This window comes from Myotis yumanensis, unplaced genomic scaffold (assembly GCF_028538775.1).
Source record: "Myotis yumanensis isolate MYYU_CA2020_CCGP unplaced genomic scaffold, mMyoYum1.0.hap1 SCAF_18, whole genome shotgun sequence".
Taxonomy (NCBI): Eukaryota; Metazoa; Chordata; class Mammalia; order Chiroptera; family Vespertilionidae; genus Myotis; species Myotis yumanensis.
Genome location: NW_027223769.1, coordinates 33,397,365 through 33,469,453, shown reverse-complemented (window position 1 = coordinate 33,469,453; position 72,089 = coordinate 33,397,365). Strand labels below are relative to the sequence as shown.

The following is a 72,089-nucleotide window of genomic DNA, read 5'->3' as shown; positions in this document are numbered from 1 at the left end:
AATCCTAATAAACATTGCCTTCTGGAGAGATTGAGGTTTAGAAAACAAAATGGAAATGACAGGCAGAAAAAATATGAGAAATCTGAACCTCTCTCCTTCCACATCACCCTCATTGGCTTAAATAAAATGGAGATATGCTCTGTCTGAAATAACTATTGACACTGGAACCCTTGCCAGTGAGTAACCTAAACATCTATTGGAGAACAACACTCATCTTTAAGCGATTTTCTCATCTGCAGTGGTGAGCAGGGCATGGAGTGAATGGCAGAAAAAAAGTGGTTGGAATCACATCAAATGATGAAATTTCCAGGAGCTTAAACGCTTACAGATTTCTGGTCACTTATTGAAATTCTGAGAGGCAGCAGCTATCATCTGCGCTACCTTAAGAGGCAGTGGCCTCACGCAGTTCCCAAAATACCCAGGGACAGAGAGGAATATTTAGAACTGTCCCCAGATGGGAGAGTGCTGCTTCTGTGGAAAGTGGCTTCTTTCGCTCAGAGGAATTGTAGAGCGCATGTTTGTCATAGCAGTTTAGACTATTGCTTTTGATTTCCTTAGCAGATGGGGTCTGTCCAGTGTGAGCCTTCTCTAGGGCTGAGCCTGTGACAGCCTTGGTGAGCTCGGTAACCCTCCCTCACTGGGAAGATGCGGCTGGTCTGGAGTTAGACTCCCCAGTCCAACTGGATCATTCTCATCCTTTGACAGTTTACTGTGAAAAATGAAGACGGGAACGTGGGCGCTGAGCCAGGGCGATGGCAGACTTCTAGGTGGAAGGTCTGTTGATCTTTAAATAAGAGGTCCTTGGAGTTTGTCATCTTCCCTGAGACTTGTAATAGGAGGTCTGTGCTGAACATGCTCATGGTTTCCTCTGTCTGCCCGTGTGTCACACAGATCTATTTCTCCACGCAGGTTTAGGGAACAACTCTTCCGCGGTTTCTTTCTTCTTGAGGGCAACTTCATAAAGAAGGAGGCTACTGAGATGAACAGCAGCTCTTGTCACTACAGTTCATCTTGGGGTTGCCACGATCCATCCATCCTCCACAATCCATTCTAAATTCTCCGTATCCTCCCCTTGGAGGTTGGGGTGGCTTATCTGGTAGTATGACCAACCTTCATACCTGAATGATCTGGACACTTGACAATTATGCCCTTCTCAGCTAAGGATTGTTACATGTGTGTGCTCACAGTTATTTTGGTGCCTGACAGAACCAGGGGACACTCAGTGGATTACCTAGGTCAGCGGTCAGCAAACTGCAGCTCGCGAGCCACATGCGGCTCTTTGGCCCCTTGAGTGTGGCTCTTCCACAAAATACCACGTGCAGGTGCGCACATACAGTGTGATTGAAACTTTGTGGCCCATGCGCAGAAGTCGGTATTTTGTGGAAGAGCCACACTCAAGGGGCCAAAGAGCCGCATGTGGCTCGCAAGCCGCAGTTTGCCGACCACTGACCTAGGTCAACATATATTTCTTCCGGCCTCCTCCTGCCAGTATGGAAACTCCTCTGTTTACCTGCTGGCCTCTGAAGGGGTGTCCGAAGGGCCCTGGGAGGCAGCTGTATCTTCTAGTTCTATTGAATGAACCCTGGTGATGTCTGCTCACAAGGGTATGCCCCCTCTTGGGACCAGTACCTGCAACCTTGCATAGCCCACAATTACAGGGGCAGGAAGCACAAAGTCCCCTTGTTGGTCATTGGAAGAGGGGGGAAATAGGGCCACTGCTGCTTCTAACTTTTCCTTCTCAAACCCGTGTATTCTTGCTACTGCGGAGACAGTATCATACAATGATCTCTAATATAATAGATATATTTCATCCTGAAGGATGACACTCAATTCTTTCAGAGTGTTTCCTCCAAGCTGGCACTGTACTTGTGCCTGTAGAGCTGTTCTAGTGTCCTGTGAAGCCATGTGGCTGCTTTTGGATGGTGTAGTATGTGATCCGACTAGTAAACTCCATAGTCGTGGGCCAACTCCTACAGCTCTTTTGCTATAAAGTGGGTCCCCTGGTTGGCTGCTACGCCATGTGGAATTTCATGATGTGGGCCAGGAATTCCATAAGTCCCCAGAGAGCGGTTCTGGAATAGATTCCATGCATGAAAGGCGAATTCATACCTGAAACAGTTATCTATTCCAGTAGGTCTGTGAGGCACATCCTTATGGTTGCCACCATTTCTTAACCTGGACTTTGAAGCTCCCAATAATTTAGTCCCAACCTTATTTTTTTTTTAAATGGTTTCCTTCTTAAAAAAAATATTTTTTATTCATTTCAGAGAGGAAGGAAGAGGGAGCGAGAGATAGAAACATCAATGATGAGAGAGAATCATCAATCGGCTGCCTCCTACACGCCCCCTACTGGGGATGGAGCCCCGACCAGGAATGGAACCATGACCTCCTGGTTCATAGGTTGACGCTCAACCACTGAGCCACACCAGCAAGGCCCAACCTTATTTTTCGTAGCCAGTTTTTTCCTATTGTATTTTGTGAAGCGTGTATTCTGGATAGTCCGTGGGCTTTGCTGCTTTGTGCCTCAACAGCAGTTTGATAAGAGAAAGGGAAGAACTCTAACTCACATTTACATAGGCCTCATGAATTAGGATTCAGCCTTATTCTCCTTTTAGTTTATTTTCTTGCTTATGTGCATGTTTCTTTTACAGATAAAGAAATGGAACTTAAAAAGAAATCCTACTGTTACAGACTTGCATGACAGGAAACTCTGTAGAGTTATTCAGGATGAGACAAGTAGCAAACACACTCCAGTAACTTCATAATAAAGCCAACGTAATCTTGGCTTTTAATTTTATAATGTTACTAGAGGCCCGATGCACGAAATTTGTGCAAGAGTAGGCCTTCCTTCCCCTGGCAGCTGGCACCGGCTTCCCTCTGGAGCCCTGGCTTCATCTGGAAGGACGGAAGGACGTCTGGGAGGACATCCGGTCTAATTAGCATATTAGGCTTTTATTATTATAGATTCCCAAAGGAAGCTTGAAGATTTCTCTTTTTATTTCTCCTAGAGAAAACAGATATTTTCCTAGATCAGAACTGGGCAGGTTTGGGGAATGCTGTATGTAGAGTTTTGGAAAACAGGTCAACCAAGGTGAGGCTTCAAAATCCCTCTGAGTCCCGGGAAATGTGAACCTAGGCCTGTGTGGAAATAAGTGCACATTTTCTCCAGAGTTCAAAGGATTTACCATCTGGTCCAATCTGCTGAATTAAATTAGAAGAAGATCCCCTCTTCTGCCACCCCTTTTTCTCCTCAACAATTTCGCTCTATGAAATCAAGCTCTGAGTTTTGTTTTGATTTAACTCTAATTGGAGCCATGCTTTTACTGAATCTAATTTCGGTTGAAACTAATTACAGGGGAAAAGGTCATAGCTGTATTGAGAGTATTGCTCTGCTCAAAATATATTGGCACCAGATTATATTCACTCTACTGGTGTGGGGATTCAGATGAAGACACGAGTAAACTACCAAAACATTCTGCACCTTCCTTTTGTTTAAATCAGCAGGAAAAATCCACACATAGTTATTGACAAGAAAACCTTTCTTGGGTATGAATAAATACAAGCTTTTCAGTTGATTTGTGTCTATTTCCTGAGAACAATCTGGGAATTGGCAAGTAAGAGATGTATTTTGTGCCTGTTGAGCTTTGAAATGATGATACAATTGTGTTTCAATTGGTGCACCATACTCACCTATATAAAATGCTCTTTTATAATAACCTGGCAGTCTGTAGGGGGAAAAGAAAAAGACAAATACCATTCACTTGGCAAGGGGTGAAAAGACATTTAAGTGCATGTTTGAGAAAAACATTTGTTCAAACTGAGAGCGAGGCTTTGACTTTTAAATAGTTACATGATATCTGGCCTAATGCTGTTACCTTTGAGTCCAAGGCAGATTCTTTTTCCTGACCAGACTCACCATGGATTCTTATTAACGTGCATCTATTAGAGCATTCTCTATCTGTTAACCAATGGCTATGGCTCATCTCTGGTATTTAACACAAGTCAGTGTCAGTTAGTAATATAATGTTGGGGTCAGGGTCAGAGTGCTACAGAATATGAGGCAGCATCAGAGTGTACCATGGTCTCTGCAGAAGTTTGCTTTCATCTATTATCTAGCTCTGAAAATCATATAAAAAATGTTCCTGTGAACATTTGGAGTCTAATACTCTGCCTCGATGTTTCCGTTGTGATGGGGGAAGTGACCCAGAATGAGGCAACACAGATCAGATTAAGCACAAGGTTTCCTACCTTCCTTCACTTCTGAATCTCCGTGCGAATTTCCCATCCTGCTTTAAAAAAATTTTTTTTTATCTTCACCCAAGGATATTTTTTTCCAGTGATTTCTAGAGATAGTGGAAGGGAAGGATGAGGGAAAGAGAGAAACATTGACATGAGAGAGACATGTCCATTGGTTGCCTCCCATAGGCGTCCCTACTGCCCTTGACTGGGAATTGGTTCACAGACCAACGCTCTAACCACTTACCAACCCAGCCAGGGCCTACCCTGCATTCTTTTATCTGTAGTGGTAGCAGCAGGGTGTTGAGAGCACTATTTGCTTATCAAAAAGGAATAAGAGGTTGGTATCCTTGACACTTAAGTACCAAATGCAAATAAAGAAAAATATCAGTGGCTTCCAGCAACCTACCAGAGTTGGGGACCGTTGGTCCTGGAAGGCCAAAAATGTAACATATAGTTCTAAGGAAGTATATTAATACTGGAGTCTGCATGCAGGCCCTGGGGTATTCATTAAGAAATAATGACTTTGGTCCAGATAGAAGTGGTAAAATAGTTTCCTTTAAACTAAGATTTTACTGTTTTGGAAATATATCTGCAACCCATATGTTGGGTCTATTCAGATTTTCAAGTGCCCAGATAGTGAAGACTGAAATAGATGCTGTGGTAGAGGGAACAGAAGAGCCATCACAGTCAAACATTGTTATGCATCCTTATGGAATTGTTAGCTAAAGGTCCCCTTGCCCTTGTATCTTTAATTATATATTTATTTGTTTCAAGCTAGCTGCCCACTGTTCAATGCTGCAGGTATAAAAGAAAGAGCCAGGCTGGTGTGGCTCAATGGTTGAGCATCAACCCATGAACCAGGAAGTCATGGTTTGATTCCAGGTCAGGGCACATGCCTGGGTTGCAGGCTCAATCCCCAGTGGGGGTATGTGTAGGAGGCAGCCAATCAGTGATTCTCTCTCATCTTTGATGTTTCTCTCCCTCTCCCTTTCTCTCTAAAATCAATAAAAAAAAATGTTAAAAAAAGAGAGAAAGAGTTACACATGAGTGGTTAATGGACCTAGAGTTGCCTGGCCAGGCTCACTATTGGAACATAAACAATCAGGTAGTTAGTGGAACAACCCAGCGGTCGTTGAGGGACTGATGTTGCCTTGGTCTGGTACAGAGCATAGTTAGCTCCAAGGAGTCAGGTATGGACCCCGACGAGCAATCAAGCCCCACAGTAATTCAGTGATTTTCAGATTATCCTGCGAGGTCTCTCCCTGAGTCTTCTGGTCCATAAAAAACTGTGAGTTATAGTTGTATGTATCATTTCAAATGAGCGAATTGCTATCTCCTGGTAAAATGAAGCCATTAATTAGGGTAATTAAACATAGTTCCACTGGAGAGAGGAAACTTTTCTAAAAGAGTCATTCTCCACCAGGGTCCTATAACCCCATCTCCGCCCACTCAACTTACTGACATTTTATAATGCTATCATGGGTAAAGAATAATCATAATACTTAGCATTTATATAGCTCTTCACAAACATTAGCTAATTAATCCTCATGCCACCTCTGAAAGGCAAGCGCGGTGTCTATTGTTATCCACACTTTGCAAAGCCTGGAACTGGAGAAATGTTAAGAGATTCTCAGAAAGGTTAAGAGACTTGCCAAAGGTCACACCACGAGGCAGCGATAGAAGCTGAATTCCAGCTGAGACATCATGCCATGCAGACAGGTGGCCTCTTGGAAGTCTGAAGGCTCATTAGAAATATGAGACCAGCACAGACTACATGAAACACCCAGTCCTGCTGCAGAGAAAATATACAGTTCAGTCACCGGAAACAGGAGACATGCATGCATCCATACATGATCAAAGGAAAGAAGCAATGGATCGCGAGTTCTTAGTCTACCCTTGGCAGGGCAGTATGTGTCCAGTAAAGCAGCTTTTTTCCTCTTTTCTGCTCTCTTTAAAAAAATATTTTTATTGATTCCAGAGAGAGAGAGAGAGAGAGAGAGAGAGAGAAACATCAATGATGAGAGAGAATCATTGATTGGCTGCCTTGATCCCCTTACAGGGGATTGAGCCCACAACTGGGGCATATGCCCTTGACCAGAATAGAACTTGAGATCCTTCAGTCCACAGGCTGACGCTCTACCCATTGAGCAAAACTGGCTAGGGCTTTTATGCTCTTTTGAAAGCATAGAATAAAATGTGCAAAGCTCTTAAAAACTGCCAAGAAGTCGAGTATAATTTCAAAATTACACTGCTCTTCTCTGGCTAGTGTGAGACTGCTAGAATCCCCCACTGAGGTATAATGCAAGGGTAGCAAGTTTCATACTTGTAGACCCAAGAAAACTCAAGAGGAAGGATAATCACCTGCTCATACATGCTACCTGTAACAACATGCGCGCACACACACACACCATAAAAATCCAAAACAATGAAACAAACAAAATCCCCTAAAGTTTACCTATTCAGATGTAGGAAATTGTTTGATTTACATAAGAAATATACTTTCTAATGGTCACCAATTTATATGAATTAGTAACATGATAAATACATCCTAAACGGTAAAACTGCCTTTCAAAGGCAAAAAGGTTGACATCAAGAAGGGAGCTCATAGGAGGAATGAGAAAATGTTAAATTAACAAAAAGTCAGAGTGACCGTAATATAAAAGCATCTATGGGTCTTCAGAGTATTTGAGATGTCCTGCCAAATCAATTATTAAAAAGTCAGACTTTATTTTCTAAAAAATAATTTTTGTATAGCTCTTTACTGTCACTAATGGACAATCCTAGAATAAAAATGTTCACATTGATGCTGTGAAAAGGAAAACTCTCCTCTCTTCAGAATATGAATTCCTGGAGCATAGATAGAAGAAAAATCTTCAGGTTGGGAAGAGGAGATGAAGAGGGTAGCTCTAACTCTCTCCTGAGATGTAAGGTGTCACCACTCTAGTTGCTGGAAAACACTGCCTCAACCCTGCCCAGCCCCATTTAACACTTAGTGCTGGTATGACAAAGTCCCTCGGCTCCTGGCACAAAAATAAGATAATCTGACACTTTCTAAAAGAGACTTTATAGCATAAAGAGGAAGGGAAAGCAGAGACAAATTAAACCATAAAACTATAGGAAGCCAGAACATCCACCCATCACTCAAATCCAATATTAAGAACTCGTGGCTTCAAACAGTTGGCCCACCTTTGTGGCATTTTACCTGCATTGCAAGTAGGTAGAGCTACTCTATAAAGCTAACTTCATTGGTTAATAATTCACATGATCATTTATTCATCAATACATAGATGTTTATTCTTAGCAGAATCTAATATATAACTCAAGTATTCCAATGTTTATTTCAATTTATTGGTCACTCTTATATATGGCATATCTAGAATGATACTTGTTTACTGAAATCTTTATTAAAGTCTCACTTTTTGTTTGTTTGTCAGAGATTGATAGCACCTCTTAGAAAAAGGACTGTATTTGGCCACTTCTGCCATGGGTGGTAGGTGTATTAGAAGCCAGCAACACACCATGGTCTAAATGCCCAACCTCACTTTTAATCTGAGAATGTACTACGTGAGAACAAGCACGCTGGCCATCAAAAGAGGAGAAACGCACTGGGAATCTAAACTTTGAAGGCAACTTCGAATTGTCTGTAACCAAACTTTTAAATTATTATTTTTTCTATATTCAAACATGGGCTGCCACTTAGAATGACTTTAAGAAGACCATTGTGATTTTGTGTGGATTGTCATAAATCAAAACAATTCCTCTTGGGCATCAACACATGAGTCTTGATTATCTTGTATGAAATCACTCAGCGTTGGAGGGTAAAGATGGAACTTCATAATCAAATAGTAAAAGATTGCTTCCTTAACCCACTCGTTTTCGTATTAACCAACATCCAAATTCCTGGCATATTGGTGCTTTAGCCTAATAGGGTAGACATGTATTTGATTCATTAGAATTCATTAGTATTCTTGGACTGACGGCAACAGGGTACTCACTTTCAATTCTGAAAAGGCCCTCTCTCTAAGGTGACTTACACATTCATTATATTCCGAAGCCTTGACTATGTAAATTAGTAATCAAATATTCTAAATGGGTGCTGGAAAATAATTTTATCTGCCGCTAGCATCCTAAATCATAGTCATAAAGTTTAAAAACTCTGATTGGGGAGTTTTGTTAAAATGTCTTCCTAAATGTTATTTTGGTACATTTTCCAAGGTATTAAATCTTCTATAAGCATATGAAAAAAATCTATATATGTACATGTAAAATTTATTTAGAAGGCAAATCAAATTGGCTGTGAAATTTTTTTACTATGTTTAATTTAGTCATCTTCCTCCTCGTGAGATGAACGAGCGGAATGAGCAAACTTTAACTTACTGGTTCCTTGGTCATGTGATTGCTGTGTTAATCATTTTAATAGGCTGTTTGTCTTCTCTGGGTATTTTGTAAATGTTTGAGATAATCCACCAACAAATTAATTTCTAATAATTCTCTATTTGCACAATACTTCAAATGGTATCCATCATTCTCAGGCATTTAATTACAGTTCTATAAAAGTATGAATGGACAATGTAAATGCTTCTTTGATTTTAAGGAATTTGAGAGAAAATAAGTAATTTAATTTACCTGGTACCTCATTCTCACTACTGATTTACAAAATTCACTATGGATGAGGTTAATAGATGTTTCTTGTCAAGTGAGAGTTTTAGCTACAGAATTAGCAAAGGGTCTCATTATAAATCACTGTCACCACCAATGTGCTCCCAGGTGGGTCCCAGAGAGCAACCTCCAAAAGGCATTGATAGTCCACTGTGGCTCAGTGGTTGAGTGTTGACCTATGGAGGTCACAGTTCGATTCCTGGTCCGGGCACATGCCTGGGTTCAGGCTCAATTCCCAGTAGGGGGCATGCAGGAGGCAGCTGGTCAATAATTCTCTCTCATCATTGATGTTTCTATCTCTCTCCCTCTTCCTTCCTTTCTGATATGAATAAAAAATTCTATAATAATAAAAGCGTAATGTGCTAATTAGACTGGATGTCCTTCCGGATGAAGCCAGGGCTGGGAGAGAAGCCTGGGTCCCGGGTGCCAGAGGGAAGCCGGTGCCGGCAGCCAGGGGGAGGGGGGGCGGGAGGAAGGCCTATTCTTGCATGAATTTTGTGCATTGGGCCTCTAGTATATATATAAAAGGCATTGATAGCTATTTTTTATTTTATTTTTAGTAAATTTTTATTTTCTTCTATGTTTTGAGCATGGTGCTAGATGTCTGGCATCCAGTATCTTAGTCAGCCCTAACATGAACTGTGAGAACTTGATATCATTATCTTTAGGACTGCACAGTAATTAAGAGTATGGACATAAGACTGGCTGCCAGAGTTCATATTTCAGTTTCACCACTTACTTGCTGAGTAACAATGAACAAGTCACTTAACCTCACCTAACCCATTGCTTCACGTGTAAAACCGGGAAATAGGAACAACATGACTTAGTCAGTATGAGATTGAAAGAAAGCTACTTACTATGCTACCTTAGCATCTTTTCTGGTGCCTTGTAACACTAAGTCAAAGTTAGATATACTTTCTGCTATCTTACCAACGAGGAAATGGAGGGTGTGGAGACACATGTACACGACTAACATGTTAGAGCTTAGATTCAAATGGAAGCCCCGCTGCTCCCAAAGCACCCTTCTACCCTCCAGCCATGCCACTGTTGTTTCATGCTCTGATCAGGGCGAAGGTATTTTGTTAATATATAGCGTTATCCTGCATCCTCGTTTATGTCTGTGGTCTCTGTGCAATTATTAACAGTGTACCCTTTAACTCTCAAGATTATCCATTTTAGATGATAAAATTTGTGCTCTTCCTACTAATAACCTATATTTTTATTTACGTTTTGGTGACAAATTATTATTTTTAGTTCTAAGTCTCCTTGTGGCCAAACTAGTGCACGCGCGTACACACACACACACACACACACACACACACACTTCAGTTGATGATGGATGTTATAAGGAAGTTGCAGATACTATGTGATAAAATAATTTGATGCATTTTGCATCCAAGTAATTAATCACAATTTAGCAACTTGATGGCTTATGGAAAGTGAACGCACACCGGTTTTAAAATCTTGTCTTATTCCAACACAATTGCAAGTCTGTTCCTGATGTTGGAAGCTCCACACCAATTCCATGTGAATGGATTCACACTAGAGTTGACTACTGTTGAAATCAATTTGGGCTATTAATAAAAGGCTGTTGGTTTCTAAACCCGAAAAACATGACTAATAGATGTTTGTAGTCTACGAATGGCTTCTAGGTGTGATTCTATTGGAATTTCTTCAAGAGAGAGAGGAAGATAAAGGCTATGCGGTATTTCTTTCTTTAAAAAAAATATTTTTTATTGATTTTTTACAGAAAGGAAGGGAGAAGGATAGAGAGGTAGAAACATCGATCAGCTGCCTCCTGCACACCCCCTACTGGGTATGTGCCTGAAACCAAGGTACATGCCCTTGACTTGAATCGAACCCGGGACTCTTGAATCCGCAGGCCGATGCTCTATCCACTGAGCCAAACCGGTCAGGTCTATGAGGTATTTCTAATATAAGCATCTCCCCTTCGTCCAACAGAAATTTAGCTCATACTTAACTTTTATTGTTTTCTTAGTAGTCCTATAAATCAACATATATTAGTCCTTTGTAAACATCCTTATTGTGAGAAAAAAGTGTCTCCCTTGTTGATTTCACCTTTAAACACAGTGCATTTGTATCTACATAAGTGAACTGTCTGCATATGTCAGCGCTGAAATATTTGCATCAGTGAGACTCAAAGTGAGAGCCAAGAATTTCCTTCTGTTCCTTATATCCTAAATCTCTGGGGAGACCCCAATTCAACAATTTTATTTTTAGTCCTTTGAGACTTGGTAATGTTCACACCTTTTATATTTCCCTGTATTCAGCATTTTATTTACAATGTATATTTCAGTTCTAGACAGTTAAAATATTTCCTTTTGGACTGCGTTTATGAACACATGTTTTCCTATTGTCATTGGAGGCCAAACCATAGCAACGTGTTTAGCCTTCTGCTCACCCAATCATATTCAGCCTAAAACATAGACTTTCATCGGAAGAAATTCCCCGTGGAGTAGGAAACACAGCTATTTCATCCTACTGGCGCGCCACAGAGAGACACTATTTTCCTTCTGGAAAAGGACACTCACATTTTGAGAATCTCGGTGCCACACCGTTGGGGAAAGAGCTGAAAAGAAAATAGACCATCTTGCTCAATTCTATTGTGCAGAATAGGAAGAAACTCTTTGTTCAGATTTCACGTCCTCCTCCTTCTTGCTCAATCTTTGGTCTTTGAAAATGCTACCCTTAACTAAATAAGTAAGCTGCAAAAAAAGAACGCTTAAAAGTATACCAGGGATACAGAGCGGAGCGGGGTGATTGATCTTTGAGGAGGTATCCGACGGCGCAATGAAATTCTCAAGCAGGTTCCTTTTTATTTCAGAATGGGTTTGATTCAGAGGGATTTTATAGCTGCTAAATCATGCAGTTGGCAGAGATCGTGCGTGCTTCCCACAGTTACTTTGAAAGATGTCAAATTTGGCAAAGGCAGTAAAAATACTGGGATTTACTGAGTTGCCTTTTTTCCCCCCGGCCCCCTCCTAGAGAATGCTCCAAAATGCAGCATGCTCAGAAGTGGCACAGCACAACATTAGGGTGCGGAATCACAGATTTCACAGGGAGTGAGGCTTTCTCAGCCGGGGCGTGGTGGCTGCTTCCTTGGCAAAAGGCGGGCAGCCTCTATGCTGCTTTAAGGAAAATCTCCTCTTAACCACCAGCGGGCGTGGCTTCGGTGTCCTTGACATTGGCCTCCGAGAGCTGCTCATTTCCAGCAGAACAGCCTGCCCTTGCTCATCCAGAGAGAAGGAGGTCTGAAGCAGCACCTCCGGACAGGTAGGTATGTCTACACAAAATTGCTGCCTTTGTGTTAGTCCAGTCCACTCCGCATGAGCATGGCTCTGGATTTAGAATGCCTTGGTTTGAACATCAGTGCCACCCGTGACAAGCATAACTTTCCCAAGCCCCGGCTTTACTATGTCAGTGGACGTAACAGATGATGTCATTAGGCTGCTAGAAGATGAAGTGAGATGCAAAATACTTAGAATGGACACATAATAGATATAAAAAATGCCATTATAACTATTATTATTATCTGCAATAAATGGGATTTATTATTATTACCGATCTAGAATAGATTATTACTCATAAAGTTCACATTTGTTTTCACAATACAAATTGTATAATCGTTACTGCTATACAAGTAATAGAATAGCTCACTAGATCCTGTATGGAGAAAGTGGTACAGCTCTCTGTGGGTCCCTAGGTGCTGTTCTGCTATCAATGAGTTCAGATTGATATCGCTCTCTGTGTGTAGTATATTTTTAAAAAATCAGCTTTTTAAAGCTAATATGGTCTTTAGAGCCAAGCTCATGGCTCCGTTGATAACGAAAACATGTCTTAATATATAAGAACATACACAAGATAACTGAAGGATGCACCCAACTGGTCTAGATAACTGCTAAGAAATTGCTTACCTATAGCAGACTGTGTATAAATCCATTCCTAAAATCCATTGATATCTGAAGCTCAAACAATCCCTGATTATAGGGTGGGGAATCACAGTAGTGCTGTACTTCTAAGCACTTCCATGGCTGATATCAAGAGCTCTATCAATATGACTTTTAAATGTACTTAGCCATGTGCTAGTCACTGCGACAAGGTTTTGAAATTTGGTCCTTACAACAATCCTAGCATTCCCATTTGCAGATGAAGACACATTCTTATTTAAGAGGAAAAAGTTTTTTTAAATTCACATGACCATTAACAATTTGAGACTCAGTCATTCGGTTACTTATTCTCATTCTGGTAAGAACAGTCTATTTTATCAATTGCCGTAACCCTCACGGCTGGCACAGTGCCTGACACACAGTACACACTCAATAGATATTTTAATAAATGTGTGCATAAGTGTTAATATAGAGATTCTGGAGAGCTACAACGTCTTCATTGTCTAGATCGCCTTTAAAACCCATCCCTATCTATAATGAAGTATACAAGCCCCTGGTTCCTTGAAAGCATGTCGAGGGTGATTAAGGTAGAAACCAAGACTGATAAAGCTTCAGGGATTATCCAAAACTGTGACTAATCCTTTATTGTCGGGCTAAAGGGATTCAGGCAGAAATCAATCCATCAAACAAGTAAGAAGATGGAAGCATTTAACTAAATCTCCCAACTCTGCCAACTGAAATAAATATAAACAAGCAAGCCCAATCTTGTAGAGTGGTGATAGATAACTTAGGGCTGCTATTGCAGGCCATGTTCCCATTCTCTTTTCCCCATAGAAGCCACACCTGCCAGGCAGCATCCATAATCTTGTGAGCCAATTCCTTAAAATAATTCCTTTATATATACACGTCCTATTCATTCTGTGTTTTTTTTTTCTGGAGAATCCCGACAAATACAAAGATACGGGGGTGAAGGATCCAAAAGGCTCTGAGAAGGTCAGAGATAATTGCAGTCATCATGGTAGATAGTGTATCACAGTTGGTGAGCCACTGGCTGAGAGGGTTGTACTCTGAAGTCCACTGGGATAGTGGTCATATCTGGGAATCCATCCAAATGAAGTGACATTTACCTCAGTGGTTTGGGAGTGTGCAAAGAAAGGTTCCGTTTAGTGAAGGAGCAGAGACAGTCAGCAGGAAGTCAGCAGATAAAGTTGAGTTGGAGCCAGAGATGCCCTGTGCAACTCTTCCGGGAAAAGGTGAAATGGGAATCTAGAGTAGCACAGCTAAGGCTATCTCACAGGCTGTATGCACATTGTCTTCTTTAATATCTACAAGCAAGCCTAAAGGCAGATGAGACTATTCCCATATGACACATGAGAAAACCAAGACTCGGAAGAGTGAAATTACTTGCCAAATTCACATGGCTGGTAGGTGCTGGCGACAGGACTCACACCCACGCATGCTGCTCCCAGCATCTGTCTCGCCTGCTGTGGTCTTTTCCTTTCTCCCTTTGGCTCTGACAGACACTCAAAGGTAGGGGTTGTCAGAACTTCAGTACTTAGATGTTCACATGGAACCATCGGGTCTAAACAAAACTACGTTCTGCATTTCTAGTGCCGTCATTACTGAAATAATTAGTATTATCCCGTGAACAGAATATCTAGAGTGATTTTTTTTACCATCGAAGTCTCTGATTGCATGAAATTTCATGTGCTATATTTCAGAACAAGTGTGTCCAGTCCCTTCCACTAGAAGATCTGGACTTTATATTGGACTTGGGGGTCATTGCTAAATGGTGGGAAGGAAGGACTCATGAGGGGATGACTGGTGCTATGCCTCTCCAGGTATTAAGTGTACTTGAGTATAAGAAAATGTCTTCTTTTCAGAGGCTGGGCATTCATACGAATCCCCTCTCCCGATCTGCTCTAATTAGATATTCCGCCCTATTTCTTCATTGTGAAGAAGTTCAAGAAAAATATGGACTCTGACATTTATTTCAATAGGAAAATCTGTCTCTCTCTAAATTTCTAGTATCTTTTTCTGTATCCTTTGTGGCTTGCACCTTTGTCACCAGTGTGATTAGTAAGAAGCACAGCAACATTTGCTTCCACTAGGTTATTTGTCTTGGGTAGAAACGTAGAATAATATAGGTAGAAAAGTAGCTTTAGACCAGGTGTTTCAGAAGTAATACTCAACACAATAATAACAACCTGGATGGAGAAGGCCCAAGAACTAGGCATGGTCCTGGCAGAATTATGTGTATTGTCACACCCAGTTCTCATAGCAGTTGTGTTTCCTCATTAACTTATTCATACACTGAGATGTGGAGATGTGAAGATGTGACCAAGGTCACAAGCGAGGATGGGGATCCAGCCAGGATTCCACCTCAAGCTTGCCCGTTCCTTCAGCTTGTGTCATTTTTCTCTCTCTGGGTATACATCTAACTTCCCGAAAGCTCTACAAAGACTTGTGCTGCCCAGTGAGCCATGAGACAACGGGGGAAGCCCCATGCTATCTCTTAGAATAACAAATCCTTAAGTTACATGCAGCGAGAGAATGTGGGTATCTGGAATTCCAGCTGGGAGTGTGGCCAACCAGATGAGCTGACGCCTCAGGGAGGCTGCATGAGAATTGGGACGTTTTCTCATACTTTAACAAGAAGCAGCAGATTTTTGCGCGAAAAGAAATGCCATTTGACACATGCGCGAAGTCTGTTGGGTCAAACATTCTTCCCTGGGATCTGTAGGCATCTGTTTCCCGGCATCCCTTGGAGGTCAAAGACCACTTTCCCTTCTGGTCCCTAAATCCACAAGCCTCAGAGCTGCATCTTGCAGGCGCCGCTTTCCAAATGGAACGCGAAGCATATTTTCTCTCTCATTGCCTCTTCATGCAGTCAGTTCCCTTCTGTTGCTCGCTGGAGGGGTTATCTCCTTTTAGTTACAGCACAAGGGTGATATTTTTGCAATCTTATCATGGAGCCGTGGCACATGTTTTCTCTTTTGCACAAGGAGTCTGTCTAATAGAATCAGAGCGCACAGCCCTAGCTGGTTTGGCTCAGTAGATTGAGGGTCAGCCTGCAGACTGAAGGGTCCCAGGTTTGATTCCTGTCAAGGGCACATGCTCGGGTTGTGGGCTTGATCCCCAGTATGAGGCAGCTGATCAATGATTCTCTCACATCATTGATTCTTTAAAAAAAAGAATTAGAGCCCTGACCGGTTTGGCTCAGTGGATAGAGCGTCAGCCTGTGGACTGAAGGGTCCCAGGTTCGATTCTGGTCAAGGGCATGTACCTTGGTTGCGGGCACTTCCCCGCTGGGGGATGTGCAGGAGGCAGCTGATCGATGTTTCTCTCTCATCGATGTTTCTAACTCTCTATCCCTCTCCCTTCCTCTCTGTAAAAAATCAATAAAATATATTAAAAAAAAAACAAAAACAAAAACAAAAACAAAACAGAATTAGAGCGCACAAACCAGTCTTGCCATCCTGAAGCTGTTTGCCACGGCCCAGGGCTGCGATGACTGGACAGCCTCTCCACCTGAGGACGTGATGGTTCCGGGACTAGGCTTCATTTCTGTAGGAAAAAAAAGCACTGGAATCATTCCTTGATTCCTTTTCTCTCTGTCTTCCTTTTCCTCAAGATTTCTCAGTCTTGGCAGTCTAGACATTTTGGGGCTGGAAAATTCCTTATGATGGAGGGCTGCCCTGGGCCTTGTAGGATCTTTAACAGCATCAATAATTACTAGATGCTAGGAACACCCCCCAGTGTGACAACCAGAAATATCTCCAAGCATTTCATGTTTCCTAAAAGGTGAAACCACTGTCCTCCTCTCTCTCTCTCTCTCTCTCTCTCTCTCTCTCTCTCTTCTCTTTCTCTCTCTCTCTCTCTCTCTCTCTCTCTCTCTCTCTCTCTCTCACACACACACACACACACACACACACACTAGCACTTGGAAAGGACAGGTCTTTTACTAAAATTACCAGTCATTTGCGTGGTTTTGTGGATTTGACTATGGGAGAAATTGTTCTACATCTAAAAATACTCAGCTAGCTGTTTCTTTAAAGGCAAACCTTGGGGTTGAGTAACTTCCTAGGCCTGTGCACAAGCTCGAAACCAACTGGAGTTGGACCAACCCCGAAGCCTCGCACACCTGTCCTGGAAGTTGCCGTTGAAACGCCCGGGGGATGGGATGTGGGAATCATCTCAACGCTATAAAAACAAAAGCTTAGGAAGAAATTGCTTTTAGCTCCTGAACAATTCTGGCTCCTGGATTTCAATTCAAGGCAGTCATAAGCGCTGCTTTCGATGGCTCTCCACACTGCTGAGTGGCACAGGGTCAGTGCTGTCGCCGGGAGGTCCTGTGTGTAGTGAGACAGCTTATAGACAGCTGTCCTGATGCCACACAAGGAGAAGGCCCGCTCCCCCTGGGAACTGCTGTGAAGGGCAGTCCCCTTCCTTCTCTCTCTCTCTCTCTCTCTCTCTCTCTCTCTCTCTCTCTCTCTCACACACACACACAACACACACACATTAAAAATTAAAAACACATGCAAATGAGCTATTGCAGTTAATTTGACTTTCCCAGAAGTTGCAGAATTTCAGTCCCATCATGCATACTCACCTACTGAACTCCAAAGAGTGGTCCTCAGGGCTTGGGTCTGAAAAAGTTCTGGTTCTTGGATTCAAGTGGCTTGCACACCATGTCAGGAGACGAGAGTCTGATATATTGCATCTCCTGAAGCTTTCCTGTATTCTCACTGAGAAGTCAGTTTCTTCCCCGTCACGGGAACTCTGTACTGAGTCACGGTTCTGTCTTACATTTTTCTCACTCGACTGTCCCATTTTTTTAACCTATGTTTTCTGTAAAGGCTAGAATGATGATGTATTCAAATTATATTCTTATTGTCTTTTTAAAAAAATACATTTTTATTAATTTCAGAGAGGAAGGGAGAGGGAGAGAGAGATAGAAACATCAATGATGAGAGAGAATCATTGATTGGCTGCCTCCTGTGCACCCCTCACTGGGGATTGAGCCCGCAACCTAGGCATGTGCCCTGATCGGGAATCGAACCAGGACCTCCTGGTTCATAGGTTGATGCTCAACCACTGAGCAGTACTGGCCGGGCTATATTCTTACTGTCTTGCAAAGGTCTTGGCATGCGGTGAACGAACCTCTGTTGCATTTAATAGTAACTACAGCTCTCTTTAAGTGTGGTTCTTTCTACATAAGCAAATTTAAAGTCTTATTAGGTGTTCCCCCCCTCCACCCCCCCCCCCAAAGCAATATGCTGCCAGATTGTCTTTATCCTTAGCATAAGGAGTTCTCATAATTATGTGGCTATTTTTGTTTATAAAAATGTCCAAAAGAGGCCACGCCTGGGTTTGTAGATCTACCTATTGTTTATATGGGGTGGGCAGGCTGGTGAAAGAGTGAAGACATAAACTTCTGTAGCTCACTGAGTAATAGCCATAGTTAACCTTTATTGAGCACTTACTAAGTGTCAGGGACTGTGTTAATGCATTAAGTGGATTGTCTACTTCAATGGACTCTATGAATCGAATTTGAGAAAATTGAAATGTGGGGAGATTAATTTAATTTCCCAGGATTAAACAAGCAGGAAGCAGGTAGACTAAGATTCATAGCAGATGGAGTCTGCATTCCTAACCAAGGGCTGCATTCTTCATTTTCTTATTGAACTAAAGACACGTTGTCAGTCCTGGTTTTCGCACCCACTGGTTGCTAGACCAATGTAAATTTTTATTGATTTCAGGGAGAAGAAGGGAGAGAGGGATAGAAACATCAATGATGAGAGAAAATCATTTAGTGGTTGCCTCCTGCATGCCCCCCACTGGGTATCGAGCCTGTAACCCAGGCATATGCCCTGACCAGGAATCAAACCATGATATCCTGGTTCATAAGTCGACACTCAACCACTGAGCCATGTCAGCCGGACAAGATCTCCCCACTTTTGTAGTAAGTGGAAGCAGATCTGCTTTTTGTTGGGTGGGAGGGAGAAGAGATATCACCTCCTCCCTCAAGGTTGCTTTCTGCTAACATAGCCCTAAAAATGGTCCAGATAAAGCCAGCTCAAGGTCTTGCATTCTTGGCATACCCAGCAAGAAAGTGCAGGGATGTTCAAGGTCCTCTCCCAACACTGACTGTGCTCGTTTGCTTTTCAGATATTGAGGTGGCCATATTAGTAGTTCAACAAATCGGAAAATAACCCTCTTACCCCTTCTTCTTCTTGCTCCCCACTCCAGTTTGTCAGCCGCAAACTGAGTTAGAGAGAAAGGGTGCGGCTCAGTGAGTAGAGGCACCAGCTCTGCTTAGAAATGTTTCGGGAGCTTTTCAGGTCAGTTAATGCGCAGAGGTTTGGTGTGTAGTGCAGGGAGCACAGGAGGGAGACTGCGGACACATTGGGTTTAATCCGCTTGTGTTTCAGTGGCTTAGAAACAACACAGGATCCCAGATCAAACTGAGGTATGTGCACACACAGTGTACCTACACTGAGAAATGAAAGCACCATTGACATCGATGGGTATTTTATTAACAAATATTTAGTGACCACCTGCTTTGGTTCAGGACCCCTGTTGGCTGCTAGGATGCAGGTGTGACCTACATAAATTTGGTTCCTGTGCGCAGGGGGCTTGCCGTCTAATGATATTTATGGAGGAAAATTCATCGTTATGGGTTTTCCTTTAATTAATGTTTCCGTAGCACTTGACAAGGCAGGTCCTTTCATGTCCAATCTCTCATGAGATCTTCAAAATAATCTAGAGCCCTAGCCGGTTTGGCTCAGTGGATAGAATGTCGGCCTGCGGACTGAAGAGTCCTGGGTTTGATTCCAGTCAAGGGCTCGTACCTCAGTTGCAGGCTCCTCCCTGTTCAGGACTTGTGCAGGAGGCAACCAATCGATGTGTTTCTCTCACATCAATATTTCTCTCTGTCTTTTCCTGTCTCTTCCACTCTTTCTAAGAATCAATGGAAAAATATCCTTCAGTGAGGATTCAAAATAAATAATCTAGAGATGGCAGTACTACCTAGAAAAGTAGCCAACAAGTAAGAAAAGCGAAGGCTTGGACAAGTGATTTGCCAAAGAACCTCTAGTAAGTAACTGGATCAACACTTGCAAAATACTTCTTAGAAATCTCATTTATTCACTCAAAAAATATTTATTGACCTCTATGTGTTGGCCTCCTATGTCCCTTAATGTCACAAGACACTTTCCCATGTTGTTTGGTCCCTGTGGATACTTTTCTTTCCTTCACCTGGTATATTTTCTGTCTTCCAGATTCACATTGATGATCCTCAACACAGCCTTCCCTACCCTCACATGGCCCCTATAAACTTATCCTTTGTGGTATATATCACTATCATAATCATATACTTATTTGTGTGTATAGTTCCTAAACATATGGTGTTGTTTTGCTGTTGTTGTTGTTGTTAATTCTTACCTGAGGATATTTTTTTTTATTTTTTATTTTTTAAAGAGAGTGTAAAGGAGACAGGGGGAGAGAGAAGCATTGATGTGAGAGAGACACATCCACTTGTTGCCTCCTGCATGTGCCCTTACTGGGGCCAGGGATCGAGCTGCAATTGGGGTACATGCCCTTGACTGGAGTCGCACCCACAACCCTTCAGTCCTCTGGGCAACGCTCTAACCACTGAGTCAAACCAGCTAGGGCAACATATGTTTTTATAATTAGACTGAATGCTCTCTAAGGGGAGGGACTGTCTACTTTTGTTGACCATTTTTTTATAGCACAATATCCAGCATATTCTGAGCATTCCACGAATGATGTGATGACTGAATGAATGACTGTGATTATGGTTGCTAGTAGTTATCTTCTAATGTGCAGATTGTGCTCCGCATTAAGTCCATTTTTCAGAAGGAGAAAACTAGATTCAGAGAGAGTAACAGGCTCTCCGACGTGGCAGAGCCAACAGCGAATAGAGCTGGTCCTGGAACCCAGGTCAGCATGCATTCAAGCCAGCGCTCTTATCAACCCCAAGGAAGATCCTATTCGTGTCCTCAAGCGGATAATTTGTCTCAGGTAACCTTTCCCCGCCTCCCTCCTTTGTTTTGTATCCTGCAAGCAGCTTGCACTGACCTATAGATTCTTTCTCCCAGATGCGTAGCTTCATCCCCAGCGTTATTTGCCTTTCCTCCTATTTCCAGCTAAATGTCCAAGCAGCGCACAGCAGGAGGTGACCAGGAAGGGAAGGCTGGCAGGGGAAGGGTTTGTAATTAAGCAAACGAGCAATAGCAGACAGTACCCATGGGCAGCACCACCTGGACCGTCCTTGCAGCCAATGCAAATGTGACCTTCCAGGGGCCTCGGCATGGGGGTGTCAGGGGCTTTAGCTGCCACAGCAGAAATCACTCTGAGAGTGAGGAGGACTGGAGAGAGATGACTTTGTTTCATGAACCACTGTTTCCTGGGCAGAGACTTCTTCAAAGGCCTGCTGCTGTTTTGTGCGTTCAGAAGCAATTTGGAAAATGCCGTCATGTCAACTCTACTGCCTTGCTCTCCAGGGGTTCTCAGTGGCTGCCCATAAAAAAAATCCCCTCTGAGGCTAAAAGTTACTCAAAGGTGTTCACTGCACTGGGCTTAACTTCAGACATACAGGAGCCAGAATTTTTAATGAACTTTACAAAGCTTATTGATTGTTTTCTAATTGGAAAAGAAATGCACACACAGTGTGGAAAAGCTTGAAGGTAGAGAAAAGTATCAAGCAACTGAAAAATATCTGTAATCCAGGGTTTATATTTATTACATAATTTACTCCATGGTTCTCAAGAAATATGTTCAAGTCTATTTATTAAATTTAGTGTTTTTTTTTGTGTGTGTGTGTGTGTTTTTTAAAGAAGATTGGGAACTTGAAGCATTAGGGAACTTTCCTTCACCTGATACATGTCCAGATTCAAGTTGATGATCCTCAACACAGCCTTCCCTACCCTCACATGGCCCCTCTGAATTTTTTTTGTGGTTCAAGAAGGTTGGAACAGCCTTCTTCCTTTCTCTCTTTATCTTTATTATAAGGTGTTAGCACCTTAAAATTCATTGTTGCATTATGTCTTCTTCTAACACCCAGCACACAGAGTGAAATATTTGTGAGTATAAATACTATGACTACTCTTTCCAGGGTTTATGAGTTTGTACATCAGGATTCAGATTTATTCAATACTAGAGGTCGGTGCATGAAATTCATATACTTGGGGGGCATCCCTCAGCCCGGCCTGCACCCTCCCACAGTCCAGTAGCCCTCAGGGGATGTCCGTGAGCTCGGCTTCTGGCTGAGTGGCGATCCCCCTGTGGGAGCCCACTGACCACCACGGGGCAGCTCCTGCATTGAGTGGCTGTCCCCTGGTGGTCAGTGCAGGTCATAGCGACCAGTCATTCTGCCATTTGGTCAATTTGCATATTAGCCTTTTATTATATAGGATTTGCTCTCTCCTGGGCTTACCAACCAAGTCCCTTAGAACTTAGTGCATTAATTACACCTTTCAAATAACTGTAAAACCAACACCCCATGAGAATGTTACTTACAGAGGGCAAGGCCTGCTGAACCTCCACATGGTCAGGAAAGAAAGAATGACTCAATGGAAGAAAGAGTTGATGAAGGAACGGAGGGATGGAGGAGTAGATGTGATGAATTCTGTTGGAGTCTCTAGTAGGTGTACCTTCACTTTAATTTCCTTCCCAGAATTTACCAGACGAGTGTGGATTTTTTTCAGTGTTTTTCAACTGAGGGGGATTTTTTCCTCCCAGGAGACATTGTTCAATATGACATTTGGCATTTATTATTTATTTTTTAATCCTCATCCGAGGATATTTTTTCCATTGCTTTTTTTTTTTTTCATAGAGAGAGAGAGAGAGAAGCGAGAGAGACACATTGATTGGCTGCCTCCCGCTTGTGCCCTGACCAGGGGTGGGGAGTGAACCGGCAACCCAGGCAGGCGCCCTTGACTGGGAATCGAACCTGAGACCCGTCAGTGTGCGGGGGGCCGACGCTCCAACCACTTAGCCACACCAGCCAGGGTGACATTTGGCATTTTTTTGTTGCCACAACTCGGGTGGTGGGTGTGCTACAGGCATCTAGTGGGTAAACATCAGGAATGCTGCTAAACATCCTACAAGGCACAGGATATCATCCTACAACAAAGAATTATCAAAGTGTCTGTTGCCCCAAATGTCAATAGTGCCAAAGCTGAGAAACCCGGCTTTCGCATAAAGGTGGGTATGTTTCTTTGGTCTCATAGGGCGGAATAGAGAAGACTATCACAGTGAGCAACGTGAATGCCTAGAGGTCAAGGTTGGAGGATTCCTGGCAAGATGATAAGAGTCCCAATAAAACAATACCATCTCTCCTATTAAGAAAAAAAGTAATCTTTTCTTTTCTTGGCACAGATGGGCTTAGGCCTGTAAATCTGCCATTCGTTCAGTAATCACATGAAGAGAACGGATGATTTAGAGCAGTTAGAAGGTTTATCTTGCAGAAGGAAAGTGTGGGTGTCTAAAGAAGAATAGTAAACATAAATTCTGTTTTACATCCGAGCAGCAAAGCCATTTAGAGTGTAACACAGCTTCCATCCGAACTACAGCTGAAAGGGATGTATAAGATATGGTCAATGATTTTAAATGATTTATGAGGCTTTCTGTAAAAGAAATACAAAGGCCTTGGTAGAGCCAGGCCTTTCTGATGTGCCATAATAGAATTTTATACTGTTTTTCTCACAGTCAAATAAAGTTCAGTAGTACAGATAGATTGTTACCTTGTATTAGTACGTCCTAGGCTGCCTGTCAGAATGCTTTATTCAGAGAGACAGATTTATATTTCACAAGGAAATGATTCCTAAAGCTCTTCCATTAATAATATTTTATTGAAAGAGAAGCCAGATTTAGTCATTCCACGCATAGATTGAGAGATTAGCCCAGAGTGAGCTCTGTACATGAAATACATTTTTGGTATTTAAATAGGGAATCATATTTTAAGGCTGTGAAAGAGGACACAGAAAAAGGACTGGTTTCTTGACATAAAATTCCATTTGAATTTTTCTTTGGTTTTTCATTGCCAAGAAATCATCGGGGAACATCCCTAACAATTCATGTTGCCCACACGTAGCTGCTGATGCAATGTTCTTTATCAGCATAAACGTGAGGACACCCCAAAAAGTTCATAGGGTAGCCCGGCCAGTGTGGCTCAGTGGTTGAGCATTGACCCATGAACCAGGAGGTTACTAGTTTGAGTGCCGATCAGGGCTGCAGACTTGATCCTTAGTAGGGGACGTGCAGGAGGCAGCTGACCAATGATTCTCTCTCATCATTGATGTTTCTATCTCTCTCTCCCTCTCCCTTCCTCTCTGAAATCAATAAAAACATACTTAAAAAAAAGCACCTAGGGCAAAAAACTCATAAATAGGGGGAAATAATATACTGTTTGCTTGGAACAACTTCTCCCTTTCTCTCTTTATCTTTATTAACAGTTCTTTTACTTCTCCAACAAACTGTGTAAAACCTAGTGTTCAGAGAACACGGCTGTGGAAATAAAGCAAATAAAAATGGTTCTAGTTCTAGATGTTGTGCACTGTCCATGGTGCTGAACAGATGGCTTTGTCTGGAAGGAGAACTTGTATGCAGAGAAGAATGACCCATCAGAAAAGGACAGGATCAGAAGTTGGGCTCTGGCCTTTATCAGTATTGTGTCTCACCAGCTCTGTGACTTTGAGTGAATTCTTTAACCTTTCCTATAAAGTTATTTTCCAGATGTAAAGTCGAAGTCTTATGTAAGAGAGATTCCTTATTTAGTGAAAGGGTGGCCTCTGACAAACATTTAAGTCAATTCAATACAATAACCGTTCATGGAATTCTTACATTGAACATATTGAAAGGCAGTGAGAACTGAGATACAGAAAGGAATTGTATTAGTTTTAAGTATACAACATAATTTTATTCAAAAGCCACCACTATAAAAAAATGTGTTTTTAGTACTCCTAGATGTGATTGGAAAACCAAAAAAAAAAAAAAAGTGTAAACCATTGTACTTTGCAGGGTCCAAAAACATATTTGATATTGGAATAGAGCTATCTTTCCTACAAATATCTTTACATACTTAGGCTACAAAGGGACATGATGGGATTGTATAAAGACAATGGGCTTTTTAAGCCTCAGCCCAAATCCTGATTTAATTATGTTTATCATTGCAATCGTGTGACCTTTGGTAAGTTCTCTGAGCCTCAGACTTCTTCACTTAACTAAATCCTACCTCCTAAGACTGATGAGAAGATGAAATAAGGTACTGAATGTAAAGCACTTAGCACATAGCAAGAGCTCAGAAATAATGCCAAAAGTTCTATTTTCAGTGTTAATTTATAATATTAACAATTGTTCAGTGGTCAAAATAAAATAGGTTTGGAAATGAATTCAGACAGAAAATACCCTTGCTTTTTCCCCAATCTCTGACTCAATTCCCATGACTGGGTTGCTTTGAATAGCATAGATACATGCATAACATGCAATAGGGTAGAGCAACAGTTAAGGGATCACTTTAGGACAGGACTTTCTTTGGTAATCTTGGGCAGATCACCTAACTTCTTTGCCCCTCATCTGTGATTCTTTTCTAATATGTAAAATAACTACTAGTATTCTAATAGAGCTGTGGCATAGAGTTGCTGTGAAAATTAAATTATTAAATGCCTGTAAATGGCTTAGAAAATTTCCTACATCTACTAAATGTTCAATGAATGTTATTCATAGTCATATTGTTGTTATTATTGCCCCTTTGTTTCCCAAATAACAGAATTAGAAAAGCTTTGTTAAATAAAAACAAAAATGCTTACCTAAAGAAATTAGAAAAAAGATAACACACATACTCATCAATAAGACTAAAGGTGGAGAACATGTGTTGAAGATTTGAAACTATTTTTCATGAGTTAATAAGGAAACAAGTCATGGACTTTTCCCAACTTAATAATAAAATTATCATTTCATCACCTCTTGACCTTGTGGTCAGGAGAAAGTCATTTAAACTTACAGAATGTAGTTATTTTATCAGTAAATTAAAATGACATATACCTGTGTGTTAAATTAGGTACTGTGTAGGCCTGGGATATTCATTTTTATTTTTCTCTACCCTACAACGCTTCAATCAATCAAATCTTTTTATTATTTACTTTTCACCTTACCTATTATTTTCTCCCAGTGCCTTTCTGGAGCAGAGGACACCTGCAGGACATTGTTGGGTAGATGTGGAACTGTCGAGAATTAGTAAATGACTGTAGGCAACTCTCAGTACAAGGAGAATAGGAGTCAATGGCTATCTTGTCCTTGTATAATTCTACTAGAGGCCCCGTGCACAAAAATTCATGCACTCTGGGTCGGGGGCAGAGGGTCCCTCAGTCCAGCCTGCACTTTCTCACAGTCTGGGAGCCCTCAGGGGATGTCCTACTGATGGAGTCTGGCCTCCCTCTGCGGGAAGAGGGAAGCAACGGCTGATCAGGGGCTGTCACCAGGCTGGCGAGGCCCCGCCCCCATTACCCCTCCTCCTCTGCTGGTCGCTGCCGCCTTCCCTCCACCCCCCTATCGCTGTCCCCTCCCTCCGCCCGCTGGCAAGTGCCTTAGCTGGCCTGGTGCTGCCTGCTCACTGGCCCTGCCCCCTGCTGACTGGTCATTCCACTGTTGAGTTGATTTGCATATTATGCTTTTATTATATAGGATACACTCTTCAAAGGGTCCAGTCAAGTTATCATGTCCGATGTGATAATGTTCTGTCCCCCTTGCTTTCCTTCCTCCTTTATTTCACTCTCTCTAGTTCTGCTTCCCATGATCACTTCCCACATAAGCCTCTTGCACACAAACTCCTCTCCTAGATTCTGTTGTGGAAGCTAAGAAGAAAGTCCTTCGGTTCAATCAAAATGCTAGTTAGAACGGACCGCTTGACCTATCTCATGGCCGGTATCCTCTGACATTTTTTTGGGGGAAAATAATAAGGAGTTAGTATATCTAGGCCTTATATCATGTAATGTTTTTTTGTTTGCAAGGGACAAAAGCAACTCTGGCTATCTGAAGCTTAAAGGGAATTTATAGAAAAGGGACAGGTGCCGCAATGCTAAAATTTGCATCTCAGGAACAAGAGCAGGGAGATGAATTCTTGGAACACCAGGAGTAGAAATTTATAGGGCATCTCTTTCAAGTATCACAGTGCAGTGCCTCAGAGGCAACTATTTCTGTTCCTGAGTCCCCAGTAAGTCATTCTCCAGGAGGGGAGACTGATATAGCTGTAGAACCCTGTGTCTAGTATTAGGGCCTTTTATCTTAGCCCCCAAGAATCCTCGAGTTCAGGAAAGGCAGAACCCAAAGATCAGGCATATGGGCAGATACAAAACCTAACTCAAGTGTAAATCCAGCATTGTTCTTCCTTCATTGTTTTATAGCCTTCAGCAAGTCTCTCTCCCTCTCCCAGGGTCCTCTGGAAGAAGAGTGAATGCAACCAGATAAACTTGGTTATCTATCAGCTTGATCTATTTTTGAATTATGGCCTGTAATTTTGTTCTTGCTGGATCACAAGGATTCTAGTCTTGACATCTCTCTCTCCGCTTCAATAGTGATTTGTACTTGAACTCTCCTACCGTTATTTTATATGATTACTGAAAACAGAACTGAAATGGCTATAATAGTGGTGCTTTAAAAATAAAAATTAAACACCACTAAATCTATACAAGTGGTGAGGTGGTAACTAGACGACAGTCAAGATTAAGCATCTATACATCATGGAAAAATACTTTCCATAAATTAATAAGTGAATGAATGAGTCCTTGTGTATCATCTTACAAAAAAATTCCATTGTTTGTAAGGGAGTTAATATTTGAGAAAATCTATACGGTTATTTCTTTATCTGTTTCTCTGGCTTTTCCCTAATTATTCCCTAAAAGTTAGACCATTGACATACAGATTATACTGTATTTTGTTCTCAACATTTGTCCAGAGTTATTGTGATGGTGAACTGAATAATGTGAAAGTGCCTTCTGCAGAACCGTGGTTAAGTATATTACTACTTCGTTAACTCATTGTCTTCAAAAGGAAATCCAGGTCAGTTGTTTGTTAATTAAAGAAGGTAACATGTGAAAGTACCCAGTTTCATTTTGTTTTCAACGTTTACTGAATAGTTACTGTTTGTCAAACGTTGTCCCATATAGAGACTTCACTTAATTCATTATTGCCTTCCTTAAACCAACCACAGTGCACCAATGAAAGGCACCGTCCCTTTAAAGCCTTCCTCTAATACTTTCTGCCTTTTCTTCGTTCTTAGCTCCTATGATTCCTCACACCTCACGTTCATTTCTTATTTATTTGTTTCTAAAAAAATATTTTTATTGATTTCAGAGAGGAAGGGAGACGGAGAGAGAGATAGACACATTAATAAGAGAGGATTATTGATTGGCTGCCTCCTGCATGCCCCTCCCTGGGGATTGAGCTGTGACTGGAATCAAACCGTGACTTCCTGATTCATAGGTCCACGTTCAACCACGCAGCCACACCAGCCAGGCCATTTCTTCTTTGGATGTACTTATATGACGCTTCCTATTTTTAAAAAAAGGTGTGTGTGTGGAAATTTATATAATGATTCAGAATATTTTTCTTATTTTTTAAATGAGCAATTATAAAATAATAGAGGATTTTTAAAAATAATTCTCACCTGAGGATATTTTTCCATTGATTTTTAGAGAGAGTGGAAGAGAGAAAGAGAGAGAAACATTGATGTGAGAGAAACACATTGATTGGTTGCCTCCTGCACAGGGCTCTAGGGCCCGGGAGGAGGCTACAATCCAGATATATGCTCAGAATCAAACCCAGGACCCTTTGGTCTGGAGGCTGACGCTCTATCCACTTAGCAAAACCAGGTAGGGCTAGAGGATTTTTTTTTTTTAACTGAAAGCAGAACCTGCATTAATTCCAGTCTGAAAGTACTCATTTCTTTTGTTCTTTTTGATTAAACGTATGATGGGTTAATGTCTCGTTTTACCTATGTATTCATCTGTAGATATTCTCATTCCTTGAAGCCAGATGGGGCATAAATCCTAAATAAGAAAGTGAAATATATGATAAAAGATCACTACCCTGGTTAGCTCGTACCATAAAAATGAATCTAATAAGCATATAAATATATGTGAATTCTGAAATAAAATACCATCTGCTTTTGTAGAAAAAACACACATTAATTTTATATCACAACATGTTATCCTGTGGAAATTCAGTTCAGCAACATAAATAAAGTATCTAAATATGTGGAACTCTCAAATTATCTTCGTGCTCCTGCCAAATTAAAAAGAAAGTTAAAAAAAATTTTTTTTTTTTTTTTTTTTTTGCAATAATGTGCACTTAACTGAGTTAGATTTTCACGCCTGGAACGGGTAGATTTCCCCGGAGTTGCATCAGCCTTCAGAATCAAGGGTTATTAACATTACAAAGAGCGCCTCGTCCTACAGTGTCCCCTTTATCATTCGGAGCAGCTGCCTCAAGGCAACGCATTTAACCTTGGGAAATGAGATCGAAATTCCGGGGAGTCAAAACCTGTCAGTAGGTTCCCTCAACTGGGATCTACTGTAAAGCTTCATTCAGCTGCAAAAACAGGGAAGATGAAACTCTTATTATCATGTGATGTTTACCATTTCCATTTACCCCTCCCAAATTCCTCAAATATTGTTATTTTTATTTATACACAGCAAGATTCCCCTTGCTGGCAGGACCTTGCTTTCCCCACTGAGAATGTCATTAGGAAGAAAGGCGCCTAAAACAGGGGTGCTGACTTTTTAAAAATGAATGCCCAAGCTATTTCCTTCCAAGTGTCTTAGAGCACGATGCTAGCTTGGACTTTTTATTTTTTATTTTTTTGGTAGAACTTTATTTTCAATTTTGGCTGAAAAAGGCTGGTGTTTGCATGATTACCTACTTAAGATGAGAAATCATTTAGAAACAGTGCAGATGACCCAGTCGTGAACGGGCATGCTCAACAATGACTGGTGGCATATCCATAGACAGAAACCTTCCAAAAACTTGGCAACATTGCTCAAAAGACTTAACACAGTGTATAGCTTCCATCCAGTATTTTCCCTTCTGGAAATCTTTCTTATGCAGATACTATTATTTATGAAGAGAATGGGCTACTGTTTTATGCCTGGGGCTGTCATATCATCTCTTTTAAGTCTTAAAACAACCCTATGAATTCAGTATTACAAATGAGAAACTGAGGCACAGAGAGCTCTAGCAGCTTTCCAAGATCCCACCGATAGGAAATAATAGTCAGGATCTTTTTCAACATCAGTGTTTAAACACAAAATCACTAAATCCCAATGTTGTGTAACATTTTATCTCCCATATTATTTGTTGCCATTGTACTTATGCTGATCCAAAAATTAAAAAAATATGTAAAGAGAGTGGTTAAGTGAATTAAACTACATAAAATGATATAAACAAAGTTTTTATATCGACAGCTTTAAAAAATAATCCTAAATGTAAATGTAGGATAAAAACATATTTATTAAGCTACAAATAACAAAAAAATTAAAATCATCAAACTGTCGATAGGGATTGTATTTAAGTTGTGCAAATATATTCGAATCTTTATTCTACTTTTTCTATCATTTCTGTTTGTAATGAGCATATTATTTTAGAAATAATAAATATATTTATTTTTAATATTGGGATTTAAAATATATCTGTCAAGGACATGGAAAACATGTTTTTATCTTTTTTTTTAAAATTAAAAACTCTGTACTTTCTTTTTATAGGTCACTCCATAGTCACAAAAGAAGGAGAAAATATTGATTTTCATCCTCATTTTTAGTTGGTAGAAGAATCATGGGATTTTTGGATTTCATGGTCAATGCACTAATCTATCTGGAAGGTTAGAGAGAACAAATTTTGCGTAACATGACAAAGAGGTTTATGACTTGCAAAATCTTAGAGTTTATATACACTTAGTGACATCTGGCGTTATACTTCCTGCTAAATCAAGGGTTTAAAAAAGTCTCATTTCCATTTTAAGATCATGGCTATTTGGAACTGTGAAATATCTGCCTACTCAACTACCTCTGCTTGGGTATGATTGCTCATCTAAGAAAATGAAGGGAAAATGGATTATTTGGCATTTAATTCATAACAAAATTTGCAAGCTCCAGCATTTGCCCTAAGATATGAAGATGATGGAGCAACCAGATCAATTAGCCAATTTACAATATATTCTAGTTTTATTGAGGAATAAAAAACCCCACCCAACTCCATTTTTTAGACATGAAAATCTCTCACTTTGAGAGGCATATCTCTGGTCCCCAAGTTTGAGTTTGATTCTGTGTCATCTGGGCCCCATATTACAGATCCCGTTTTCTCACGTCCTAGCTCGAATCTCTCTTAGTTCTTCCAAGTACAGAGAGGTTTCTCCATGAAAGGCAGATAGATATCCTTCCTGTCTGCTGGTTTCCTGACTGTTTTTGTCCCTAATACCCTGTTGATGCAATACGACCCGACGCCCATCAGAAAGTTCATTTTCTCCTTTTGTTTTCCATTTTGAATTCTATGTTTCAGCGTGAACAGTGTTTCTCATTATTTTGCTCAGCAAATTAAGGCTTAAAAAAGCTCAGGTTGGTTTCTCCTTTTTATAGATCAGTGCTATCCAATGGAACTTTCCCCAGTGGTGGACACCTTCTCTATTCACGCTGTTTAATATTGTAGCCACTCCCCCACATGTGGTATTGAGCATATGAAATGTGGCTTGTGCAACCGAGGAATGGATTTTTAAATTTTATTTCATTTTAATTACATAATTTAAGTGACAGTAACCACATGTGTCTGGTGGCTAGCACATTTGACAGACAGATTTAGCACATCCTTATAGATCAGTGTTTCTCAATCTTCCTAATGCTGCGACCCTTTAATACAGTTCCTCATGTTGTGGTGACCCCCAATTTCATTGTTACAAATTGAACATAATGAAAGCATAGTGATTAATCACGAAAAACAATATGTAATTATATATGTGTTTTCCGATGGTCTTAGGCAACCCCTGTGAAAGGGTCGTTTGACCCCCAAAGGGGTCGCGACCCACAGGTTGAGAACCACTGTTATTGATGAATAAAATCCTAATCTATTGTTATGTTTAGAGAGAAAATTTAGCATAATGGAACATTGTTTTCTCATTTTATCGATAGGCTCCTCTTTCCTCTAGAAATGTTCCATCATTTCTCTTTTCTTCTCTTCCATTATTCTTCCCTCCTTCCCTCTCAGTGGGACCTTTGATACTGGTTTAGCAGCGTGGAGGTAGGAAATCTTGAGGACATATGGAAGCAATGTTGACTGTTTGTTCATGAAAACCAAGTGGAGGGAATTGACCATGGAGAAAGCTCAAGACTTGTCTTTGAATCAACTCTGCCATCTAAGAGGAGAAATTCTGTCCAAGGACAAAATAATGGAAGTTTGACAAGAGTGTCCTCGAAGGTACCTAATATTCATGAATCTAGACCAGCTAATAAATTCTTTTTATTGTGTAAGATAGTTTGAAATTAGTTTTTACCAACCAAAAAGTTCTCCCTAATTCAAAAGGTTAGCGTGAAGATCATGTGAACGATAGATGTGAAATAGCATGGCACTGTGAAATAGCAAGTTACTGTTTTATTTTTTTCTCTGAAATTCATCTGATACCATGCATGGTGAGATGCTCTTTTCCTGGATCCATTTCAACCAGCACCTTCTTGGAAATCCTATGATTCTCATGCTTTGAAAAGAAATACACTGTAGAGCCGATGGTGCTTCCAAATGCCCTGTCCTCCGTTTCCCTTAAATCCTCTGATATGTGCAAGCTGTTTTGGATCTGAGTGCGTCATTGATGTCTCCCTTTGGCTTGATGCCACAAGACAGGCGACAGGGGCTGCTGCTGTTTGGCAGTTTCCATGCTGGGCACAGCTGTCAGCCTCTCTCTGCCTTCATTTCAGAAAATCTGATGCTGCTGGCAAGCCATCAGAAGGCAAGCCAGAGAGTAACTGAGGTTTCTCGTTAGCAAAGGAGAAATGGAAGCATCATCTCCTAGACCTTTCCCTTAGCCCAGCTGTTTGTTGGGCATTTCCTTCGTTACACTGATGAAAAATCACATTTTTCCCCCTTGATTTTTCCTAATCGCATTCTCCAGTGCACAGAGGGGAAGCTGAATTGCCCCATTTTTATGACATTACTTGCTGTTTTAGCACAATACTGTGCTTGAAGTTATAGCGTGAAGAGGCAGCTGTTGCACAGAAGGCATATGCCCTGCCTGCTGGGAACAGACTCTCCAGATTCATCCCTGAGCCATGGACTGTGAATCAACTTATTATTCTTTCCTAAAAGGCAAATGGCAGTGGAAGGACTGTCCTCTTCAGTTAGTCAGTTGACTAATGTTTGGCTCATTACTATGATTTGGAATTGCAGTGAGACAACCAAGAGAAGCTGAAACCAGTCCACTTAAAGGCAAAGGGTTGGATAGTACAAGGTCATGGAAAAGGGAGAAAGAATGATACTATGCAAGATGGAGAGGGACAAAAGTGAAAGTCCTTCAAGTAAGCAAAAAATAAAAGTTAGGACAGGGGACATAAAATTTATAAATGGCCTAAAGAGCCACCATAATGCTTGGTGGATGCTCAGTATGACATATCCTATATAAATAAAAGCCTAATATGCTAAGTGTCCAGTCGTCTGTTCAACCAATCAAAAGCATAATATGCTAATGATATGCTAAGGCCACTCAACTGCTCGCTATGACGTGCACTGACCACCAGGGGGTAGACACTCTGACTGGTAGGTTAGCTTGCTGCTGAGGTCTGGCTGATCAAGGACTGAGTGAGATGGGCTGGAGATGCCCAGGAGCCCTCCAGCGGTCCCTCCCTGGCCTGCACCCTCTTGCAATCTGGGACCCCTCAGGGGATGTCAGAGAGCTGGTTTTGGCCCAATACTGCAGGCATAAAAGGCTAATATGCAAATTGACCAAACAGCAGAATGACCGGTTGCTATGACATGCACTCATTACCAGAGGGCAGATGCTCAATGCAGGAGCTGCCCCTTGGTGGTGAGTGCATTTCCACAGGGGGAGCGCTGCTCAGTCAGAAGCCAGGCTCATGGCTGGCGAGCGCAGTGGTGGTGGCAGGAGCCTCTCCCACCTCCGCGGCAGCACTAAGGATGTCCTACTGATGGCTTAGGCCCGCTCCAAGGGCTCCTGGACTGCGAGAGGGTGCAGGTCGGGCTGAGGGACCCCCCCCCCCCCCCGAGTGCGGGAATTTCGTGCACCGTGCCTCTAGTATTCATATAAAAGCCAAACAAGCCCAGCCGGCGTGGCTCAGTGGTTGAGTGTCAACAATGAACCAGGGGGTCACGGTTTGAATCCTAGTCAGGGCACAGCCTAGGTTATGGGCTCGATCCCCAGTAGGCAACTAGTCAATGATTCTCTATAATCATTGATGTTTTTCTCTCTCTTTCCCTTCCTCTCATAATCAATAAAAAAATACATTTTTTAAAAAGCCAAACAAGCCAATATGTCTTTGGGCCATGTTTACAGATAAATAAGGTCCATAATGTTGGTGGTAATGAGGTAATATTTACCTTCCTAATTGTAATGTTCAAGGTTTAGTATGAACTCTACACTGTGCTAACACAATATTTACTTATAATAATTTCATGAAATAGATATTGTTAATCCCATTTTACATATGAATTGACTGAGCCTATGAGGAGATAAACACTGGAGGTTACTCATTCAGAATTGGATTCAAACCCAGGGGTGTCTGACCTCAAGCTCATCACCTTTTCCTCCATGTTGATGCCACTGTGGAAGGACAGAGTGTACCTGAGCTATCAGCTATGACTGGCAATCCTACACCCAGGCCTCATTAGCCAACAAGCTCTAAACTCATCTATAATAATAAAAGTGTAATATGCTAATTAGACCAGAAGTCCTTCTGGACGACCTTCCGGATGAAGCCAGGGCTACAGCCGCGGGATTGAGGCAGCCGCCGTGGCTGCGAGGGAAGGCTCCAGGCAGCCGCCGCCGCTGGGAAGGCCTATTCTTGCACTATTTTCGTGCACCGGGCCTCTAGTAGGTTCATAATCTCAAACGCATTTCCTGTCCCTCATCTCTTCTCTCTTTTCTCCATGAGCTTCACCTTACCTTTGTTTCTTTGGTGCCGAACACTCTGGATGGAGGGATGGAGTTGGGGTTTGAAAAACTGGCAAAAGCTTGATTTACTTAATAGTAGTGAGAAGACCAAACTATTTGAAATGAGTAAATAATGACAATTAAAAAAAAAAGTATTTTAAGTAACAAATTCCTTTGTTTGGTTTATTTGCTATGGATACATATTGGTTATTTTCTGAGTTTTAATAAATTACCCAGAAATTAAACACACACACACACAAAACCATGTGCCATCTAAATTTGGCTTTCCTAAAGTATTTCTCAGGATTTTATTATGAAAATGAAGATATGCCACATGTGAGGGTAGTTCTGCTGGGTGTGATTTGGGAAAAAGTGGCCCAGGATTTCTTCCTTTATTTTGATTGTCTTTTTCAGACAGGTTAACAACAACTTCTTCTTCTTCTCCTTCTTCTTCTCCTTCTCCTTCTCCTTCTCCTTCTCCTTCTCCTTCTCCTTCTCCTTCTCCTTCTCCTTCTCCTTCTTCTTCTCTCTTCCTCTTCCCCCCCCTCCTCTTCCTCCTCCTCCTTCCTCTTCCTCCTCTTCAAAATAAACCATTCAGTCTTTACTACTTTAATTTTTTAATCTCAAAAAGGGTAAATGTTGGCAACTTTTAGTCCATTTGATTTCAGATGAATATCCTGAGGCTTTGGAATTGAAGTTAAAAAGAATGTCTGTGGACAAAAGATCCTATTAGTATTTTTTAGTGTGCATTTTTTAAAACATTAAGGTAGAATCCACATAACATAAAATCCATCATTTTAACCACTTTAAAGTGTATAATTTATTGGCTTTTAGTACATTTATGAAGCTGTGCAACCATCATCACCACTTAATCCCAGAACAATTTCATCACCCTGGAAAGAAACTTCATACCCACTGAGCAGTATTCTCCATTTCCCCATCTCCACAAAGCAAACCACCAATTTGTTTCTTGGCCCGATGAATTTACCTATTCTAGACTTTTCATATAATCGAAATAACATAATATGTGACAGGCAGCCTGGACCTCTTGATTGTCTGGTTACAAAGCTTTTCCATAGGTTGAGGGATTTTCATGATTGTGTTCCTTTGATCAGGGACTGTCTCAAGCCCAAAACATATCCTATGCCTTCTTGGGTCGGTCACTCCCTCATTTTAGAGTTCACTGAACTGGTAAGAAGCAAGTTTGTTTCATTCAGTTGTGTTTTGTATGTTTACTATGTGAATGGGACTGTGCTATGACTGAGGAGGTGATACTAAAATTAGTAAAGACATGGTCCTTGCCCATGAAGAGGTGATATTTAGTGGGCAATAGGGACCTTTAAACGAACGATAACAATGTACAGTGGGGCCTTGACTTAGGAGTTTAATTCGTTCCGTGACCGAGCTCGTAACTCAAATTACTCGTATGTCAAATCAATTTTCACCATTACAATGAATTGAATGCTGGGCTGATGTTGTGGCGTTCACTGTGACGTTCACTGCGCCAACTAGCGGTGGGGTATCTGAAGCTGGCTCGTAACCCGAATTTTAGCTCGAAACTCAAAGCAAAAAATCGGCCGAGAGACGGCTCGTATCTCGAAAAACTCATTAGTCGGTACACTCGTAAGTCAAGGCCCCACTGTATTCTAGTAAGGGGTCCCGATATATATGCAGGGTTAGGAGCTATGAAGAGAGGGAAGTCTTGCATCACTGTGGATTAGTGTTGTCCTTTTATAACTGGACAATCAATGGGTCCGGGCTGCTGTCACCACTTGAGCCAATTCAGCAGAGACAGGGTTGAATCATATGTGAGTGTTTATTCCAGTACTGCCAGCAGGATGGGAGAGCAGCAGGTCACCTATAAAAATCCGCTCTGCTCCCCACCAGAAGCCAGCTGTTTATATTGGGTATAATGAGGAAGATTACACAAGGAAGTAGACAAAAGGGATAAGAATGGGTCTGCAAAATGGGCAGTTTACAGGCAATGCAGGCTGGGGGTTTGCAAAGGCCTGCGGATATGCAAAGGGCTGGAGGTTTGCAAAGGGCTGGCGCCTCTGGCTTCTGCAACAAGGTTGGTAATCTTTCCATGATAATAGGCAGCTACAGGATGGGGAGGATGGACCGCATTTCCAGGTGAGCTGCCAGATCCCACGTGTAACTCCCAGCCAGGTTAGAATGTACTTTCTTTAATCAGAACAGAACAACCAGGGTTAACAGAGCATGATGAATATTTCCTATAATTAGAGCTGGCCCCCAATATTCTATTTCTGCCCCTAACACTTTCATATATGCACAGAGTCAGACAGAAAAGGAAAAAGGCAAACCCGGTTTCATTTAGGAGCAACTTTTTGTTTATTCACCTGACCTATGACTGACTGCTTTCTTCCTTTCTCTCCAGTCACTGGCTTTATAGTCCAGCTTTTGTGGAAATCTCCATATTCGTCACTCTGTTTAGTATAGCATCCCTTTATATTAGTTACTAAGAGGCTCACTGTTAGGGTCCCAGGTTTCTGTACCAAATGTTAGGGTCGCCAAAGAAGGAACTCATGAGGGCAAAAGAGGTAAAGAATTGTAAGTTTATTAGGTCATTTGGAGACCAGATGGGCTGGGCTCCAAAATGGCATCAGCACCCAGGGTGGGGAGTCGGAGATTTTCAACGACTCTAGGCGGTTTTTTTCTGGGACAAGAATTTCCTGGGCAGGTCCAGATCCTGGGAAGGTGTGGAGGGGAAGGACAATGGTTTTAGCAAGTGGAATGTGGTCTAAGCCAGTGGTCGGTAAACCGAGGCTCGCGAGCCACATGTGGCTCTTCGGCCCCTTGAGTGTGGCTCTTCCACAAAATACCACGTGCGGGCACGCACGTACAGTGTGAAGTTGACTTAAAACTTTAAGTAAAGTTTATTAAGTTAATTTTAGGGAATGTTGTGGAGTGAAAGAAGATGTAGTGTCGAGGACTGAGAAAGGTATGTTGAGATGGTTTGGACATACAGAGAGGATGAACGAAAAGAGATAGATGAAACAAGTATACAAGACGAGTGTGGATGGGAGAGTTGGAAGGGGTCGACCTCAATCAGATTGAGGACATTTTTAGCAAAGGCCAGCTTAGGAGTACCCTAATTAAGTTAATAACAATGTACCTACCTATATAGTTTAAGTTAAAAAAATGTGGCTCTCAAAAGAAATTTCAGTCGTTGTACTGTTGATATTTGGCTCTGTTGACTAATGAGTTTGCTGACCACTGGTCTAAGTGAAAGGGAATGTCCGTTATGAAGTGGTCTAAAGGTCGGTTCTCAGGGGACGGGGTATTGATTCAATTATTTGATCAGACCGAACACTCACCTCTGGTTTGTAGTAAATACTTAGTATTTGCTGCAACCACAAATGTTACTGCAACTCTTCTTGAAATTCTTTGGGCTGTGTGTCTCCTCTGTTGGGCCATTAGAGGCACCTCATTGTGAGATTCCTTAAATCTGAGTCTAATTATTGGGTCACCATAGAATTTAATGTTTTTCTCTTTAGTTAATTTTCTATTTCTCTGGAATAATAGAATTCTAGTAAGTTTTCCCTGGTTATTATGCAAATAAAATAAGTAAATGAAATTATTAATTCTTTCTCCCTCCTGCATTTCGAAAGCAGTTCCGAGCCTAGTGTTCAGTTTCTACTGTACCTCTGTGTCCATCCTCACCTTCAGTGCACAACGAGGAGAAAGTGAGATTCCACATCGACAGGCTCCAAAAACAAACTTCACTCTGAGCCAATTTCCTCACCTCTCTCCGTGTGCCCTTTCATTAGCAAATGAGAATAATAGGAATCATATGACAGTTGTGCTATAAATATAACGTCTGATTTGGGCCCTCAAATGTTAGATTTCTTCTCTTATATCAGAATCCTTCTCTCCTTGTTTCTTGTGGAAGTATGGGTGTTTACACAAAAAGTAAGTAAATTGCACCATCACTTCACAGATGCTTTTGTCTTATCCCTAGAGAGCTTGCCAGCGCTCTCTGGGGATAGAATGATGTTCTGCTCCTTTCTCTTTTCTATCGGAGGATTCTTTGTACACTGTGGATGCTCAGGATACCTTGTTTGATGAGAACAAAGTCAGTGGCTCCGCTTCCCCTTTGTGAAAGATGCTTGCCTCCACTAGAATGCTGCATCCATGACCTGACCCCTCCATTCTGTGAGTTGTAGTGAAGCTAAAATCTAAATAGCTGTCTCTTTTTCAATTATTTGCCATGTTTGATTTCTGGAAGATGAAACAGGAGATATTTTGGGGGAGTGGGGATAAGGTAGAGACCTTTATTCTGGTACATTTTTTTTTGTCCTAGCTGATCACTAAACCACAAGAACGGAGTTAGATGCCAGTGCCTTAAAGACCCCTTTAATGCTTTTGGTTTAGCTTAATGGTTTAATGGATGTTATATCTCAGCATTCTACCTGGGTACTTCCTTTTAACTTTCTTGCGCTTTAAGCTTAATCGGACCTGCTTATCTGACCACTCAATTCACTAAAGGAAAGGTGATTTCAAAGCTATAGGTTCTCTCCATTGAAACCCCACATCCCGAATGTGAAAAATAATGAGAATGATATACCCTGGGGAATACATAATTGGGAAAAATAATGCCTCTGGATCAGACACACCTAGCTCCAAATCTTAGCTTTATGATTTGCTAGCTACGTGTCTCAGTTATTATCACCCAAACCTTGGTGCTTTAACACAACCACTTTATTTGGCTGATGATTTTGTGGGTCAGAAATTTTAAGGAGAGCCTGGCTGGGCAGTTCTCATGTGGGGTATCTTGCGCAGTTGCGGCTGGATGTTGGCTGGGGCTGCGGTCCTCTGGAGGCGTATCTGGGCTGGGTGCTCAGGATGGCGCACCCACCGGACTGGCAGCCGATGTGGGTTGGCTGCAAGCTTAGGTAGAGCTTTCTAAAGAACATCTACCTGTGACCCTTATGGATCCCGCATAGCTGGGATTCTTCGATGGTGTCTGGCTTCTCCCAGAGTGAACATCCCCAGAGAACGAGGTGGAAGCTGCATGGCCTTTTGCCACCTAGCCTTGGAGGTCAAAGAGCATCAAATAGCGTTTGGTTAGAGCAGTTACAAGATTCCCCAGAAAAATGGGGAAGGGGCATAGACTTTATATACCAGGTTGCATTGTAGAAGAGCAGGTGGAGGTATTGTGACTATTGTTGGAAAGAAAGTACAATCTACTCTATCACGTGACCACTGTTAAGCTACCGGTTCACTTTAAGCCTTGGTGTTCTCATCCCTAAAACGGTGATAACTTGGAGGGAATTTCATGGTAATCAGATACATAGGGACATGTTTGCTGAACATGTTCTCTTAAAAGTTTGACCTCTTTTACAGTTCTTCGGCATCACAGCATCGAGTTTATTTGCAGACATTTTAGCCTTTGAGGCACGTCTATGAATGCACGGTTCTACAAAGAATTCCAAGAATGTAGCTGTATTTCCATACAGAAAGGGCCTTCAAAGTGATTGCGACTGCAATATATCCAAATACTTCAGCTCTCTAATGGAACATTCCCTAACAGACTGTCATATCTAGTGAGTTAACCACCCAAATTTAATTATTATTCCAGCAGTGAGACCTAATATTCATTTTCTTGCAAAGAACTTGGCTTTGGTACCTACGTGTATGTGCCAGGCGATAGGTTATTATTGAAATAGGAAAGGGGCCCTGGCTCCCATCCTGGTTCCAAAATGGAGCATTGATGGTTTATGATCATGATTGCTGGATTCATTTGCAGTGTTGACATTCAAGCTGACCCAACCTAGGCATTGTGCTTCCAGAAAATGAGCTCCCTACTCCCATCTTCACCCCAATTAGCAACCCTCAGGGCCAGCTCTCGTCTTCAGTTATAATGAAGAGAAAAGCAAACTACAGATTTCCAATGATCTTGTATGTCAGATTTATTTTGTTACGAATTATTAAATGGCTTATCATCCAATAACATACCCGCTAATTTGAAGGTGGGGAGGACTCAAATCCTAATATTTACTTATTGAATGGACATGGCTAATTGAAACGAAAAGGTTTTTCATATAAAGGTTTTCTACTATTATCAACAGCGGGTGGTAGGAAAGGATTACCATTGTAATACTCATAATTGTCAAGTTATAATAAGACTGTAAAGGAACGAGGCCTGAGTAAGAGCAAACTTTGTTTTGAAAAAGTAACTGTCAATTTCTACGGAAGCCAAATACAGAGATATCCAGGAAAATCTTATGTGAATTTTGCTTTTCCCACTGAGGTAACTCACTCAACATACTGAAACTTTTGCATAGCATATCAAGTAACCAAGTTCTCGATCCTCCCTTTGCAGACTGAGGCAGGATTCATCAGTATAAAAAGGGATGGAGGAAGCTCATTTTTTAACCTATAGTTTTGACTGAATTGGTTCACTTTGTAACTGATGTATATTTACAGAAATTAAAGGGAGTTTGGGGATGCATCAAAATACGCTCAGTTTTCTGTTAAATTTTACAAATAGTGAAAGAGCATGTCTGCAAAGATCAAAATAAAGATGAATAGCCCTTGCTGGTGGTGGAGTGTTGGCCTGCAGAATGAAGGGTACCAGGTTTGATTCCGGTCAAGCGCACATGCCTGGTTGCTGACTCAATCCCCAATAGGAGGCATGTAGAGGGCAGCCAATCAGTGATTCTCTCTCATCACTGATGTTTCTATCTCTCTCTCTCCCTTCCTTTCTGAAATCAATAAAAAAAATATATAAAAAAGATGAATATGTTTTACTCTAAGAAAAGAAAACGAAAGACAGAATAGGTTCTTTGTATACAGCACTAGCTCTCCAATCAGTTGTTTGATAGAAACTGATAATTAAAGTGAAAGGCATCTACCTATATAAAAGGCTAATATGCAAAGTGTCCCCTCGGGAGTTTGACCGGGAGAACGGGAATTCGGTCGCTTGCTATGATTTGTGCTGACCACCAGGGGTACAGAACATGGTGGGTGACCAGTGGCGGTGGTGGGGCGCTGAGGGAGCAAGGGAAGGAGGAGGCGGGGAGGCAGGGAGGCGGGGAGGCGGGGAACCTGATCGGCCCTGATTGTCGGCCAGGCCTAGGAACCCTACCCATGCGTGAATTTCGTGCACCGCGCCTCTGGTATTAAATAAAAGCGCCTCTTATAATCTGTGCTTGTGTGTGTGCTTGTGCATGTGTACACATTGTGTTATTGTTATAGATAGAAAATGTTACGATTTGGGCATTTAATACGATTGAAGAGATTTCTTATTTTACTTGAATTGCATACCTCCTGGGAATACAAATTGCAAATGGAGAATTTAGGGATGCTTTCTAGACATAAATTGTTATGTGTGAACCTGGATCCTTTTACAAATTGGGCCGTGTGCCATGGATGCATTTTATCCTGACAATCGGAGCCCTGAGGAGAAAGCAAGCCCTAGGACTGGCCTAGTCTATTCTTCCTGACAACAAAACTCTTAAATTTAAATCACTGAGAATAAGTGGTTGGGAATATTTTCCAGCTCTTTAGTTTCAAGACAGAAAGGAAATGCAGTTTATGGGCAAAAAAGTGAAAAGGGCATTTAAAATTCTGCTTCCCTATGAATGATGTATCTGGGTCTTAAATGTGTAAGACTATATTACATATTTAATGTCGCTGATGTATATAACATTAGGATGAAGTAGTTTACCTATATATATGTCAATCCAAATAATCTTGTACCATGATATAGCAAGTATGGTAATGCACTTTCATGGTTTCCATTTGTTAAGAAGTCATCATACTTATCTGAATGCCTTTTGTGCCAACCACTATGCTAGGTGATTTAATTACATCGTGTCATTTAATGTTTGCAATCCTATAATAGCTGGATATTTACAGCTGGCAATTTAGTAGGCTGAATTCTAAAAATGAAAACTCCAAAATAATAATTTCAAATTTGCTTTTCTTCCTAGATTAGTGACACATTCCACTTAATTAAATTGCTAGCCTTATCTTAAAATTGCATTTCCTTTCCATGGAAACCATTTTTTCACATAGAGAAACAGGCTCTTCCAGTTCTATCTCATGCGCTGCCCATGCTAGGTTTTATTCGTTGACTTGATTGAAATAGTAAGCATATGAAAGCCTTGGCTGAAACTGGTCTTGTGTGAATTGAGAGAAGCATCATCAGTTTCAGAGGCAATTAATACAATTGGACTGGAAATTAGGCTGGGAAGATTGAGCAACACCAGAACAGAAATTACAGCTCTGAGCACATGCAATGGACTAGCAACGTTAAGTGTATGATAACTTATTTCCCAAAAGCCCCTGAAAATTAGGTGTGGTTACTCCCATTGTTTAGGTAAAAAATGGCCCAGATGAATCAAGAACTTTGTCAAGGTCACACAACTAGTAATACATTTAATGAGCAGTATGTCACTTCAAGGATACTTTACTGTGTCTTGTTTGTTCCCTTTCCTTTCATTGGTTATTAATGGAAACATTCACTTTATTATTATTTTAAATAATCCTTATTGGGAAACATTCACATTAAACATAGAGATAATCTAGTCTTAATATTTGACTCAATATATTTCAAAACACTGACATAGACTGAGAATGAGAAAAATCAATCCAATTGATCAAAACTGTGTTGAATGTGAAAATGGTAAAATGAAAATACAAAATGATAATACAACTGGTTCCTTTAAGGGAGGTAAAGATTCAGGGGAGATTCAAGTGGCAATTTGGCAGTTGGGTCATCAACACAGATGAAATCTAGTTCCCGGATAACTTTATGCCTTGCATTATTTGATTTGCCATCTCTTTTGATTACATTACACCAAATAATTGCCAAATCTCTTCTGCAGTCTGTGTTGCACAGACAGCTCAAGGGAAAAGATTGGACCAGAAAAGCACTGAAGAGAAATGATTGAATTGTTTTTCCTATCCATGAATCAATCTGATTAACTGTGTGGAACATCTTTGCTTCTGTGGTCACTGCTTTAGTCCCAGAGCAGGTGCTGTAAATACCATGCAAACACCTATAGGGGGTGTGCAGCTAACATACATGCTTGTAACATGTTGGTGTGATGAAAAGGTGTTAAGCTGCAGGTTCTCAGACTGAGCATTACAGCCACCTATTTTCATTATCTTTATATGTAGTTACACTTGATGCTTGAACAACATGGGTTTGAACTGTGCGGGTCCATTTACTTGCGGATTTTTTTTTTCAATAAATGCTGTAAATATATCAAAAACAACAATACTATGTAGCGTAGGATGCCATGTCCAATCATTTAAAAAATAATTTTTAGCATCCGGAAGAATGTTGCCAGACAATGTGTCTTAATTTGGGTTTCCCTTGAAGCAGACTTACGAGATGAAGCATCTGGAAGGGGATTCCAGAGTCATCAGTAGATAATGCAAACATGAGACAGGGCAGAGAAGGAAGGAAATGTCGGCTGCATGAATCAGATGATGATTGTTGTGAGCCTTGGGGTCAATCCCACTAAGGAACGCTGGGAGACCTTGCTGAGTATCACTCAGAGTTGTCCCACCTAAGATCTGAGGATACTGAGTTATGTCTCCCCCAGTTTCTGCTGTCATTCAATGAGGGCTGTTTCTAGTGAGTCCATGCCTAGCTCTGAAGGCTGGCCCTGTGGGCTAAGAATGCTTGGGCGATGAGAAAAGTCTGCAGGCAGAGAGCTGTGTGTTTGCCATGAAATGTCACTAATAAGCATGGCGCTCAGAAAGGAGAGCCAAAGGCTTAGGACTAGGGCACCAATTACTCCTAAAGTTAGGTACTGTTATTCCTATTACACAAAAAGAGTGTCAGGCAAGTCTTTTATTTGTTACACTTTGAAATGACTGAGCATCTACTTCTTTGTTTGGTTAACTGAGTTAGGTGCTGGGAGATGTAAAAACAAAGAAGCATTCCTTATCTATGAAAATTCATCATCTATAAACTTATTTATTTATTTTTAAATATATATTTTTTATTGATTTCAGAGAGGGAAGGGGGGGAGAGAGAGAGAGAGAGAGAGAGAGGTAAAGAGCTATGCCATTCCCTCTGTTCACTGCTACATTCCCACTGAACAATACATTACATTTAGCCTTCTCTTCTCCCCCAACCCCCTCCTCCTTATTCTTTACATTCAGGAAAACATTTTCCCCTGACTTTAAATTCCTATGCAGTTATTGTACCCTTGTTGACATTTCACTGTTACATCCACATACCCAAAAGGATAATTATGAAAATATAATCTGAGAAAAGAGAAACATCATCATTTTAATTGGTGAGGATTCATCAAATTATAAAAATTAATCATATTAACCTCAATGAACTGTTTCAGAATCTCACCTCCAAAGTTGATATAAAGGTAACCCGAGCTCTCCTGTGAGGGCTATTTATATCCATTAATTGTTACACTACAAGATGCACTGGGTCTCAGCTGGCTGCCATTTCTTCTGTGTTTGAAATGTGCTTTTCTGCAGAGATCGGAGGACACCGTTGGGACTCATTTGAGTCTGACTTTCACATTAATTTTGCTGCGCTGTGAAGAGCAAAGACAAAATCAATGTCCATCAGTGATTATTCAAGGTAAAATATCTAGTGATATTGAGTACCAATGGCAGCAGCAGGCATAAAATTTACTTAAGATTTGTTGAGTTGACAGCCATTTATTTCAGTCCTGCTTCATTTTTCATGTTGCACATATCGTTGTTTTATTTTTTTTAAGAAAATAAAAACAATTACAAGAAAAAAAATAAATTCTACTTACTCAATTGGCCAGAAACCAGATCTATTTCAGAATGGTAGAGAAGAATTAAAGTTGTAGGATTTTACAAACCTAAGTAAGAATAATATCTTTCCAACTGGCAGAAGCAAGATATTTCACAGTGCATATTGACACAAAACTGTGTGACTCAATTAAATTTTCATAATGAAGAGTCTTTGTAACTAGTGGCTGAACTTAAAAAAATGAAGAGCCTTGAGCTTATTTCTTGGGCCCTGAATAAATATTCTTAAGCTGAACATATGCTTATGGCAAAAGAGAAATAATACATCTGAGCTGACAATTTTGTTTCAACTATATGCTGAAATCCAAATATGTTCTCAATGATACTAGCAGTATGCTTTTGAAGAAATTACAAACAAACAACAATAGCGAGTGAATAGTAAACCCTCTATTTTACCATGCCTGAGGCTGCACCCCACCTTTGTGGTCAGATAGTAGCATGAGAAGAGATGTGGGAGGGAAGGAAGTCTCTCTAATGGGTCCATGCTGGGGCCACAAGCCACTTGGCAGATACTCTTTCTCATCAAATTGAGTCGGCCATGCTAGGTAGACACACACACCATTTCCACTCTTTCCTTCTGGACTATTGCTCCCACGTTCAATGAGGTTGAACAGAAAAGACAAGGAAAACAGTTAGTTAGGTATCAGGCTTTTCCTTGTATTTCTCACAGTAAACAGTGTGAGCTGCCTATGTTGGTTATTTTGCCACAGTGTGCCCAACACTTGGCATCTCTCGTGGGGATTATCTTACAAAATATTATCTTCTGAGATATATCCTTCAAAAATCAGCTTTCATTTTTGGCTCTTTTGGCTCTGCTGCATGTTGTCATTTCACATGCGAACTTGAGAATTTAGCCCTGAGAGATGGCTTCATTCACATGGCTGTAATTAAGGACAGACCTCCAGCCTCTGCATGTTTCTTAGAGAATATTTGGACCCGAGGATGGAAGTTGCCTAGTAAATTCCTCTCTTCCTGGGTAAGGCCAGGGTGAGGGCTTAAAGGTATGAGATGAACAGCCTCGATCTATTTAAGAAGTTTTATTCTACACACTGAAACCTATCCATTTCATTTCCAGTAAATATATTTCTACCCTCTGTGCTTTGTTGTCAATTAGGGCATAGGACAAGTTTATTTTTTTCATTTGGTTTTTTTATGCCTCACACCTGGGATAAAGGGTAGGCTCCATAAACATGTGTTGTCAAGAAATATGAGCCAAGAGGAGGCAGCCCATGTCTGGGAATTCAGATCTCCCTTTTGTTACTCATTATTCTCATAACCTTGCCAATCTGCGTCAGCAGCTTTGGTTTTCATTATATGTAGAATGAGGGGTATAACTATTTGTGCCCCAACGAGGATCACTATTCAAAATTTTTTTTGCATTAGTTTTGCCTGTCCTTGGACAATATAAATGGAATCATAGAGTGACTACTTCTTTGTTTCTGATTTTTCCCCTCAAAATAAATTTTGCTAATGTATTAATAATTTGCTACTTGATATTTCCAGTACCAAAAATATGGAAGACTTCACACCTTTGCGTGTCATCTTTGCCCAGGGGCCATGCTAATCTTCTCTATATTGCTCCAATTTTAGTATACGTACTGCTGAAGCAAGCACACCATCTTAAATTTTTTACACGTGTTTATCACATCTATCCATATGTATCCCACACCGCACACAAATAAACATACATAGGTTTAAAATTTGCCAAGTGTCTGTAGCATGTCTGTGATCCACCACATGAAGTGGACAAGATTGCTAAAGTCTATTCCAAGTCCAAAATTCCTCAACAGAAAAGTTCAGTTAATTTTTGATCCTTTAATTCTTTCTTTTTTCCTTAGATGTCTGTTCATTATGCCATACAAAGTAAAAGAAAATAAATAGGGAAACCCATGTAGTTGCCTTTATTCTGTGTTTAAATAGAGTCATCTTCATACTAAAATATGTACTCCTGTAAAGTAGAGAGTTGGGCATAGTAGAGCCTGAAGGAATAGTATGGTCATGGTGTTTATCTATATACTAGAGCCCTGGTGCATGCATTCGTGCACCAGTGGGGTCCCTCAGCCTTGCCTGTGGGGATCAGGCTGAAACTGGCTTTCTGACATCCCCCAAGGAGTCCCGGATTGTGAGAGGGCGCAGGCCAGGCCAAGGGACCCCACTGGTGCACGATCGAGGCCGGGAAGGGACCGTGGGAGGGCTCCAGGGAGTGTCTGGCCTGTCTCGCCCAGTCCCAATCGGCCGGACCCCAGCAGCAAGATAACCTACTGGTCGGCGAGTCTACCCCCTGGTGGTCAGTACTTGTCATAGCAACTGGTCGAACGCTTGAACGGTTGGACACTTAGCATATTAGGCTTTTATTATATAGTATTATTACTGTCATTCTCTCTATTGCCTCCCACCATCTACCCCCACATCTTTCCAAAGCTGTGGAACTGGTGCAGTCACCACCTGTGAAAAGTATAAGCTCCAAGCAGAAGCTGGTGATGCCAAGAGAAGTTTCCCAGTTTCCACTTAGAAAAATAGAAAATGACATTGTTAATTGGAGAATGGATATCTAGAGAGTTGTGCCAATATTCCCTTATCTAACCAGCTTTTCAAAATTGAACGCAGTCGCTGGAACCACTGGATCAGATACCATCCCTTTTCACATTGTGGGGGAGAGAATTTCAGGACTTCTCAGTCTGTCTCTGGTCAGTACAGATTATATCCAATTTAAAAGAAGGTGAAGCCAACAATGTTAGTTTCATTCCACTTTATTGGGATATATGAGAATTCCATTATGACAAAATATTTTTCATCTAGAAATTTTCATCACACTCAGCGCTGAGTTAATCAGCTCATAGACAAAGCAGTTAGTTACTGCAAGTCTCTAAGATGAAAGGTGCTATAAAAAAGTATAATTATAATAATTAGAATCATAATATTAATGATAGTGGAATTAACACCTCGACCTCCATCTTCCTCTAATCAAAATCTGAGCACCATTCCTGAAGATACAGCTGAAAAAGTCTTTTCTACACCTTGTCCTTCTCAAAAGCAATTAATTTCCACATAAGAAAGTATTATTAGAATTCAAAATAGTTTGAAAATACGATATTACTTTCTAAGGATGTTCTGGCCAATTATTCAAAATAACTCTTGGAACTTAGCAATGACATCATCCTACTTACTATTCCATAGAGATAGGAGGTAAATGGTAGGCACTTCATTTGGGTTTTCTTGATGAATAAGTGAACCAACAATGATATAAGTTTTGAGTGCTTACTACACAATAGTATTTAAGTACCTAAAATGTTTGCTACTCATCATAGCACATTGGGAAAGTAAATATTAAAATATATTATAAAAGAAAAATAAACAGAACTTAATTCTGCTCAGAAGAAACCATTTGTTACATAACATGATCACTCATTTCATTCTAGTCTTTTTTCTAAGCATATTAAAAGTAATAATGATAACTGTGATTATACTCAGTAATACAATTTTATGTACTACTTATTCTAGTTAACCAGTTTTCAGTTGTTACCTTATCTCTTTGGATTGTAAAGACCAGAAACTAATTCAGTTCACTTAAAGGAAATCAACCAACCACCACCAACAACAACAACAAAAAACAATGAAGAAGGTTGTGCATTCTCGAATGGCCACTATGGCCTAGATTTGGAACTGAGAGCTGTTAAAGGTTGAGGCAGCTCTGGTCAGTTTTTCTCCATCTTAACTTTGTTCTATGGCCTCTCTCTTTCCTGTGACTCTTCCTTCTTCCCTTTATCACCTGGATCATCCTTGCCATAGTCTCTAGAAAAAGCTTCAGAAGAAGCCCGTCTGGTTGGCATAATTATTTACCACTGTCCTAACTGAGCAGGAGGGACAGGCCACTTGCGTGTCATCCCTTAGGCCAGTGGTCGGCAAACCGCGGCTCACGAGCCACATGCAGCTGTTTGGCCCCTTCAGTGTGGCTCTTCCACAAAACACCGGCTCTTCCACAAAATACCAACTTCTGCGTATGGGCCACGAAGTTTCAATCGCACTGTACGTGCGCGTCTGCACGTGGTATTTTGTGGAAGAGCCACACCGAAGGGGCCAAAGAGCAGCATGTGGCTCGCGAGCCGTGGTTTGCCGACCATGGCCTTAGGCTATCACCTTACCTGTGACCCTCCTCTGATTGTGTCCAGTTTATTGGCCATGTGCCTTTTAAATGGTGGGATCCAATATTGGAGTCCACGATAAAAATTCTCACCACCATTGGCATGAAAGTGAGCCTTCTACAATCCGCAGGAGTTGAGAAGGAAACAGTAAGACACGCCTACATTTGCATGTGGGATATAGATCTAAGGAGAGAGCAAACTTCTGAAAGGCATTTTCTGTGCATTATTAGCATTTATTCAATTCTGACCTTTGAGCTGTGGGCTGACTTTTCCGGGCATGAAGGTGCCAGCAGGGCTGCTAAATAACAGGCAGGCTTTTCTCCTGTTCCCTTCACTCTCCGGATAACTCATGAAGCACTCTCTTGTTTGATCAATTCTTTTTCCCTAGGAAGGAAGAAGCCCACAGAGCTTGCCTCAGCAAGACTTCCCGGAGGCTCTGAATGAATATCTAGTGGCTCCCTACACACGCACTAGTCTGGAGAAATGTAACCTGAGTCAAAAAAAGCTCTGAGATGCCAGAGCAGCTTTCCACTGGGGTCACATTTTTAAATTGTATTCTGGTGGGACACATGTACCAGACTTTCAGGACATGTCTCAGAAGGCAAATGAACTTCTTCATTTGTTGTTTTATAAAATAAATTTATTCATGTGCTTGTTTTTAGGTTCTTCTCCATTCATTAAATATGTTTATTTCTTTAGCAACTACTATGTGCAGGAAACTATGCCAGATGCTTGGAGTATAAGTGTGAACTGAAAAATCATAGTTCCTCCTCTGATGAAATTTACATTACAGATACGCACACAGGCACACACACGGTCACTCACAAAGAGAGAGAATGAGAGAGGTTGAATAGGTATCAATTGTGCTTAGTACTTTGAAGGAAACAAAAAGGTACAGATATAAGACTATTGAGAGGTACTTTAGATAGGATGGTCAGAGAATGATGCCACACTGAGGCTGAAGGGTAAAAAGAAGAAACTTCACAAAGTTCAGAATATTTTTTTAGAATATATTTTTCTTGATTTCAGAGAGGAAGGGGAAGGGAGAGAGATAGAAACATCAATGGTGAGAGATAATCATGGATCAGCTGCCTCCTGCATGCCCCACATTGGGGATTAAGCCCACAACTCAGGCATGTGCCCAGATTGGGAATCGAACTGTGACCTCCTGGTTCATAGGTCGACACTCAATCACTGAGCCATGCCAGCTGGGCAAAGATCAGAGTATTTGTTGTCTAGGGCTGCTGTAACAAAATACCACAAATTGGGTGGCTTGGATCAACAGAAATCTATTGTCTCAGAGTTCTGAAGGCCAGAAGTCTAAAATCAAGGTGTGGGCTGGGCCACACTCTCTTTGAAGGCAGTAGGGAAGGGTCTGTTCAGGCTTCCTGGCTTTCAGTGGTCTCAGGCAGTCCCTGGCCTGTAGATGGCCATGTTCTCTCTCTATCCTGTCACAATGTCTTCTCTCTGTGTGTCTGTCTCTATGTCCAAATTTTCTTTTTGAAAAAATAAGGACATAAGTCATATTGGATAAGGGCCTACCAAATGACCTCATTTTAATTTGATTACCTCCCTAAAGATCCCATTTCCAAATAAGGTCACTTTTTGAGGCACTGAGGTTATGACTTAAACATATCTTTTTTTTCGGGGGCGGGGGGAGACAATTCAACTCTTAACAATTAGGAGAGAGAGTGGTATAGGCAGAAGAAACACATGTTCAAATCCCTGAGCCAGAATGGAGCTTGGGGAGCTGGAGGGACAGAAGGCTGGTGGGCAGGGGAGAAGCGTGGCAGGAGGAGACCCAGAGAGGGAACTCTGGCAACTGCAAAAACATCAATATGGATCATTCATCCATTTTTGCTGCTCACATCTGCTGTAGCAGCTCTCAGGGGATACACAGAGATGGCTAAGTTTTGTCTTTTCATCTCTGCAGTTCATGGAGTGCAGCTAGGGACAGGAGGTCCCCAGCTGGTCACAGTAGTTGCCAACTTAGATAGAAAATTTAATTTTTCTTATAGACGTCAAATTGCCACTTTAGTGTCCCCTGGCTGGACCAGGAACCACAGGAGCCATCCTGTGAATCACCTCCAAATAAAACTGTGAAAGACAGCAGGACGTGGACTTTGCACCATGTCAGAGAGGGATGCCACATGGCTTCCTCTAGGGATCACACCGCTTGCTGACTGCTGGATCTGCATCGAGAGCGCTGGGTATTGAGTGCAGTGGGAGGGGACATGGACGAGGTGGAAATGAACATTGTGGAATTATTATCTCACTTCAGTCAAATTGTTCTGGGCTTAGGATATTTAAGAACTTGGACTTGAGGTCACTTCTGCCTTCATTTTGTCCACCCTCCATCCCCAGGGCTTTTCCTATGAAAAAAATGCATTTGCATGACTGTATTTATCTTCTTGATGGTGTTATTTCTATTTCCTTTACCCTGTCTTAATCCACTCTCACATATGGGAGTTTATATTTCTTATTTTATCTCACACACTTAAGCCCTTGGCCAGATTCCTTCTCACTATAGTGATTAAATGGAACTTATTTTTTATATTTTTGAATTTCACGTATACATTGGCTCTCTAATCCTTAAACACCTTGCGCAGCAGGTAGCTTGACTACATTTCAATGATAAGGAAGCTGAAGTGTAGAGAATTGAAGTGGTAATAAGACAGTGGCTGTACGTCTGGTGTTAATATCATGCGCTGGGAGCTGCCTGCCTATGTTCAAATCCCAGGCCGTGTGACCATGAGCTTGTTATTAAACCTCTGTGAGTCTCAGTTTTCTTATCTATAAAATGAGGGTGGTGATAATACGTACCTCACAGAGCTGATATAAACATTAAATGAGCAAATATGTGTGAAGGTCTTAGCTCAGTGAGTGGCACATAGTATGAACTAAGTGCTAGTTGTTAAAAGCTGGGTCTGAACTTACTACTACGTGCACTTGGGCAAGTTTTTTAACTTTATTAAATCCTCATCACTCGTATTCTTTCATCAACTACTCTATGAAGCCTTATTGTGATGAATAAAGGCAACAATCCTTATTAGGTATTCAGCACTCTCTAGGCCAGTGGTTCTCAACCTTCCTAATGCCTCGACCCTTTAATATAGTTCCTCATGTTGTGGTGACCCCCAACCATAAAATTATTTTCGTTGCTACTTCATAACTGTAATTTTGCTACTGTTATGAATTGTAATGTAAACATCTGATATGCAGGATGTATTTTCATTGTTACAAATTGAACATAATTAAAGCATAGTGATTGATCACAAAAACAATATGTAATTATATATGGGTTTTCTGATGGTCTTAGGCGACCCCTGTGAAAGGGTCATTTGACCCCCAAAGAGGTCATGACCCACAGGTTGAGAACCGCTGCTCTAGGCTGATGGGAGATGCTGCTTGATTAATAAGTGAGTACGTGTTTAATGTGCTCTGTGGGGTTTATTTATACCACAATTCCATCCCACCCTACAAAAAGTTGAGGAAGTTTCCATTGATATTAAAACGGAAAATGCATCGAATGAACTAGAAATAAAGATCAATGTCCATAGAAGGAGGATGAGCAACAGAGGTTAATGAGTGTTGTGTGAGCTGAAGTCAGGAAGGGAATTGTTGAGCGTGGTTTTGGAAACTAGGGTGCAGAGGTTGAATTTTACTTCACATGGGCTGGGAAAGCATTGGAGGGTTTTACCTAGAGAAGTGATGTGACATATATGTCTTAAAAAGATCTGTCGTGATGTAATTGAATGGTTGGGATTGAGGGGTGGAGCAGCCAGGGGTGATTGCAGACTTCCGGTCAAAAATGTGATGACCTGTAGGGCGCAGCTATAGGGTTAAGCCTCGGACTGACCTGTTGGCAAAGCCACAAACAAGTCCCAGCTTAGAGGGCACATTCCTCTTTGCATAATTAAACTTGACCTTATGATGCTCCCTAGATCTTATCTGGGAAGCTAATGGTGCAGCAAGTGCTGCCAAAACAAGTGAAACTCACAAGAACATTGTAACTATGGTGACCACTACCTTGTTTACCTCTGGCTCTAAAATAAAGGCTCAGCTTGCCTCTGGATCTCTCTCTGTGGCCTGAGCCAGGGACAGGAAGATCCACCGACCCAGCTTATTCTGTCTATCATTTCTTCATCCTTTCGCCGCCCTCCCTCAGGCTCACCAAACGCTTGGCTGAGCTGGCTCCGCACAATGACCAGGACCCTGGGAAAAATGGAGGCTGAGAGAAGTGACCTGGTTTAGGATCTATTTTTGCAGTAACAGTGGACACATTTGGATGTGGGAAGGGAAGAGAGGTGGGATGTTGGAGCTAGTGCCTGGAGGGTGGTGCTGTTTATTGGAAAAGACAAAAAGGGAGGGAGTGGGAAGAAGGGGTGACACCATGAGCTCTATTGGGTCATTTTAAGTTATGCTTGATGGGTGTGCCCTGGGTGGGTGGCCCTATTCCAATGTGACGTGTTCTTATGGAAAGGGGACATTTGGATAGAGGGAAGATGATTTGAAGAGACACAGGAGGAGAAAGCCACGTACAGACCCTTCTTTCACTTTCCTTAAAGGAATCAACCCTGCTGACACCTCGATCTTGGACTTCCAGCCTCCAGGACTGTGAGACAACACAGTTCTGTTGTGTCAGCTACCCAGTCTGAGGAGCTTTGTTATGGCAGCCCCAGCAAACTAATACACACATCCAGGCCATGGGGTCCAGGTTTCAACAGTTATCTTTAGATCCCGGGGTTGAGACAGTCCTCCCCCTGACATTTGAGCTACATGTAGTTTACCACGTGCTTCTCAAGTTTTATGCGACTCACCTAGAAAGCCTATTGAAACACAGAGCCCTGTGCCCTGGGAAGGTGCCCACGGATTTGCATTTCTAGCAAGTCCCAGGTGCGGTTGAGACTGCAGGTCTGCAGACAGCACGTGGTGGAGCACTAGTCTTGCCCAATGCCTACATGGGAGATCTCCAATAAACACCAGATGAATTAACTTTAGGGATTCTACTTTAGACTGAGAATCAAATAGACAAGATGTCTCTCACTCAGTGATTTTTAAGTGGGGACATGCATGGGATCTGCAGAATTCACATTTCTTGGGAGTGTGTTTGGAATATGTATGTATTGATATAGACTTGCGTCCAAGAGAGCTCCTGCAAGCAAGCCCCCCTTCGCCCCCCGCCGCCCGCCCCCCGAAGCTTTAACAAACCTACTCTGACGTTGTTGAGGAGGACCAGGGTCTGAAGGAGAGAAGTAATTGCAGCCGCAGGAGTCTCCCGCTGCACGTGATTGGCACTGGTGGCTGGGTCAGAGGACGCTAATCACCCACGAAGTGGGCTCACCGTGACTCTGACACCACGTCTCCAGGCGCCCGCCGCGGCAGGCGCATCTTTGCTGAATAAATACAGAGTGAACTTGACGGGAAAGGAGAGCTCAGCAGTCCCACACAGGCGATTCTGCAAGCTGTCTGGCTGCAGAACTAGTGGGATGTTTGCTCAGGAAGAAAGAGCTGATGTCAACTTTGCTCCCGTCGTCTCTCAAGGGCAGCGGGAGCCTTGCCTCTGGCCTGCGCTGACACCCACAGAGGGAAGAGTGGCTTCCAGAGGGACAGGTGAAAGGACAGGTCAGCTGGGCACTCGCGCGCCCGTCCCCTCCCTCCCCGCGTGTCATCTTTCCTGCAAGGTGAATTCAATGCCCAGTAATTCCCTCTGACTTTCTAAGAGCCGTGGGACGCATGCGGGTGAGAGAAGTCATCCCGGCACTAATGGGATTAGCGCAGCTTCATAACCTAATCACTCTGACCGGAGAGAATAGAGAGGAAGGCCATGGGCAGGAGGCAAGAGACGTGAGGATAAATGGGAAGTTTTCTTTAAATACCAAGGGGGGGGGGGGGGGGGAGAGAGAGAGAGAGAGAGAGAGAGAGAGAGAGAGAGAGAGTTGTCTAACTCACAAAGGCTGACCTCGTTTCCAGTGAAGGGGCTTGTTACATATGAAATGGGAACATGTCTTATCTTTGCCTCCCCGAGAGGCAATCCCAAGGACTGGCACATAAGGTGCTGTAAGAGCTTTACTGAACTATTAAATCAAGGCCATCCTGATATTAACTTAATAACAATAGAAGCAGCAATCAATTAAGAGAGGCAGAGTGGTGTGGAAGAGTGAGGACTAGATTTGTGGACCGGCACTGGGTTCTACTTTTATTTAACCATCACTTGCTGGGGAGACTTGAAATAATTCGAACTCTCAGGAACCTGATTTCTTTCTTTGTTTTCCCCCTCTTAAATCTTTATTGTTGGAAGTATTACATACATCCCCCCTTTCCCCCCCTTTGACCTCTTCCAGCCTTCCCCCTGACCCCAGGCCTTCAGCACCCTATTGTCTGTGCCCATAGGTTATGCATATATGCATACAAGGTCTTTGGTTATCAACTCCCACCCACCCTCCCCTGCCTTCCCTCTGAGATTCTGCACTTTAGGAACCCGGTTTCCGTCTGGGTAAGACAAAGAGATTGGACTAATTTTTCCCCAGTGTTCTGTGGGATATCAATGAATAGGATATAATGAGTTTACGTTTAATGGTACATGTCTTGTATGTTGATTAATAAGGTGTGCTCCTAAGTCTAAGGCCATCTGTTTGGATATGCAATTTTAGATGACATAAAGGCCTTGCATACGTGGCTCAGATAATACTAGTAAATAGAAAGGAAGCACATTGGGTAGAACATGGATTATGGAATTTAGGTACAACTGATGTTTGAGTCTTATCTGCCATTCACTAGCTGTGCAGCACTAGGCAAGTTGCTTAAATTCGCTGGTCTTTAGCTTTCTTGTCTAATAGTGGGGAAAGTGATCATATATGAGTGTAACATTTTTTGGCAGAGATCGGATTTTAAAAACTTTTGAATTAAATTTATCAGGGTGACATCGGTTAATAAAATTATATAGGATTCAAGTGTACAGGTCTATGATACATCATCTGTATATTGCAGTGTGTTTACCACTCAAAGTCAAATCTCCTTTCGTCGTTATGTATTCAGACATCATAATTCTTCATTTTCCTTGAAGGAGATAACAGGAGGGTAAAGTTTTTGTGTGGGACAGTTTAAGGATGTCCTATGCTAGGCACATTTTTTTCTCATTCATTAATGACCACAAAGGGAGTAACTGTTGTGATTTGATACAAAAATGGGTAAGACATAGCCCCTGCATTCAAGGAGCAGATGGTTTCATAGAGGCAGATGCATTTTCATACTTATTTCCTGTGAACAAAGAGACAGATCTTTGAGGCTTTCATGTTTAGAAAAATTATCTACTCTCTCCATATTTTAATGCAAGGGTAGGGGTGATATAATTGACATAGTGCCAGCACGAGGAATTTCACATCACACAAATGTCTTGCTTTTCTCTTTACGGACTCTCCTTCTTCTGGTTCACAGACCTTGTCTCCTCATCTCCAGACAGCCTCGAGGAACGGCGCGAAGAAAGGCGGAACTAACTGAGCAAAATGAAGACAGGTGGATTGTTGTCTGGTAAGGAAATGACATCAAAAGCTGTTTTTGACCAGACGGTGAGCAAAAGATGTGGGGGAATGGATGCGACCTAACTAAAATGGGTCAAGTCTAGCTTTTCTAGAGAAGTACATAGTACATATGTGTGTGGGACAAGATAGTGTGGAAAATGCTTCCTATTAGTACTACTGAATTTATCTAGGTTACACAGTATTCAAGAAATGGAAAAATAGAAAACACAGGTTCTGAGCATGAGGAGACATTGAGGTTTGCATGTGAAATCAAAGAGATTGACCAGGAATTGACTGACAGAAATGACTAAAGTTCACTTCTAGATAATTTTCTATTGGATTCTCATTTTGTCACTTTGTCATAGAAGTTTCTTTGGTGTTCTTTCTGTGATAGATAGTTTTGGTCATGGATAAGAAGTAGAAAGAAATATATCAAAGTTTATGAAAGGCACATGACAATAAGTTATGATAATAAGCAACATGGTTCAATATTAATTACTATAACAGAGGCATACATGAGTATTGCAGGATGTATTGGGTGAAATGAAGTAGTAAGAGCAGATTTCTCAAAAGAGGTTTAAACAATTGAATGTGAACATATCTCTAGCCCTAGCTGGTTTAGCTCAGTGGATAGAGCATCAGCCTGTGGACCAAAGGGTTCTGGGTTTGATTCCAGGCAAGGCCACATACCTTGATTGTAGGCTCATCCCTGGCATGGGCCCTGGGGTACATGCAAGAGGCAACCAATTGATGTGTTTCTCACATCGATATTTCTTTCTGTCTTTCCCTCTCCCACTCTCCCTAAAAATCAATGGTAAAATATTCTTGGATGAGGATTAACCAAAACCAAACCAAAACAAAACATCTCTAAATGGATTATTAGTTATTCTTGGTATTCTTATCATGAAAGGTAAGATAATCTTGCTGTGGTTCCCTCTAGTCAAGTACAACTTATTAAAGAATCCACATGTTAAAAAACTTGATCGTATAGAGGGGGTTATGAGTATAAAGTAAGACTCAAGCTTCAGTCATGGGAGTCTAAATTGTGTATGTGTGTGTATCCCTTCCTCCCTTCCTTCCTCTCTTCCTCTCTTCCTGTCTCTCTGTCTCTTCTTCTTAGATCTGAGAGTCCCTTTCCAGGAATGCTTTTGCAGAAATCAGATCACATACATTTCATCAAAATAGCATCTTTGGGGTAATCTCCTCCAAATCTGTTTTTGCGGGGACGAGAGGAGGATAATGCGCAGCTTTTAGGACGGCTATGAATGAATCATGAATTCTGACTTTTGCCTCGTTTTGTTATGAACATTTTGTGACTATTAAAACAACAACAGCAAAACAAAACAAAAACAAAACATTGTATTGTTGGAAGGTATCATAGAATATGTAATTTAAGTAAAAACCCAAACTAAAACATTGCAGGCTTCTATCTGAGTTTTTCATTACTAAGAAATGTAAAGTCTTTTTAATTTTTCCTTCTAAATGGAAGCTACCAGATGTTCCTGTGTTGCCATGAAAGTCTGTTTTAATTGGCAGTTGTGGTCTCACAGTAATTTTAAATTGCTACCAGGCTGTCACTTGTGCTTTTGCTGACTTTGCTGCCTCCCCCACTGGGCTAGATTTGATCTTTCCAGTTGGAGCTGTTGGAGCACCTCAATTTATGACAACCTCAGAAGAGATTTACATAGCCCACAGGAATGCAATGAAAATGCCTCGGAGTAGAAGTGTGATGTTTTAAAAGTATCTGAGATCCAGAGGCAGACATGGGGTAATGTCCAGCAGATAGAGGCATCAGAAAGGAAGAAGGGCCTTTGGTCAGATTGGATTATTGTAACATACTCAACACGTGATCAATCACCTTCACATAGAACCTATCAAACGTATCATTGGTGTGGTGATCGAATTAGAACATTGGTTTTCTGTCAGTTTGCTTGCTTTGTCCATCTTGAGCAATGCATGGAGAAACTTCTATGACAAATCAGTGTGACGGATGTTGGAAGGGACGGGGACTGGAAGATTGCCTAGGGCAAAAACAAACATATGGAGGTTGGGACAAGAGGATCTGGAATTTAACCTCGCTCTTCTGCTGGTTGGCTATATGATTGATGACTTGTTTATTTTGTGAAAGGGGGGGGGTGGGATAGTAGGGGATATGAGTCTAGAGATTTTCTCCAGCAAAAAATACTTTAGAATAAAAAAAAATATATATTTTTATTGGTTTCAGAGAGGAAGGGAGAGGGAGAGAGATAGAAGCATCAATGATGAGAGAGAATCATTGATTGGCTGCCTCCTCCACTCCCCCTACTGGGGATCGAGCCCACAACCCAGGCATGTGAACTGACCAGGAATCCAACCGTGACCTCCTGGTTCATAACTGAACCACATTGGCCATGCTAGAATTTTTATTCTGACTTCATTCTCTGAGCATTTTCCTGGTTTTACCTCTTTCTACTCTAGTGCTTCTTACTTTCTCCAAATATGTAGTCCTAAATGCCGCATGCGTTCTCTGAGAAATAATCTTGTACCTAGAACAGGGATGTTAGAGCAAGGCAGGCCTGGGCCTGATCCCTAGATCTTGGGAAAACTGTTTTACCTTTTCTGAAACCTCTTTATCCTCACCTGTAAACTAGATACATATACCTCAGATTGATAGACTGAGGGTTGACATAGAAAATGCTTAGTAGATTGAAATTGCTGAGTGATTGGTATGTGTATGTAAATACAGCCCAACAGTTTTCCGAAGTGGTTGTACTCATTGATTCTCTCATCACCAGCACTTTATGAGAGTTCTTCCACATCCCTGCCAATAGTCTGTATTGCCTATCATTTTAAAATTGTACCATTTTGATATGGTATGGTTTTATTATAGCTTGATAAAAGACATTGAGCATCTTCTCATGCATTCATTGGCCACTTGCATACTCTCTTATGTGAATTTCTTGTTTAAGTATTTTTGCCCATTTTTGTACTGGTTGTTTGTCTCTTATCACTATATCTAAAGAACATAAATAGATCTCCTTGAAGAAAGAAGGAATAGATGCTCTTTAATTTGGCATCCCTGGCCATTCAAGATCTGGAGAGGCAGTAGGGCCTGGTGATCAAAACATGGTTTCAGGGCATGTTGCTTTGGTTTGAATTGCAACTGCCCACTCACCAATTGGATGACCTGGGGCATGCTGTCTCACCTCTCTCTACCTTGGTTTCTACCTCATTGAACATAGTAATAGTATCTACCTTACAGGTTGTTTATGGCTTAGATAGGTTAATATATGTAAAGCACACTGCATGGTCACCTAGTATGTTTTATCAAACATTCAGTTTGTTAGTGCGTTGTCAGAGCTTTCCATTCCAATAATACTATTGATAACCAATTACAGTCAACATTTATTAAACACTTAGTGTAAACCAAGAACACAGTGAGACACTTTACTTGCAGTATCTGATTTACTCCATGGTTGTCCTATGTTGTAGAAATCTCATGACACTCTAGGACTAAACAGTGGTAAGTGACATATTTTTCTGATCGTTTATCCACAGATTTGCTCACCCTTTCCCTATTCCTTTAAGCCTATTTTCTTTCATTATGCTGGAATAATCCTACCAACCCTATGGTGCTCTGTGCAAACGTATTTTTCAACACAGAATAAAATGGAGTGGATGAAAAATGAGACCCAGAGTTGCTGAAAATAAAATAAAGTCAAACTGTTAATTCTTTTCCCCGCAGGCTCGAAAGGCAGCCTTACACTCGTGAGTTAGACTTCCCGCGCCCCTCCATTAGCCAGGCTGATTCTTTACAAACCGACTACACTGACCTTCTGGCTCTTTCTGCAGCCTCTCGACAGCCTTGACTTGGTCCTTCCAAGTGGCTCATCAGACTGAGCTGAGTCAGTGCAGAGTTTTCAGCCAAGGAAGGCCTCTCAGCACGAGGTGTCAAACATAAGACAGCTCAGGCCAGGCGCCAGGGGAGGAGGACGCTTCCTGACCCTGCTCTGAGCCTCGCGTATTCGCAGAGACGGGGCTGGCAGGCTGGCTCCCTTTGATGCCTGGAACAATGAACAGCAGGAATTAAGTCTCGCCATTTCCCCCTCATGCCTCTGTGTGTGTGTGTGTGTGTGTGTGTGTGTGTGTGTGTCACGGGCATGCACTTCATCCTTAGCAAGAACAATGTGGACAGCCTATGACCTATTACTGAGAATAAGCCACTGAGCATCACAACTGGCAGAGAGGTCCCACAGGCTGGGCAATGGCCTTGGTCTTATTTTCCTTCGACTGTGTTTTCAATGAGGAAATTGAGGGCAAATGAAGGGCAATACATTTCCCAGGTGTTTGTGCGTGAGATCTGCTTTTTCATCTTCCCCCAGTGTGGACATTTGCATGGAAAGTCTTTATTGGGTTCTTTACAAAATTCATTGAGTATATTTTTATTGGTTTCAGAGAGGAAGAGAGAGGGAGAGAGAGAGAAACATCAACGATGAGAGAGAATCATTGATCGGCTGCCTCCTGCATGCCCCACCCTGGGGATAGAGCCCATAACCAGTGATCAAACCGGTGACCTCTTGTTTCCTGGGTCAGTGCTCAAGCGCTGAGCCACACCTGGCTGGGCGATTGGGTTCTTCTTGAATGAAATGATAATGATGCCCACTCACATCTCGATGGTCAATATGGACATAATCCTCCCTTTTACAGGTTCTATAACTCAGAGTTCTTGTTGGACAGCTTCTCATTCTAATGACGTCTAGCCTGGGAGTCACATATTTGTGTCAGCATGATGTTAAAAACAAACAAAAAAATCTAAAGTCTAAATTTTTTAAAGTAGGGCATACACTGTTAGGTTGTCATAGAGTAGCATTACTTATATTGTCTCAAGCCAGGTTTAAAAATTTTTTTTACAAGATTATTTTTTATTTCAAAAAAAACAATTTTAAATATAATAATGTTACATGCAATAAACATTACTATTTCAAGAAAAACAGCGTGGCCCAGCCATGGCTGGTTTGGCTCGGTGGATGGAGCGTTGGCCTGCGGACCAGAGGGTCCCGGGTTCGATTCCGGTCAGGGGCATGTGCCTTGGTTGCGGGCACATCCCCAGTGGGGGGATGTTTCTCACTCATCAATGTTTCTGGCTCTCTATTCCTCTCCTTTCCTCTCTGTAGAAAATCAATAAAATATGTTGAAAAGGAAAAAGAGAAAAAAAAGAAAAACAATTTTATAATAATATTACATGCAATAAAAATTAATATTTCTAGAAAAAAGATTTTAAATATAATATTACCAAAACTGCACTAACATAGTATAATATCACAAAAGTTGTAGGAAATATTAAAAATCTGCATATAACTGGATTATTTCTATTCTGTTCTAAAATATTTTTTTTCTCTGGCTCTATTTTGGTTCATCAGTTTATGTTGTTCATTATATTCCACAAATAAGTGAGATCATGGGATATTTATCTTTCTCTGTTTTCATATGTCTCTTGGCCTTCTGTAGGTCCTCTTTTAAAAAATGTCTATTGAGGTCCTTTGCCCATTTTTGATTGGATTGTTTATCTTCCTTTTGTTAAGTTGTATGAGTTCCCTGTAAATGTTGGAGATTAAACCCTTATTGGTGATAACATTGGCAAATATGTTCTTCCATGCAGTGGGCTTTCTTGTTGTTTTGTTGATGGTTTCTTTAGCTGTGCAGAAGCTTTTTATTTTGATGTAGTCCCATTTGTTTATTTTCTCCTTAGTTTCCATTGCCTTAGGAGCTGTGTCAGTAAAGATATTGCTAGGACATATGTCTGCTATTTTGCTGCCTATGGCTTCTTCTAGGGTTTTTATGGTTTCCCGTCTTATACTTAGGTCCTTTATCCATTTTGAGTTTATTTTTGTGTATGGTGTAAGTTGGTGGTCTAGTTTCATTTTTTTGCATGTATCTGTCCAATTTTCCCAACACTGTTTATTGAAGAGACTGTCTTGACTCCATTGTATGCTCTTGCCTCCTTTGTCAAATATTAATTGAGCATAATGGCTTGGGCCAACTTCTGGGTTCTCTGTTCTGTTCCATTGATCTATATGTCTGTTCTTGTGCCAGTACCAGGCAGTTTTGAGAACAGTGGCTTTGTAATATAGCTTGATATCTGGTATTGTGATCCCTCCAGATTTGTTCTTCTTTCTTAGGATTGCTGCAGCTATTCAGGGTCTTTTTTTTTTATTCCAGATGAATTTTTTGAGAGTTTGTTCTAGGTCTGTGAAATATTCTGTTGGTATCTTAATGGGGATTGCATTGAATCTATAGATTGCTTTGGGTAGTATGGACATTTTAATGATATTGATTCTACCAATCCATGAACACGGTATGTTCTTCTATTTGCTTATGTCTTCCTCCATCTCTTTTCTCAATGTCCTGTAGTTTTCCGAGTACAGGTCTTTTACTTCCTTAGTTAAGTTTATCCCTACGTATCTTATTTTTTGTTGTTGTAATGGTAAATGGGATTGTTTTTTAGTTTCTCTTTCTGTGAGTTCATTATTGGAAATCTTTTACAAGTTTATTGGTCATGCTTGCAGGAATATGAATTTGTGATAGCCATTCTGAAGATGCTTTACTACTTCTGTAGGCATTAGGATCGTTAATCTGAAGAGTTCTTAGATTCTAAAACTTAGAGTCAGCTGGCTATCAAACTTGATTTTTAACATTTATTGTTAAAGATTTGAATATTTTCTCTAAAGAGAATCTTGGGTAGAAATCCAATATCTCAAACCAGCAGCAGTGGCGCTGCTCTGCTGGGAGGCGTGTTGTGGGGATGGTGGATGAGGCTGGGAGGTCTCTGAGTGCTATGTCTTGGTCTCCTTCAAGGGCCCTGAGGCACGTCTATAGAAAGCAGGGCTCTTAGTTTGAAAACCACTGAAAAAACCTGCCTTTGCATTTTACACATCAGAGACTGGGGCCTAGACGTTAATTGGGCATAATTTCCAGGCAATGTTCTCTCTCTCTTTCAGTGCATCTAAAATCTTGCCCAGTGAAACCTTTAAAATTAGCTCTATAAACCCCCAAAAGCCATGGGTTTAATTATCAGGATCATTAAAAAAATTTATATATTAAAAATTTATAAATGTACAATTTCCTTACAAATGAAAACCAATCTATTATTAAAATTATTTTATGACTTATTTGTGTATCCACTTACTGTAATTTATTTCATGAGTTGGCCTTGTAAAGTTTCTTGGCATTTTTACTGTGGTATCTAATGCAATGATACTCACCCTGGAGACTATAGACCTGTTGTGTCTGTGTACCCCTTTTTGGAGTTCTCAGGTTTGAGTACTCTGTTAAAGTAGAAAGAGCATGAGGATTATAGGCAAGAAGACCCATCTGAAATCATACTATAGGTATTCTATCTGTGGGATCTATACAAAGCTGTTTGACCAAATCTCACTTATTGCTTTTTCAGAATAAAGAATCTTTATGCCTCGTTGATGGGCGTGTTCTGAATATTAAGTTGTATAATATCAGCATCCACTCAGTGTTTGGAATGAAGAAGGCAGGCAGCAAGAGTCATTTCTGCTGTACATATACCATAATTGTAAGGATTGATTCATCATCGGAACCTCCCAGGTAGCCCCTTTGCACTTGTTAGGCATTCAGGAAGTGTTTCTGAGTGATGAATAAATATTACCGAAACACGAGGAGGGAGGCTTGTCTTCAGACTCGAGCAGTATGTATAGCTAACAATGTTCCTATGTTCAGAAGAAAGGGTGGTGGTGGGGAGTGGACCTGTGAATTCTGCCTGCCGCGCAATAGGCATATTACAGACCAAAGGGGGCCATCTCAGAGGAAGGAAACTTTCCTAAATAGGAAAGCAAAAAAGAAAAAGATGAAAGATCTTTCTTTCAACAAAGAACTGCTAGTACTTAACTTGTCAGGACAGGATTTTGAAAAACAGCATTCCCAAGTATACTTTTGTCAAAAGCCTTAAAAAGAAGCAATGCGAACCTGGTTCCCACCGGCCTTTTATTATTTCTCGCTGAAAATGGTTTGCAAGGGCCTCATTTTTGAAAACTCACCACAGTACTGTGAACATGAAAAAGCAAACCTGCTTTTATAAAGCTGATGTTCCATTGGGTATGTGAGGGCTCAGGCATAGCATGGCCAATTAGAGATTCTAGCTGTGTTTGCACCAGGCCCAAATAAGGGAAGAAAACACAAAAAATTCACCCCAAACATGAACATTTTTTTTTGAAAAATGCAGGAATAAACGGTTGCTTATATTGAATGCAATTACAAAGCACACATAACCGAAATGCTTTTCCCCATATAGATGCCACTTTCATGAGGAAGAGAAACACTTGATCAGAATGCTACAATCTTTGAATGGTGCTGTAATCACCGACATTCCTAGACATGAACGGATAAGATTCTGGAGTATTTTGTACATCATCAAAAGATGTTTACATAGTCTGAAAATTGATGGTTCATTAACTTTTTCTTCAAATATTCATCACACACTCAGATGCCAGGCACTGCTCAATTTGCTGGTGACACAGGAGTGAACAGAACAAAACTCTTCCTCTCATGGAGCTTATGTTGTAGTAAGAGTAATTGAAAACCAGTTCTTAGATATTTTGGAGGGTATTGAATTAGGCAATGAAAGACCTTCATTATAATCCTAGTCCTTGCGTAGCAGGTACTTGCTTAATATTTGTTTACAGAATAAGTTTTCCTACTGCCTGGTTGTGGAATCTTGTACAAATCAATTCAGTTTAAGTTCTCCACCATCATAAAATATGAAAGTTGTACTAAGTAGTCTATTAGCAAGTTCTCAACTTTAAGATCTCATGCTAATGTAGACATGATGGTTTCATTTTCTGGAATCTTCAGTTTTGTTCTGAAACACACATGAAACAAAATCGTATATGACAGAGCTCTCAGTTCTATGGGAAGTACACAAATAAAGAAGTCATGATGTTTATGCTAACATAATTAATAACCTGTGCAAGATTAATCCACACATAATTTTATTAAGTCTCAAGATCAACTAGTACATAATATTTATATGTTAACTATTCTTGTATTATTAACTAGAATGGTCTATGGGGAAAGTTTGTTTTGAAGGCAGATAAGATATTTCTTTCCAACTTAATAATGTGGATATTTAGATGGGTTGTTTATTTTCTTTGAAAATAAACTTCTAAAATCTTCAAATGTATGGTAATACTAATGCCTCTTAGGGTTTGTTTTATTAATCTCATGGAATAAGAGATGCCAAGTGCCTCCAGTAGGTTCTGGCACATAATCAGTGCTTCATCATCAGCGTGGGTGTTAGAACCTTTCCTTTTCCATTGAAATCTTTACCAGAAAGTCAACATTAATTTAGTGTGAACATTGATTCAATTATTTTCATAGATTTCTCTTTGCAAGTGATCAAAATCAAATTTGTTGTATACCTTTAAAAAACTTTCTACAACTTGATTGCCATCAATAGCTACCCTATTTTATTGCATTTAAAGTTCATTGATTATAAGATGCAGTTGGTCACAATGGAAACCCCGTATGACTATTGGTCACTGGTACAATCCTAGGCGACCCGAGCTACAAGGCATAGTGAGAAAAACACACAGAAGAAACTTATGTTTCCTCTGATTATGTAGCGTTTTTATATTCTTGGGAAAAATCACTCATAATCCCATGGTATGGCTAATGATGTATGAGTAGGCAAGGTTAGTTGTCATTTGCAAATGTTCTACCATTTTTTTGAGGGGGTGGGGAGTAGATTTACAAATTCTTTTATATGTACAAGTTCCACCACACCATGTCTAATACCTCATCACCATCTATCTGTAAAGAAAACATGATTTATAAAAAAATGTTAAAGTATTTTTAGCTAACTTGTCCCAGTTTATGTTTCATATACCATATTAGAATGTGAAATCTATAACTAATGGGTCATTGTGTTTTGAGAAACAATGATTTTTGGAATTTCTTGTAACTGCTGGGCTAGCCCACAAGCGCTGCTGTGTGGAGGACATTAAGACAAAGGCCTTATTGGGCTACTTTGATTTGCTCCAGTTTGCAACACAATAATAAATGCAGATGTCTTTCAAGCATTAATTTCTATCTACGAGGCAGAATTCCATCAAGTATGGCCAGCCCATTTTAATTAGGTGCCCTTGCTTTGCTTGTACCCTGTCTGCTTTTGGCTCATCAGAACAAGCACTTAGTCAATTAACTATTTTATTAACCAATTGATTCTTGCTCTAGGTCCCTACCTTCTTTCACCAGTTAGAAATGATCGTGAAAGGGAAATAAATGGGTTCCTTTCATGTCTAAAAAGCAAAGATAAATAATGAAACATTTCAAACAAGATTTCTGGGGGGAAGCCTAAACACAAATTTAAAAAAAAGTGTCTGCCATTTATTCTGGAATGTAAAGCCCGACTGCTTGGAATAGCATTGTATTTGAGTAAATCATATTGTCACACTGACCTTTATTGATGTACCGTTTCCCAACTTAAAGCATCAATCCCACTGCTTAAAAGATCTTTTGTTGTACAAGACCTGCAGATCTATCAGGTAGCAAAATAATGATTTGCTCTCTGTGGACTTCGTAAATCAATAACAAGATCCTTAGCACCTTCTTCCCAACTCCCCACTTCACTCTGTTGCTTATGTTTGTGATTTCAGTTTTCTACAATTTACTGATATCCTTAAAGGTCAAATAACTGTTATTTAACTGAAGGGAAATACAATGTGTGGCACTTGGCTTCTCAAGACAGGGCATATTTTTAGGGCATCCTCTCTGGCTTACGTTGGCACAGCACTCTGTGGCTAGCAAGGAGTGTAATCAGATACAGATACTTTTTTTCTAGACAAATAAAATTTCTCCCAGATCAAAGGGCTTAAGCTCAATGGACACCCCTCCATTTCATTTTGTGTCAGAGTGGTTTAAACAGATATAGAAAACTTATTTTTCTAAGGTCACCATTGGGATAAATGATGTGCTAATACTTGGGAATTGGACCTGTTTTGGAATACGTCGTCTGCTTATTTATCCTAATTACATACAGACTACATATTTTAAAAAATGAAAGGTTGGTAAAAGGTCTTCTATGTCCTTATTCTCTTATAACAACTGTTCTTTTAAAAAATATTTTTTATTTGGAGGAGACCAAGATGGCGGCGTAGGTAAACACCGGAGACCGCTGCCGCAAACAACCATTTCAAAAATACAACTAAAAGACGGTATGGACATCACCCAGAACCACAGGAAGGCTGGCTGAAGAGAGACTCTACAACTAGAAGGAAAGAGAACAGCAAATCGAGGCTCAGAGGCGGCGCAGTGTGGAAAATACAAAGGTACCGAGGTGCGCGCGCAAAGCAGGCTGGTGGCTGAGGGCGCGGTTGTCGTTTTCTGTCGGGAGTGAGTCTCAGACTCTGGGCTCCGGATCCGGGCGAGTCTCTAGGGACCCAGACTCAAACGGGAGAAGCGGGATTATCCGGCATCAGTTGGAACCTGAGGGCAGCTTTCTCTCTGAGGTTTGCAGCGGCTGCCGGGGTTCTGAGAAGCAGAGCCTCTGGGAACGGGACTGAGCGCGGCCATAACTGCTCCCTCCGCCCGCCCTGTTGATCCCGCCCTGCCCAGGCCCTGCGCACAGCCATTTGCCGATCGCCTCAGGCAAAGGCTGGATTAGCGCCTCCCCAGAAGGCAGACGTTTTCCATACAGCTGATTCCTATAGCCAGTCGGCCTGGTGGTCAAACCCCTCTAGTGTTAACTACAACAATTAAGGCTTGGCTAGAACAAGACTGCGCACAGAGACCACAAGGGGGTGCACCAAGAAAGCATAAAAGATGCGGAGACAAAAAAACATGACAGAAATGGAGGATATGGAGCTAAGAATCGCAATTTTGAGGGCTTGCCATAAATTTGTGCAGAACCTCACGAAAACTAATGAGACCCTCGATGCTACGATAAAGAAATTAGAAAGTAAGCATACACGGACTGAAATAAAGAATATTATACCCAATAGCAGACCAGAGGAGCACAATAATCAAACCAAAGATTCGACAAAAAACACCCAATTGGAAAAGCAAAATGAAAAAAGAATCTGAAAGTGTGAAGATAGTGTAAGGAGCCTCTGGGACAGCTTTAAGCGGTCTAATATCAGAATTATTGGAGTGCCAGAAGATGAGAGACAGCAAGATATTGAAAACCTATTTCAAGAAATAATGGCAGAAAACTTCCCCCATCTGGAGAAAGAAATGGACTTACAGGTCCAAGAAGCGCAGAGAACCCCAAACAAAAGGAATCCAAAGAGGACCACACCAAGACACATCATCATTAAAATGCCAAGAGCAAAAGACAAAGAGAAAATCTTAAAAGCAGCAAGAGAAAGAGGCTCAATTACCTACAAGGGAATACCCATACGACTGTCAGCTGATTTCTCAACAGAAACTTTGCAGGCCAGAAGGGAATGGCAAGAAATATTCAAAGTGCTGAATACCAAGAACCTACAACCAAGATTACTTTATCCAGCAAAGCTATCATTCAGAATTGAAGGTCAGATAAAGAGCTTCACAGATAAGGAAAAGCTAAAGGAGTTCATCACCGCCAAACCAGTATTATATGAAATACTGAAAGGTATCCTTTAAGAAGAGGAAGAAGAAGAAAAAGGTAAAGATACAAATTATGAACAACAAACATGCATCTATCAACAAGTGAATCTAAGAATCAAGTGAATAAATAACCTGATGTACAGAATGAACTGGTGATTATAATAGAATCAGGGACATAGAAAGGGAATAGAATGACTATTCTTGGGGGGAAAAGGGGTGTGGGAGATGCGGGAAGTGACTGGACAAAAATCATGCACCTATGGATGAGGACAGTGGGTGGGGAGTGAGGGTGGAGGGTGGGGTGGGAGCTGGAAGGAGGGGAGTTATTGGGGGAAAAAAGAGGACCAAATGTAATAATCTGAACAATAAAGATTTAATAAATAAAAAAAAACAAAAAACAAAAAAACAAAAAAAAAAATATTTTTTATTTATTTCAGAGGGGAAGGGAGAGGGGGAGAGAGAGAGAGAAACACCAGTGATGAGAATCATTGATTGACTGTCTCCTGCACGCCTGACCCACACTGGGGATCTAGCCTGCAACCTGGGTATATGCCCTGACAGGGAATGAAACCAGTGACCTCCTGGTTCATAGGTCAACGCTCAACCAGTGAGCCACACCAGCTGGGCTATTACTACTGTTCTTATTGTCAATGTTTCCCCAATGAAAAAGGAATTTAAGATATTGGTTTTCTAAGGACTCAGGACTAGGACATGAACATTTTATATTGGAATTTCGATACCTTTTTATTAACAGGCTATGTTATCTTAGGCAAGTAGTTATCCTATTGAAACCAGTTCCTCATATTTACTTTTGCGTATTTTATTTATCATTATTAAATTTATTAGAGGCCTGGTGCACAAATTTGTGCACCAGTGGGGTCCCTCGGCCTGGCCTGAGGGATCGGGCTGAAACTGGCTCTCTGACATCCCCCGAGGGGTCCTGGATTGCAAGAGGGCACAGGCCAGGCCGAGGGATCCCACTGGCGCACTATCGGGGTTGGGGAGGGACACGGGAGGTTGGCCAGCTGGGGAGGGACCATGGGAGGGCTCCAGGGCGTGTCTGACCCAGCTTGCTCAGTCCCGATTGGCTGGACCCCACCAGCAAGCTAACCTACTGGCCAAAGCGTCTGCCCCCTGGTGGTCAGTGCACATCATAGCGAGCGGTTGAGTGGCCTTAGCATATCATTAGCATATTACGCTTTGATTGGTTGAACAGCCAACTGGCCGACTGGACCTTTAGCATATCAGGCTTTTATTATATAGGATTTGGGTACCACTGGTTGATAACATATTAATTTCAGGTGTAAGATTTTATAATACAATATCTGTGTACTCTGGTGTACGCTCACCATCAGAAGTCTGGTCTCCTTGCATCACCTTGTATTTGACCCCCTTTGCCCCATCTGCATGTCTTACTTTAGAGTTAACTTTGAGGATGGGACAACACTAGTAAGAATAATGGTCATTCATTCCTGACCACCTAACATAGTACAGGTACTTACAGACAATATCTATAACCTTCACAAGGACTCTTTAAAGCCAGTATCATCACCATCCTCATTTTCCAGCCAAGAAGCCACAAGGACATTTTGCAGTGTGCTTAGGCTTACCTAGGCTGACATAGCGGGATTGAAATTGAAGCCAGAGCCTGCCACACACCGTCTTGTGCTTCTTCCACCCACCATACTGCTTCTCCGTGATGTAATGCCTGTAAAAGTGCAGCGTAAAAGCCAGAGCACTAGACAGATGCACTGTGGTATTCTAGCCATTAGAGTGATTAATAGTCGCCATGAAATGCAGAACCTGACACCGAGAGGTGACGCTGCCCTTTCCTTGAATGGGAGTTGCACTGTGCCATTAGACAGATAATTATGGTGAGAATTTTCAAAGGCAAATTCTAGCCACTGTCTTCATGCCTGGCCTCGCTAGCTCTCCCGGGGAGGCAAAAAATGACAAGGCTGATTGATTTCCCTTTGCCGCTTGCTTCAAGTGGTTCCCTTTTTAGTGCCCTTCCTGATTGTGACTTCATTGTCATTCGAAGCTGCTGATATTTCAGCCTCCAAACAGAGGAAACAGTTGGGCT

The 72,089-nt window shown here is 41.2% G+C and overlaps 1 non-coding gene across 1 annotated transcript; it reads right to left on the bottom strand.

The window, feature by feature from the left end:
• Window positions 1–47,263: 47,263 nt before the first annotated feature.
• LOC138997495 (U6 spliceosomal RNA) lies at window positions 47,264–47,370 on the bottom strand. The gene has a single exon (XR_011468958.1). It is a non-coding gene; the product is annotated as a U6 spliceosomal RNA (small nuclear RNA).
• Window positions 47,371–72,089: the final 24,719 nt, after the last annotated feature.